General features: G+C 35.8%; 1 protein-coding gene and 1 non-coding gene across 2 annotated transcripts; both read right to left on the minus strand.

The window, feature by feature from the left end:
- Positions 1-28,169: 28,169 nt before the first annotated feature.
- Positions 28,170-45,934, minus strand: LOC141629072 (uncharacterized). Its single transcript, XM_074442137.1, has 3 exons — positions 45,418-45,934; positions 28,410-28,726; positions 28,170-28,286 (listed from the first exon to the last, which is right to left on the minus strand). The coding sequence occupies exons 1-3, from the start codon at positions 45,932-45,934 to the stop codon at positions 28,170-28,172; spliced, it is 951 nt and encodes a 316-aa protein (XP_074298238.1).
- A 2,641-nt stretch (positions 45,935-48,575) lies between these two features.
- LOC141634808 (small nucleolar RNA R71) lies at positions 48,576-48,682 on the minus strand. Its single transcript, XR_012539529.1, has one exon. It is a non-coding gene; the product is annotated as a small nucleolar RNA R71 (small nucleolar RNA).
- Positions 48,683-72,089: the final 23,407 nt, after the last annotated feature.

The raw sequence follows: 72,089 nt of genomic DNA on the forward strand, positions 1-72,089 counted from the left end.
AAAATGATAAAACGGGTGACTTGGGTTGCAAACCAAGCCACCATTATCCAAAATACAACCAATTATCCAAAATACATTTCCATATCGAACACGGAAATCAAAAGGTTCTAAAATCCAAAACATAATTAAAATAAGACAATAAAAAGCGAAGCTTCATGGAAGCTATTCCTAGCTTCTCGATGGTTTCTCAAGCTTGCTTTTCTTTTCCCTTGTCCTTGCTTGGTGGAGTCCCTATTTACAATAAAAAGGGGATACATTATCACAACTTTGTATCACAATACCATAGTTGAATTAGAAACATAAAAGAAAGGATAGTCATTTACCTACTGGAGTGATCTTTCCAGCCTTAATATCACCAAGGTACTTGGAACAATTTCTTTTCCAATGTCCAACACCATTACAATAATGGCATTTATCAAGAGGACCCTTCTTGATTTTGGAAGTGCTAGCTTCATAAGTCTTAGCTTTGGTGAAAGTGGGAGCTTGCTTCTTACTCTTCTTCCCATTCTTCTTGAACTTCCCCTTGCTTTTGGTGCTTATGTTAAGCACATCTTTTGGTGGGTTCACATTTAACCCCATGTCCCTTTCGGCTTGCACAAGTAACTTGTGCAACTCTTCAAGAGACACGTCCTTTTCTTGCATGTTAAAATTCACCCGGAATTGAACATATGCCTTGACTTTGGATAAGGAGTGTAGAATCCTATCTACATTGAGTTCTTTGGGGATTTCATCCTTTTGAATTTTCAAGGTCTCGACTAGCTCCATTAATTTGAGCACATGAGGGCTAACCTTTTGGCCCTCTTTGAAGTCGAGATCAAAGAATGCCGCGGCCGCCTCATATTGGACGATCCGCGGAGTTTGTGAAAACATTGTCACAAGCTTGGAGTAAATCTCATTAGCGGTGCCCATCTTAAAGGCTCTCCTTTGGAGATCCGCCTCCATCGCAAAGATCAACACGTTTTTCATTGCGGCGGACTCCTTATGGTAAGCCTCATATGCTTCCCTAGTGGCGGCGGTCGACCTAGTATTAGGTTCGGGTGGAGAGGCCTCGGTAAGGTAACGAAGCTTGTCGTCACCTTGGGCGGCTAATTTGAGTTGGGCATCCCAATCGGAGAAATTTGACCCATTCTTTTCAAGTTTACCTCGATCCATGAAGGATCGGAGCCATGAAGTATTGGTGAGAGGCGTGGCGTTGGTGTTTGGATTTGCCATTTTTTATGAGAAATAAGATCGGTCTACAAAACAAAATATGGAAGGAATAAAACATATGTCGTTTTAATAATAATACTCGTAAAAATTTTAATTTAAACAAGTTTATGACATTTATCTAGTGACCTCTATCCAACTTAGATAAATGATTCCAAGACCCAAATTCATATCAACTTAGGCACGGGATAGCCGATGAAACCTTTATTAATATAACTCGGTAGATTAACTTTTAATCGATTCTACTTTTATAACTCTTGGTCGATAAAATTACTCTAATGTTTATCTATAGCCCGGAACACATGCGACTACGGTCACGAATACTTCCGTTGAGGTCAATCCAAATTTCGAATAAATGTGTCCATGATCCAAATTTACATTAATTTGGGCACGGGATGGCCGATGAAACCCTCATCAACACGAATTCGGTGGATAGACATTTATCACCCACTTCCCCTACGTAACAAGGTTTGTACCCCGGGATGGCCGAGTGCACTCCCTCACGAAATAGGTTTTCATGGTTTCTACTTTTTGGTAAGGCTATGTCTCAATTGTTTATTTTTAGCGAGAGGTCATGTCAATTTATTATCTATCACGTTTTAAGTGAACTAAAGCGGTGACCTACGATAATTCTAATTGACACGGTCGATAAACTCGATTAAATGATAATGCATGTTTTAGTTATGGCGATTTAGCGATGCATGCGACATATAAATAAAATGCAAAGCATAAAATAAATCCTAGTATGGCCTTCCTAAAATAGAAAATCTAAGTAACTATTACATATTCGGAAACCAACTCCATTGGTCCCTTGAACTTCGGTTGAGGCACGCATCTCAAGGTAACACCGTCTTTATGAATCGTCTTCCTTGAGTGATACCGTCTTCAAGGAACTCCGGAATAATAAAACTACATAACAAATTACATAACTTCCTATTATACATTTTAAAATAAAATAAATCTATTAAATTACAAAACGGTGATACGAGATCACAATAAATTACAACCGAATCGATATTCCCATACATTTCGGGTAATACCAATTTAAAACTAAGGCCATTCTAAGTAAAATTACATAATTTCAAAAATTACATAAAATAAAATTATGACAATCATAAATAAAATGCAGCATTATAATATGTATGAACATGTCCAATTTTATGCTAAATCGCCTTTAAGGAGCCAATATCGTATATTACACGGTTTTTACGAATTTGCGTGATTCAACGTTTTATAATCACAAAAATTACATAAATTCATATTTATGCACAAGTTAATTACCCTAACCTCTTAGGACTCAAAATTAGTCTTCACTAAATATTTGACTATAATTAACTCATATTTCTTAAAATTGTTCATTAATGAACCTAAAAATACAATAAAAAAATGCTATAAACTTCAAATAAATCACAAAATTCCAAATAAATTCAAAATTTGAAATTTAAACATATGAACATTCTGGAAAAATACCATGACACTCATAATATTTAAAAAACTTAGGTTAAAATTTCGTAAAATTATCGGAAAAACTATGTTGCGGTTTATCGGATTTATCAATAAAAATAAAAAAAACATGAGAAAAATTATATTCATCAACTTTTAAATTTTAGATCTGAAAAAGATAATAAAATGCAACATGTGACGTTTTTCCTTAGTCATGGAGTATGTTTTAGCAATTATTTACTAATTAAGTCACTATTTATGCTATTTTTCATCAAAAATCCATAAATCATGCATAAAGACTTCAATATAGGCTATTATTTTACACACATCTTGGAAAATTTCATGTGACAATATACTAAATTTCTATGACCAGATTCGAAATTTATCTCATATTAACTTATTTTTCATTTAAATTCGATTTTAATCATGAAAAAACCATATTTCGTGCATAAGAACTCCAAAAATTTGGAAAATTTACAGGTCATCTCAAAATAATATATGTGATAACATATCCAAAAATCATTGGAAAATTCGAAGTTTAGCTAATTTTAGTCCGAAAATGACATTTTAATTATAAAATCATATTTTTAATGCCATTATTATATAAGATGAACAATAAAAATCCATAAATTAACCAAAATATCCTAAAAACATTTTAGGACCAGAAACTTTAACATGCATAATTATTTTCGTGGTATATCATAATAACACAAATTTAACAAGTTTTATATGTTAATCGTATAACTCGGAAAAACTATAACCGATTTGCATGCAAACAACCAAGGCTCTTGATACCACTTGTTAGAAATATATATCTCTATACTCAACATATTCATAATGTTATAATTTTAATTTAGTCATAAAATTAAAAGGTGATCTTATGCATGCAAACAATAAGTAAAATAAAAAAGAAATCTTCATTCTTACATTGATTTTCGGATCAAAGGGCACAAGAGAGTTCTCTTACTCTCTTGTTCTTGAGCTTTCCTTAATTGGATGAACAAGGATTCAAGAAGAGAATCCCTCCCAAAAGTATTATACCCAAGATAACAACTTAATAAAACTAATATTATTATTACTAGAATAATACTAATTTTGTATAAAAATTGACCCAAAAATATTATTTGGTCTCTCTATTATTTCGGTCAAGAGAGAAGGAGGAGAAGGAAGTTTTTATCTTTCTAAAACTCTAATTTTAGATAGATTGTGAATGAATAATACACTAGAGTATTTTGTAGTGTATATTAGGTAAAAATAAGAAGAAAAACTCATGCCATTCTTCTCATGCAAAACCGGGTGGAAGGAGGAGGAAGTGCCCAATGCATGCACAAGTTTGTCTTCACAATGACCACTAGGTTTGCATGGCTAGTATTAGGGAAATCATTATGCTTACCACTCACACAATAAATATAATCTTTCCTTAATCCTCCCATTATTTCGGCTAACATAGATAAAATGGACTCCATTTTATCTTTGTCAAATTGTCAATTTGTCATATGTCACATGTCACATGTCACATAAAATTTGTTATGTATTTTTAACATATTAAAAATCAACGTATTAATAAAAATACGTCATATACAAAAATCGACTTAGTAATTCATAATTACTTGTACCAAAATATTTTACCAATTATAAATCACAACATCTTGTATTTATAATAATTTATTCATTCAAATGCAATTGTTTCCTTAAACAATAATTTCATCTAGGTAATTAAAACAATTCGATTACTTAGACCGTATCTTATTTAATCAAATTACAATGAGACACGTAAATATTACTTCCAAAATTGTCCGTCAATTTTAAGTAATTTAATTGACCCGTATCGTCATACGATCAATTAAATGATCAATTAAGAGTGTTATCCTTTAGGTATGACCTAAGGGGATCAACTGGTCACCACCGTCTTACGACAGTAATGTCAAACTCTAGTCAGCCAATCATTACCGATATGTATGGACCAGTTGACAGTAAAATATTACTTCCCAATTGTATTCTTTAAAATGAGACTTAAACATGTGATCATTATGATCAACAGTTGTGATCGCATTATTGTCGGAGGACACATATTCCAACAACTATACCCTTATTTACTTCTGTTTATTAACACTATCCATCCCACCGATAACTAGTTATCGCTTTCATATCACACTGCTAACTACTCTCATCACATGTAATATTTTCTATAATAATTGCCATACCTCCAACCATACCTCTCACCGCCTAAGGTTTATGGCGTAACCCTTGGCACAATCCACTCAATTAACTTTTCAACCTTACCAATCAAAAACATCCTCCACGATTTACGCATCTAGTCCAACTACATAACACACGACCCAAAATTCTTGCAAACAAATGAGATCCCCCAAAGTCCTTTTTATCACTACTAAACTCGCTCATACATTAACATGACACCCATTCCCAACATTACACTCCTACTATCCAAACAAAAGATCATCTACCCTATGAAGTTTCTAGCTCAAAACAACACCTATTCCGCTAACTGCTTGTCACTACAAGTTGATGAATGATTCATCCAAGTCAATCTCGTAAGCACTCCAACGACTATGTCTTACTAACAAATATTTATGAAAATATATCGACACAACAACCATAGTTAAAATCTCTAATCCATCATGTATACTCTACCCTTTAATCCATAAGTAGGAAAACACGGGAAGCAAACAATAACACTAAAAATACAATATCAATTCATATGACAATAATAGAATGAACATAATATTTCAAAATTCATTTCCAAACCGTCCCGTCTCCTCTGCCACAACCGATGACAGTATTACAATATCGTCACCAACAACCGCACCGCAATGCAAAACACAACAGCTCCATTGGCCTCCATCGCACTCTATCCAGTCTCATGAACACGGTCTCAACAAAACATTATTCATAAATAACAATAATATCATAACCAAATAAGTAATTGACAACTAGATCACGATGCATAACATCGGAACTTCACAGAATAATTAGAAGACAACATTGCAATCAACATCCATATCACTGCCCATAGGGTTGAAGTCTCACGCAACCACTTTCATACGTTGTAAACACATGCTCAAATTAGAGGGTTATTCCATATAACACAAGTGATCAAAATACCTTAATAACATAATCGGACCCATATACATTACATATCACATTCTCGATCTCGTAACCGCGAAGATCAACCTGGTGAGTATGGTGTTCATGACACCTTCAACATAGGTGAACTATGACCATACAATGAGAACTTTGATGATGAAGAGGATGCTGAGGATTTAAGGTCAAATCCAAAACAAGATGGGGAGGTTGGAGCAGGAACTCAGCCTCTATACCCTGACCCTAATCCTGCATTGACTAGGTCCCAGGCCAGGGCAAGCAACCATGCTAACCCACACTCCGTTAACCATCACCTAAGCTCTGTCAGGACCAGTTCCAAAGGCTTAATTTATGATTTTCAGTCAGCTTCAGTCCCTTATCCTAATTTAGCTTAAGTCCTAAGGCATGTACCAGTGTAAATAATCAAGCATGCCTATCTATAAAAGGCCCTTAAGTTTTTAATTATGATTTCTAGCATCAATCAAAGTCCAAGAACTAGATCAAGGGATAACAATAGCAATTCAGAAGAACCTGTGACTCAAGGACTACAGTAGGGTCCCAGCTCTAGTTTGAATGCAAAATTTGGGTGTTATACGAGGGAGTCCTCTTGTGTGACTCACCATACAAGAACTCAAGCCAAGCCAAAGCTTTTTAATGATCCTATATCGGCCTGCACAAGCGAACAAAAGCCTGATTTGATTTTTGCTTTATTGCTTTATCAGTTTGTCTAGTTGTGTTGTTTTCCTCCAAAACCTTAGTTGTTATCTTTGTAATGTAGCAAGGGCCAATCTGAACCATGGGATGGCCATATATGAACGTTGTAACCTATTTCAGTTGGCCTATATAAGCCAAGATGCAGCAATGAGAACAACAGACTACTTCGAAACCAAAATTGGTTTTCTGAAACAATTATTTTCTGAAACACTCTCTTGGGTGTGTGCTGGAGATTTGATCATTGCTTAGTGTTGGATCACTAAAATCTAAGTCTTTGACGTGTGCTGGATTCAGAGCTCACACCCCTACCTCATTGGCTTAGCATTTTGAGGAGGGTACTATCCTATTCATAGTTAGTTCAGTCATTTTCAGGAAAACCAGCAGAATATCAGTTTTTGAGCAATTATTAAAAATATTTAGAAGTCCTCTAAATTCACCAAATTTGGCACAGTTTCAGTTTATCCTCTTAACTAAATTGTCACCAACTTTCATGATTTTTGGGGGCTATTTACTATTTTTAACAAATTAAACAGCTAACTGCACCCGGGTGAAGTATTTTCTAATTTGAGTATTTGTGTTGTACTTTTGGGTTAAATAGGCCCTTAATTACAGTCCAATTACCCTTAGAATAGGATAAACGGATGATGAGAGAAGGTCGATCCGAATAAAGAAGCAAGAAGGCAAGCACGTAGAATAATTTGGCAAGCGGAAATAAAGAAGTAAGAAGGCAAGCACGTACGTAATTGTTTTTCAGAAGACGAAACGTAGAAGAAGCATTAGGAATCTTGGGTTCCTATATTTTTTTGCAAGAGAGAATAATTTGTGAATGATAAGATATTATCTGAACAAATAAAATAAATGGATAATAAACACCTCTCAAAATATCTCGACAAAAAGCTTGGGCTCCAAGCATGACAATTTCGAAAATTTGATCTTAAAATGATCATTTGAATAAAACTCGATCCATTTGAGAAATCGAACTAAAAATCAACTAAAAACGGATATAATTAAATAAATAAATCAAAATCGTAAATTAAAGGATAAAAATTTAAATCTCATAAATAAGAATTAAAATATATGAGATTAGAAATGAATTAGAATAAAAAGGGGGTTCAATAGAAATAATTTCGGCAATCCAACGAATTAACTCGGAGTAGAATTAGAATACGAATTACATGAACAAATAAAACGAAGCTCCAATAATTAGAAACAATAATAACTATCGAAAACAAAGGAATATTCGAGACATAAGAGAACTTAAAAATTCAAAGGAAGAAAAAGAAATTACTTAGGACTAAATTCCGAGTCAAAACAAATTAAATCATAATTAGAAATGAAAAAGGATTCTGAATTTAAATTAGAAAATGGTGGGTGTTACAGTAGTGTCATCAATTCATACAAAACGTCCAACTAAACCAGCTAACTTCTCAAGACACTTTGCTTCCCAAACTTCAAATCAAGACCCACAAGTTTAATCCAAATAGACACCTTTTAACTGACACCTTAGAGATTCTCACATAGGGGTCCTAAGGCTTTATAACAGTAGGGTTCCCATCAAATAAGAACATACCATTGGCTAACACAAGTCTATGGTTGTAATACTATGGTTTTCTGGTCCTAGCTTACTCGGTCGAGTAAGTTGTCGAGTGATTTTAAACAGGCTACCGTGTTGGGTGCACTCGGCCGAGTTGTGAGGGACTCGGTCGAGTAAGGCGTACTCGGCCGAGTACCCAGTCTGATGGGTTAATTTTCACGGCTTTGATTAAAAGAGTTGGAGGAGAAATATATATATATATATATATATATTTATATATATATATATATATATATATATATATATATATATGTCGAAGTCGCGTTATCGGCTTAATCATTTTATAATATGTTCTTACTCACTTTTCGAAACTCTAGACAACGTAACACTGCTCTCTAACTACCTTAATCATTTCCAAGGCTAAGGTTCATATATTTGGGGGTTTTCGTTCCTTTTTCGCGTCAATTCGATCAGTAAGTATTTTACCTTTGTCATTTATATATTTTGGTTATAGATTCACAAATTCTAATTGAGTGAATTGGGGTTTTGGGGTGATTTGTCTTTGTATATGTAGTATATTGATTGTATGAAATCATAATAGGCGAGGACTTCATAGAGGAGGCTTTCTAGCGTGATTGATGTGCTTTGATTTGGATAATGATAAGGTAGGGTTTTCTTACTCAGTTGATTGGGGTATAAGATTGGTTGTGGTTGATTATATAACATGTATTGTAACACCCCCTACTTACCCGACCATGGTAATTGGGAGGTGTTACTATCTCGGTTTCCCGAGGCGATGAAATCGGAGTTCCAATTATGAAACAATTATCATAAATAAAGTATTTAGTGAATTACATAATCATGAAAGAATAAATGAAAGAATACAACTCATGACTACTATATTAATGTAATAAACAATGCTCGACTCGAATGTCATCACGGCTCCTCCCTTCTCCCGCATGCAACCAAATCTAACCTGTGAACAACTGCTCCCCATATGATCGGAAATATCATATGGATCGACACAGGCCACCCCGGAAATAGGTGACATTTACACAGACACGCAAACATCATTTTTAGTACATAAACAAAAGACATGACTCGATAAGTAAAGATGCGACATAATAATTATGTGAATGAGACTCGAATATGCAATCATCGTACCGGTACCAGGACACGCTCATGCATACCCATAACTACCAGTCCCAAGGACACGCCTACGACACCAAACCTTGCACAAAGGTATTGGGACACGCCCAGGCGTACTTGCAACAAAATTTGTTGCATTGTGATTCATTTTTAAGCCAAAAGAAACAGTCCAAGGAACGGTTCACAATTGAATGCATTTCATCGCTTTTTGAAGTGTCATTACATCAAGTCTAACTTCCAAGCTCTATATCCCAAGTTTTACTCATTCAAATACAATGATTCCTAAATAATTAGAAAGCTTGGGATCTTAGAAAAACGATGGATTTTGAATCACCTCCATATCAGGTCTATAGCTTGAGATATGGCTGATGCAAACAGACTGCGCATTTCTGGACAGCCCATGACCTACATGCACTAAAAGTTCAATAACTCGAGATTTACTCAAGGTCTAAGGTTTATTCTTTTTGGAGGTGAAAGTTAGCTCCCTTAGCTTTCAAATGAGCTATCATAGGCCCTGATATTCGTCTTGAGCTAAGAGATATGCCTCTTCCAAAATGCGTCTGATTTCCTAAGATGCTCTCCAAACCCGGTTTTGAACCGTCACCAACAATCGAGGTCCAACTTCAATTCCGTCTAAGAAGTCATGCCTCCAACCGCCCTATTTCACATCTTTGGTGAGTTTAGGATGTTTTTGTGTAGGATCTTTTATCTCCAAGGGTTACCATTCAGAAATTATTTGAAGAACTAAAGCAAAGGTACAAGGGGACCCGGTTTTGAACAATGAGCTAAATGTCGCTATCAATCTTTCCTCTTTTGATCCAACAAAGCTCAAGAGACTTTTTGGGAGCTGAATAGGAGTCATACATGGTTCCACATGCCTCCAATCAGTCGATATAATCATAAATAAGAAGTTGAGCTACAAACAAGGAAGATTGGACTATTAGTTTACTTTATCATTTCTTTGCTTTATGTCATTTTCAATTTCAGCATTGTAAGAGCCCTAGGCTGCTGTTTTTATGTCCTTTTAGCTGCTCATTTTGTGGCCCTTAGATGTAACTTGTAATCAAGGGTCAAGATTGTAAGCCTTGGTCTATATAAACCAAGTCAGACATATGAGAAAATCAGATTGGAGTTAATGAAAATTATGAGTTTTATGAGGTTTCTCAAAACCCTTGATTAGTTCTTTGCTTAGTGCTAGAACAACTCCATTACTTAGTGTTTGGGGTCGTGTATCTTGGTTTGCTTTGTGATTTGACCAAGTGCATAAGGGGATTAGTTCTTGCTTTGTGATCTTGAACAACATCCCGAGTCTTGAGATTGCTTTGTGATCTTCTCAAGTCATATCCCGAGTCTTGTTATTGTTTTGTGTCAAAACAGTCCCAAAGTTTATGTTTTGTTGCCTTAAGTTATTATGGGAATTGTTATTTGAATGTTTAGTTCATAAGCATTTAAGTTACAATCTTATTTCCATTGCTTTCTTTCAAAGTTATCAAGCTATTTAGGATCTTATATTCGTCCAAAACAGGCTGTTTCGTGCCTTGCTTTGGTTAAATCGTTTATTAGCTTCTAAATGTGTCCTTATATATCTTGTTGGTCCTTAAAACAATCCATCTAAGTGTCCAAATCGAGTCCTTTGTTAAGTCTAATTCTGTACAAGTTAGTTCTTGTTTTCGAGTCTTATATGTCCAAAAATCAAGTCCTAAGAGTTTTACTCCAAATTGGTATCAGAGCTTTGGTTGAGTGTTCATCTTTCCTAACTACATCTAAAACTACAAAAACAACCCAATGAGTGAAGAGAGGTTTGCAAAGCTTTGGTTTGTTTCTTGAAAATCAGTTTTACTTAAGTTGTTGTGATTCTGATTTTTCATGGGAAAATCAGTAGCTATTGGTGTTGTATCCTATGTTCCATGCTCAAAGATGAAGCCTTGTGATCTTGGTTCCATTTCCAAGTCATTAGAAGCAGCTATGGTGAAGTTGCAAGCTCTAACAAAAGGGTATGAAGGTGATGTGCATACAAGGAGTGCAACAAGTACCCATGGGGTTCCAAGGGAACCAAAACCTCCTGATTTGTACCAAGGAGAACACCTCCTGCCCTATGAGTGTTCTAATTCCTCTCCTACCCTTAGAAGCAAAGGTAACACACCATTACTTCCTTCCTTTAATGGTGAAAACAGTAGAGCATTTGTGTCTTGGTTGTTTGATGTTGAATGCTATTTCGAGAACAAGTGTTTTTCTGATAAAGAGAAGTGTAAACTGGTTGTGTCTTCTTTAAAGGGTGTTGCTTTGTTGTGGTATAATACTCTTACATTTTCAAGGAGGATGGAAGGGAAGGGTAGAATATGTTCTTGGTTTAAACTTGAAAGGAACATGAGATTAAAGTTTCTACCTTCTTCTACCATGGATAATCTGTTGGCTGAACTTAAGACCCTTAAACAAAATTCCTTGAGTGTTCATGAGTATGCTAGATTATTTGAGGAATTACACTTTGTATGTGACAATGAAGTAAGTTCTTTTCTAAAGGGAATCAGATTTTACAATGGCTTGAAATCTGAAATTGCTAGGAAGATTAAATTAGAAATGATGCATTCATATGGTGAATTGCTTGAGTTGTCTTTGTGTGTAGAGAAGAGCTTAGCAAGGCCTGAAAACCATGATGTTTTAGCTAAAAGGGAATGTTTAGGGGTAACCAAAACAGTTGGGATAGAGGAGAGTTTAGACCAAGGAATTGTCATGCCATGCTTAAACATTGCTTGTCCTAAGTCTAAGTCCCTTGAGCCAAAGGTCATGAGCACTTATGCTAAAATGAATAGCTCATGTAGTGCTATCTTTGAGAACCCATGTCTGGAAACAAAAACCCCCTTCAACTCATTACATGAGCCTACTAGTGAAGAAGAGAGTAGCCATACCCTTACCCATGGAGCCATCAATGACCAAGCTACTGATTTGGGGCCTAGAGAAGTGATTGTTAACCAAGGACTACTTAGCCTTCAAACCATGGAGTTTGGACAATCCATGGTCATGTTCAATGGTGGAACTTGTTCGGATTCAAGCAAGGGTAAAGCAAGAGGAGAGTCTTGGGTTGTTCCATACTCGAGTGTACCAAATCCGACCTCCTACATCAGCCATGGTTCTTGCTTCAAAAGCTACATCTTGGGAGCATGCCAACCGAGTAAGGAGCAACCTCAAACGTCCTTAGAGCCTGATTTGTCCAAGAACTTTGGTGACAAGAGAGTAACAACACCTCTCTTGCCATACACAATTCTAGTCTATGATCCGGGAGGAAGTCATGATAATCCATCTCTTGAGGTGTGTGTGGTCTTATTGTGAAGAGGTTGAAGATGACAATGTCGAGAATTTGAGGGCAACTTCTTTTGAAGAAAGGGAGTTTGCAACAAAATTTGTTGCATTGTGATTCATTTTTAAGCCAAAAGAAACAGTCCAAGGAACGGTTCACAATTGAATGCATTTCATCGCTTTTTGAAGTGTCATTACATCAAGTCTAACTTCCAAGCTCTATATCTCAAGTTTTACTCATTCAAATACAATGATTTTTAACTCATTAGAAAGCTTGGGATCTTAGAAAAACGATGGATTTTGAATCACCTCCATATCAGGTCTATAGCTTGAGATATGGCTGATGCAAACAGACTGCGCATTTCTGGACAGCCCATGACCTACGTGCACTAAAAGTTCAATAACTCGAGATTTACTCAAGGTCTAAGGTTTATTCTTTTTGGAGGTGAAATTTATCTCCCTTAGATTTCAAATGAGCTATCATGGGCCCTGATATTCGTCCTGACCTAAGAGATATGCCTCTTCCAAAATGCGTCTCATTTCCTAAGATGCTCTCCAAACCCGGTTTTGAACCGTCACCAACAATCGAGGTCCAACTTCAATTCCGTCTAAGAAGTCATGCCTCCAACCGCCCTATTTCACATCTTTGGTGAGTTTAGGATGTTTTTGTGTAGGATCTTTTATCTCCAAGGGTTACCATTCAGAAATTATTTGAAGAACTAAAGCAAAGGTACAAGGGGACCCGGTTTTGAACAATGAGCTAAATGTCGCTATCAATCTTTCCTTTTTTGATCCAACAAAGCTCAAGAGACTTTTTGGGAGCTGAATAGGAGTCATACACGGTTCCACATGCCTCCAATCAGTCGATATAATCATAAATAAGAAGTTGAGCTACAAACAAGGAAGATTGGACTATTAGTTTACTTTATCATTTCTTTGCTTTATGTCATTTTCAATTTCATCATTGTAAGAGCCCTAGGCTGCTGTTTTTATGTCCTTTTAGCTGCTCATTTTGTGGCCCTTAGATGTAACTTGTAATCAAGGGTCAAGATTGTAAGCCTTGGTCTATATAAACCAAGTCAGACATATGAGAAAATCAGATTGGAGTTAATGAAAATTATGAGTTTTATGAGGTTTCTCAAAACCCTTGATTAGTTCTTTGCTTAGTGCTAGAACAACTCCATTACTTAGTGTTTGGGGTCGTGTATCTTGGTTTGCTTTGTGATCTGACCAAGTGCATAAGGGGATTAGTTCTTGCTTTGTGATCTTGAACAACATCCCGAGTCTTGAGATTGCTTTGTGATCTTCTCAAGTCATATCCCGAGTCTTGTTATTGTTTTGTGTCAAAATAGTCCCAAAGTTTCTGTTTTGTTGTCTTAAGTTATTGTGGGAATTGTTATTTGAATGTTTAGTTCATAAGCATTTAAGTTACAATCTTATTTCCATTGCTTTCTTTCAAAGTTATCAAGCTATTTAGGATCTTATATTCGTCCAAAACAGGCTGTTTCGTGCCTTGCTTTGGTTGAATCGTTTATTAGCTTCTAAATGTGTCCTTATATAGCTTGTTGGTCCTTAAAACAATCCATCTAAGTGTCCAAATCGAGTCCTTTGTTGAGTCTAATTCTGTACAAGTTAGTTCTTGTTTTCGAGTCTTATATGTCCAAAAATCAAGTCCTAAGAGTTTTACTCCAGTACTAGGCCCGGAAGCCAACCGGATCCCCTACCAGACGTCGTGCCTCAACCACACGAGTCCCTCCATGACTTAAGCCATTAATGTGCACACCCCCCTTGGAGTGGGAAGCTCCAAGGGGAAATCCGACTCAAGACGGTTTCCCAACCGTCTTACGTCTCCTCAACTATCAAGTATCACCACTAAGGACCTCTAACACAATACAACCACAACCATACCTGAAAATAGAAAAGCAACACTTAACATATGACTAATTCATGAATTCAATCCCACATACATACTAACCGACTCATGAATGTGCTAGCAAGGAAAGAGACCCAAATATGCATACCCAATATTGAAACCGAGTAGGATAACCTACCTTTCCGCATTCTTCACAAGTTACTTGATTCCGACTCGACTCCGTCTAATAAAACTGTCTCATGAGACCATCTCACCCTAAACAAATCATACAACACTATCACAATGCGTTCTACACTACAATAATATAAAACCCTTTATTAATAGTCACTAATTCCTCATATTATATAAGCTAAATACTAATTAATCTCTCTTAGTAACCCTAACTCGAGATTAACATAAGACAAGGAGGAAAAGGTGAGATTTCGACTTACAAAGGTAGATCGGAGATTAGGAGAGGTGTTCCATCATCAATACAAGCTTGAAGTCCAAAGGGAAGGTTTAGGGAGAATTTAGAGAGAGGGGAGAGTGTTTTAGAGTAAGAAGGAAGAAGAAGAAGAAGAATAATGAAGAATGAAGAGGATAAGGGTATGGGATAAGATGAAATCCTGAAATATCATTTCACAGGTATAGCACAGTGCCATTCGACCGAGTGACCGGTTCACTCGGTCGAGTGACACTCACTAGGTCGAGTATACTCTTTACTCGATCGAGTACCACTAACTTGATCCGCTAGAGGTTATACTCGATCCACTGGAAGTCTACTAGGCCTAGTTTAGGTCTCGTGGGATAGGACATCCTTTACTTCCGAGTATACGTGGATTCTCTCACGTGTCCCTAGGTTCTTTTTGGGTCCCAAATTATCCGAGTATTACAATATTCCCTCATTAAAAATGAACTTCGTCCCCGAGGTTCGCCACTCACTCTCTTTCCCAATTATTCCACGGTCTTCACTCAAGCCTCATTCTCGGTTCTCGTGTATTCTCTTGCCATTATACTTTATCGTAAGATCCGTCAAAGTTCTATTTGTCATTATCACTCTTATTAACTACACACGTATATCATACTTATCCTAAGTTTTTTGTGCAATTCCCATTAATTTATCCCGTATCGTGCTCTTTCTTTCCTAAATTTTTCGAGTTCTTACATTCACTCCCCCTAAAAGAGAACTTTGTCTCGAAATTCACTATAAGTCTCACATGACACTCTCCCTATAATATACTCTTATTTTCAATTGTTGTGTTCCTCAAAGGATCCCGACTCGCTTCATTATATCTGTATGTCATTCGTGGCCAAAGTCTATATCTATTTGATGAGGTTTTTTTTTATATGTATGTGATTAATATATATATATATATGTGTGTGTGTGTGTGTGTGTGTGTGGTGTGTGTGTGTGTGTGTGTGTGTGTGTGTGTGTGTGTGTGTGTGTGTGTGTGTGGGTGTGTGTGTGTGTGTGTGTGTGTGTGTGTGTGTGTGTGTGTGTGTGTGTGTGTGTGTGTGTGTGTGTGTGTGTGTGTGTGTGTGTGTGTGTGTGTGTGTGTGTGTGTGTGTGTGTGTGTGTGTGTGTGTGTGTATTAACACCCTTCATGACTAGGCCCAACCACTCTTTATATTCATCATATCATTCACATATCGTGTCGAACCGATATCGCTCATATTAGCGTTAAATACTCTTTATGTGACACATACTCGCCATTATTGTTTACTTATCCACTACAATTATGGAATGCATACATGTTCTCATGTACTCTACGTTATCATATAATCATTTGTAACTTGACTATTCTCATATACTACCCAAACAAATGACAAGATCAAATGTAAACAATTCATAAAAGTCCACCGTGTGGGGTTCCAATGGTCATTCGACTCTTAGGGGTCGGTATAGTCCAAACCAGAGTCAAATGCGTCATAGGTGGTCTAAAAGTCCTAGAAATGGTCAAATTCCATAGTACTCGGTCAAATTTGTCGGTTACTCGCTCAAGTGGGAGTGTCACTCGGTCGAGTGAGGGTCTTTACATGACGTTTCTAGGGTCTGTTTTCGACCTACTTGATCGAGTGAAGGAGGTCACTCGGTCAAGTCGACCACCACTTGGTCGAGTGAAGAGGGCACTCGGCCGAGTGTCACTAGGTAGTCTAAATTTCGGCCATTAATGGCCTCCAAGTTATCTTATGGTCGAACATACATATAATGGAGTCCAAATAGTGATCACCACACCATCCTACCATACACGGTCTACTAGTGTTAGTCTTATGGCCGGTTTACCACATGAGAATTAAATTGTTCCAAGTTTAAATGATAAAGAAATGTCTTAAGGAGTCCCAAGTCATAAAGTCGCCACTACTCAGAGGGCTTCCTCTTCTTGCCAATGCTCGACACCCATTTTTCCCACCCAGAACGACTCTTCACCGTCTTGCTTCCTCCTTCCGCTTGCTCCTCCTCCTTGTCCTCCTTATCTTCCTTAGTTTCCTCTTCTCCTCTCGTTCCCTTACATGCTACCTCCTCCCATAGCTCATCAAGGTCCATGCCCTTCGCCACCGCGGATGTACCCGTCTCACTTCCACCTCCTTGGTAGACATTGCCAAAATAGATCCCGACATCACCCATATATGGATCACGCAAGTGTCCTACACCTAAAGGGAGGTTGCTCTCCCAATATGATGGTTGGATACCTTAGGGCTTAAAGACTCCGGAGGTGTCTCCATCTCCGGACCAAAACCTAGGGCGGTGGGCTGGTCGTAATCCTTGCTAATAAGCCACCTAGTGCATGTCTCTCAACACAAGGTTGGTGTTCACTCGGTGTATGAGGTATGACAAGGGATAGTTGGAGTCAAAAGTGGGTTTGTCTTGGCCAAAGCTCTCGGCATAAGGTGGGGGCATAATCGTTGTAGGCATAAAATGGGGAAAAAGATGGGAGCTTGCTCAACGGGAGCACGAGGTGTGGAAGCTAGTGGAGGGGTTTCCCGTTTCACGGTAGCATCCTCAAGGTCAAAAGTAAGGTTACTAAGGTTGGTGTACCGTTGGGCCTTGGGACAGGGTGATCCCTCCCTCTCTAAAGGTGAAGTCGGGGGTAGTCTTTTACCGGCGAGGAGCTTCATATGCCAATGTTCATCAACTCTCCAAGAGTCGGTATCCTCCTCCTCCCCAACCACAACCCAATACTTAGCCTTCAACCACTCAAAGTCAAAATATACAACTCCTCTAGACATGGGTGCATCCACCGTCCCTTATTCATAAGCTAGTAAGATCTTGGCTAACCGAGTCACCAAGGCCCCACAATCTAAGGAGCACTTGTCCAAATCGGTCATCCTCTCAAGGGCAAGACACACCATGGACACGACATTGAACTAGAAATGTTCTTTACGGCGGGGGTTAAGTTAGGAACTCAAGATCAACACCTCTGTGGAGTTGAGTTTGCTCGGTTCTTTCCTCCCATAGAGGAGGTTGGTCAAGGAGCGCAAGAAGATATTTAGGATGGGGTGTTCGATGTCACTAGTCTTCATGTTGCTCACACTAACCTTTCCTTTACTCGTGTAGAGATGAAAATACTTTGAAGCCTTCATGTCTTTCTCAACCTTATCATGGTGACCCACTACTCGCTTACCCACTCCTAAATGGTCGGCAAAGGTATCACTACCTAAGTTGAAGGTGGTATTCTTGAGCCTAAAACTCACACCAAGGGTTTCCTTATCATATGTGAAAGAACTTAAAAACTCGAGGGTGAGGTTATGGTAGCTTATCTCCTCTAAGTTGTACAATCCCTCCATCCCTAGAACCATAAAGATGTTATGCACCTCCTTCTCTATCCTTAAGGCCTCCAAGGTACTTACCATTGTGCACTTGGTTGGGGCCATCCTCCTAGTGGCTATGACCTCAAAATTACTCCAGCGCTCCTCACTCCCAAAGTCTATTGACGGGTAGCCCGGGAGGGTGATAGCGGGCGGTGCCTCTTGTTGAGGTAGGCGGGCATTCTTTCCATGGCCGGTTCTAGCGTTCCTTGACATTCTACAAGAGAGACTCACACACAAGATATGGAATAGGAAAGGTAAGAATTTGAAGCCAATTTTGGATATGAATGAAAGTTTTCTCTACTTCTCAAATTGGTGGGATGCCAAATAAAAGGAATTCTCAATATAGTTCTCTTTGTATTTTAAACAACCTTTTGAAATTTTCTCATGTTACAAATTCTTCTCCGGAAATTGAAATTCTTGTGATATAATGTGGTTTTAAAACATGACTTTAATCAAATGTACTATTCTTGTTCATCATCCAACTTGTCCAATTTTGACTCAACCATGACACACTACACTAGATTCTTATCATAATAGCCATTCGCTCAAGCTTTGAAAATTTAACACTTTAAAGTCTTACTTAAGAGGTTACATGTGAAGGAAAGGTAGATCTTTATACCTAACAACATACTCATATATGCATAAATTAATTTGTCATAAAATTAACTAATGATCTTATGCATGCAAACATTAAAACAAAGAGAGGAAGAAACATTATTCTTACATTGCAATATCGGTATATATGGGCACAAAAGAGTTCTCCTTCTCTTTTGTTCTTGAGCTATCCCTTAAATGGAAGAACAAAACCCAAGACCCAAGTGTAGGATCTCTCCCAAGGCTTTATACCCAAAGCTTTCTCTTAATTAAAACCAATATTATGAAGACTAGATAATATTAATTTTGTAAGAAAATTGACCCAAAAATTTGGTCTTTTTGCTCTCCAAAACCGTGTATTGAAGAGTAGAGTAGAGGAAGGTTTTGCTTACTAACAACTCTTATTTTTCAGCATCTTAAGCATCATATAAAAACATCATCATTGAATTAATTATGACATATCAATTTAATAGTCAATGTAGGGCAAAAAGAAGAAGAAAAAACACTCCTCATGATGATCCAAAACGTGTGGACCAAGAGGAGGGGTCATGGCTTTTGGTCTTCATAACTTTCGGTATTTTGATAATATGGATCCATATTATTTTTGTCAATATGTTACATGTCATATGTCACATAAAATTGCTATGTATTTTTAACACATTTAAAAATCAACGTATTAATTAAAATACGTCATATACAAAAATCGACTTAGTAATTCATAATTACTTGTACCAAAATATTTTGCCAATCATAAATCACAACAACTTGTATTTATAATTATTCATTCAATTTTCAATTGTTTCCTTAAACAATAATTTCATCTGAGTAAAGATACAATTCGATTTTTCAGTATCTCATTTAAATGAGACACGTAAATTTTACTTCCAAAATCATCCGTCAATTTTCAAGTAATTTAATTAACTCGCAACATTATACGATTAATTAAATAATCAATTAAGAGTGTTGCCCTATAGGTATGACCTAGGGGATCAATCGATCACCAACTACAAAATGTCAAACTCTAGTCACCAATCATTACCGATATGTGTGGACCGGTTGATAAAGTATAAATACTTCCCAAATGTATTCTTTAAAATGAGATTTAATAATGATATTTAAATCATATGATCGCACTGTTGTTGAGGACACATTTCCCAACAATCTCCCACTTGTCCTCGAAAAGTGTGCGTCACCAATTCTCTTGTCCTATTACTATCTCCCACTCAATGCAAGGTGTCTTTAGGAAACTTGCAAGTGATCATATCGTGAGTGGTTTCCTCGATCCGGAGAATAACTGATTGACCGGATTTATCCACCATGGATACATTCCGAGCGTGGCCACGCATTCCGATTCATTACTCCTCGAGTGGCCCCGAGATATTGTTATAACCCCGACAAAGGGGTGGACAATTCCTATCGCACTCATTCCCTTCGACTAGCCACAACCATCATAACCCAAAATATGCCCATTTGACCCCATTTACGAAGGTCGTAGTAACACAAATCAAAGTTAACGAAATCGTGCCATCTTAGGAGAATAGTCTTTAGTCAAAAGAATCGACTCATTTGAATACTATAGTAGCTCTCGCCACGACCAGGCTATATAAATTTGCCATAACTCTATAAGCGGTCATTAGGCCCGACAAAATGTTCCTGCCAAGATCTGCCTATGTGATCGACTAGTCATCTCACATGACTCTATGGCACTTGAACTTGCCATCAATCGCATCACACTCTAGTCACTTCAAGACGTCACCTCATACAAGTGACTATGGGCGAATACAATGTTAATCCGTGTTCACTTTAACGGGGTTCAATTGTCTCTACAACCCGTTTGGATGTAACAAAGTATAAAAGGAGTTTTTAAAGAAAAACTCGAACGACAAATGCGATTATCACATATGAATAGTCAATGCCTGATTACTATTTCATATTCTATAATCTAATTTGATCTTGTACGTAGTTGTTCATTTCAATTCAATTGAAATGACATGACTCTTCATGTTTAGCCTTGATAAGGCTTTGGTTAGTAGGTTTTATCAACTTCTTGCACCTTACTCAACCTTACTACATACTCGTTTTCCTTTGTAATGTATACATTTGCATTACAAAACCTTCTGAGTACGTGTCGAGATCCAATCAAGACATAGGCCCTTCTAGCCTAAGAATAGCTCCCACTGTTTTCACAGTGTGCGGGATTCATCCTTCTCGCACATCTCATGATTGCAAGTGTACTCAATTTCCGTTATATATATCTCTCATTGTTCTTTATTGCCTAGAACGATTCTAGAAAATCTACTTCTTAATTATCATAACCACAATGGTTTCTTAACCATTCTAATGTGTTTTGATTATGGTTTTGTCAGAACCATGCGCAATCTCAATTGTCAATTGTCACTTGTGTAACACCTTTACACAAAATTGCATCATAAACACTTTGCTTTACTTCCTTAATACTTCTGCAAGCACTTAAGGGTAATCTTCATGGCTTACATGATAAAGATTACTTAAATTCGATTTTGAAAAACAATTCATCATACTCAAAGTATATGAAGTGTTATACATCATTAGTCATTTAATTGATCCGGCAGCGGAAGCAAATGGAATCAATCAAATATGTTCAATTTAATTGAACTAGTCATGAATCTTATCAACATAAGACTTCTTATTGACGCTAATATCATGTAGATTTATCTTCATAAATCTGGATATTAAAGATGTATTATATTACTCCAAAAGTCTTAAATCATTCTCAATGATCAATATGTCATCCACATATCGGACTAAATAAAATTTCCGTAACTCCCACTAAACTTCATGTATAAAAACAACTTCTCGTCTTATCGAGAAAAGTTTTAAAACATGATCAAAACATTGATTCTAACTCATTGATGTCCTACTTAAGACCCTCTCTTAAGTTTCACATTATCTTAGGATTGCAAGAATCTATAAAACTCATGACATGTATTGAATACATTCCTTCTATTGAAGAAGTGGGTTTTAGATTCACTTGCTGTATTCATATCCTCATAATGAAACACAATCCCTAAGAAGATCCAAATAGACTTAAGCATTTCAACCAGTGCAAAACTCTTTGCTACCAATCTTGCTTTGAAATCTCTCTTTATTAGTGCAAAACCCTTTGTCACTAATCAAGCCTTTTTGTTTCGGATTTTCATGGCTCTAAGCCTTGTATTGAGTTGTGACTTAAACACTCTTATGTAAGTCATATGTTCATTACTTTCTAGAAGTAATCAACTTGAATCAACCAATTTCTTTTGTAAGTTATAAGCTCTTCACTTTCTTAAAAGTAGCATGAATTCATCATCTTTAACAAGTGACGAATTTTAACCTCCTAGGTTTTAAAGAAACAACGTTTTACACAAAAACGTCTCATGTAGCCAAGAAAGACCTGTTTCTTGCGACATAACATTCTTTGTGGCTCTTGAATAATTTTCTCCCACTCTGTCTTCTAGAAATAAACTTGTATTTTAGAAAGACAGCTTCACGAGCCACAAACCTGGTGTACTCGTGATTATCATAAGGAAAAATGAGCATTTGTTTCTTGTGAAAACTTACAAACATGGTACCCTTACCATTTCATATCTCATATGATTCTATTTAGTGGAATAATAATTTAGACAAAAATGATAAAATCCCCAAAAGGATCAAGTAACTCAAAGTAACTTGATTGAAGTCCAAACCATATCGAATAGCGTTTGATTTCTTATCCAACCACACATTACTCCATAATGCGTGCTAAGAGAGATTAACTTGTGATACTATATCACATTTCCTTTGGCTTATATCAAAGTCTTCACTTTGATAATCCCATCACGACTAAATCATGATTCCTTGAATTCTTTGAACCTCTTCAAAAGATTTCTCTATTTACCTCATCAACTTAAATCGTTGGTAAAAGAAAATGATCAACCTATTTTGGATCAATGATTTACAACCTCGATCTCCTTTTCAACCAAAAGGCACGAGACATCTTGCTTTGAATACAAGATACGCATATACCATTAACAATCTAATGGTTTCAAGAGTACTCGATAACTCTTTGCGTTCATCATTCCAAAATTTAAGGTTTAATCTTGGGTTACCAATTTGAGTCTTGCATCATCTTCATGATATATCATTCTAGTTTGGTTTAGAATATTATCACCTTGATAATGGGCTAGCCATACATCAAATCGTGGTGTATAGGGTCACAAAAAGTGAAACCTTCTTTTGTATCTTTAACAAGTTTGTATTCTTATTTGGAGTTTATGTACTTAATAGTCACAATTAAGTACAACTCCAAACCCAAAAACTAGATTTAGTACACAATGACTCTATCTCTCGACTTCATTGTTGCTAGTCGTCATATTCTAATCATCCTATGCATCAAACATAATGATGAAAACCACCATTGGTTTCTAATATTGACGAAGTGGTACTAGCAAAATTTATGTTTAATCAAATAAACATTTAAAGAAGAAGATCCCATTAGATGTCCCACAACTAACTTGTTGATTCTTCAATAATTTGGGGTAGTTTCCTTTCTCGTGTCCAACATTTAAGACAATGGAAACTTTATCGGTCGGGATTGATAGGTTTAGTATCGTCATTCTCAACAACTTTACCTTTAACATTACCTTGTATCAATTCCATTTACTTCTTGAACCTCGTTCTCATCTTAACGGTTTAAGAGAATGCTCCCACTTATTTCAATGAGTCTTTGCTTTGAGAAGCAAAATTGAATTCATGAAGAACACTCTTCATTTGTTCGTTTTAGTCTTAAAAACTCTCATTGAGGTGGTTGCATTATTTTGGTCAATTACGAATTCTGACAAAACTAATTACCAAAACAATCATTTCAAGGTACTTAATTCTTTTAAGTACATGAAAAACAATCCAATTGCAAGTAGATGTGTTTGTCTAGAATCAAAAACCTGTTTGATAATAGATAACTTTAATCTATACTCTTTTGCAAGAGATCCTTTAGCAATGATTCATATGAGGTTTCAGAAGCAAAATTCAAATTTGTCTCTAGTTACGATGTTTTAATGGAGATTTTGAAAAAATCGAAATGATATCGTATATGAATTGTGGTAAAGAAATGGAACAATATGATAACGGAATAGTGGAAAACTTAACATTTACCGTTTTAATAATACTTGTAGATAACAAGTTTTATGCATTTTTCTAGTGACCTCTACCCAACTAGATAAATGATTCCAAGACCCAAATTCATATCGACTTAGGCACGGTGTGGCCGATGAAACCTTCATCAATATAACTCGGTGGATTAACTCTTTAATCGATTCTACTTTTAGAACTCTTGGTCGATAAAATTACATTAACATTTATCTTTAGCCCAAAACACATTCAACAAGGGGACGGTGTGGCCGATGAAACCCTTATCGAAAAACTTTTGTTGAGTTCAATCCAAATTTCGAATAAATGTGTCCATGATCCAAACCCACATTAACTTGGGCACGGTGTGGCCGATGAAACCCTCATCAACATGAATTCGGTGGATTGACATTCATCACCCACTTCCCCTACGTAACAAGGTTTGTACCGGTGAAGTGCACTCCCTCACGAAATAGGTTTTCATGGTTTCTACTATTTGGTAAGGCTATATCTCAATTGATTGTTTTAGCGAGAGGTCATGTCAATTTATTATCTATCACGTTTTAAGTGAACTAAAGCGGTGAACTACGATAATTGTAATTGACACGGTCGATGGACTCGATAAGAACGATGATGCATGTTTTAAGTTATGGCGATTTAGCGATGCATGCGACATAAATAAAATGCAAAACATTAAAAAATCCTAGTATGGCCATCCTAGAAATAGAAAACTGATTAACTATTACATATTCGGAAACCAACTCCATTGGTCCCTTGAACGGATTTGTGGCACGCATCTCGAGGTAACAGTCTTTATGTATCGTCATCTTGAAGAAATCCGTCTTTAGGAACTCCGGAATGAATTAAAATTACATAATGAATTACATAATTCCTATTATACATTTGTAACTATAATAAAATAAATCTATTAAATTACAAGACGGTGATACGAGATCACATTAAAAATTACAACCGAATCGATATTCCCATACATTTCGGGTAATACCAATTAAAACTAAGGCCATACTAAGTAAAATTACATAATTCAAAAATTATATAAATAAAAGACATTCAACAATTGAAATATGCAGCATTATAATATGTATGAACATGCCCAATTTTATGCTAAATCGCCTTTAAATTTGCCAATATCATATATTCCTCGGTTTTTACGGATTTGCGTGATTCAACATTTTACAATCACCAAAAATACATAAATTCATATTTATGCATAAGTTAATTACCCTAACCTCTTAGGACTCAAAATTTAGTCTTCACTAATTATTTGACCATAATTAACTCAATTTTGTTCATAATGGACTTAAAATTATAATAAATAGCTATAAACTTCAAATAAATCATAAAAATTTCAAATAAATTCAAAATTTGAAATTTAAACTCATGAACATTCTGGAAAAATACCATGACACTCATAATGTTCAAAAACTTAGGTTAAAAATTTCGAAATTTATCCGGAAAAACAATGTTGCGGTTTTATCGATTTAAACAAAATAATCATAAAATCATGAGAAAAATTATTTTCATCAACTTTTCAATTTTAGATCTGAAAAAGATAATAAAGAGCAACATGTGACGTTTTTCCTTAGTCATAGAGTATGTTTTAGCAATTTTTACTAATTAAGTCACTATTTATGCTATTTTTCTTCAAAAATCCATAAATCATGCATAAAGACTTCAATATAGCCAATTATTTTACACACATCTTGTAAAATTGCATGTGACAACATACTAAATTTATATGACCAGAATCGAAATTTAACTCATATTAACCTATTTTTCACTTAAATCCGAATTTAATAATAAAAAATTCATTTTTCGAGCATAACAACTCATAAAATTATGAAAATTTCCAGATCATCTAATAATAATATATGTGAAAACATATCCAAAAAGAACTGGAAAATTCGAAGTTTAGCTAATTTTCGTCCAAAAATGGCATTTTTATCATAAAAATCACATTTTAATGCCAATATTATATATTATGAACAGTAAAATCAGTAAATTAACCAAAAATCCTAAAAATCATTTTAGGACCAGAAACTTATCATGCATGAATTAATTTCGTGATATATCATAATAACACAAATTCACAAGTTTTATATGTTAATCGTATAACTCGGAAAAACTATAACCGATTTGCATGCAAATAACAATGGCTCTGATACCAATTGAAGGAAAGGTAGATCTTTATACCTAACAACATACTCATATATGCATAAATTAATTTGTCATAAAATTAACTAATGATCTTATGCATGCAAACATTAAAACAAAGAGAGGAAGAAACATTATTCTTACATTGCAATATCGGTATATATGGGCACAAAAGAGTTCTCCTTCTCTTTTGTTCTTGAGCTATCCCTTAAATGGAAGAACAAAACCCAAGACCCAAGTGTAGGATCTCTCCCAAGGCTTTATACCCAAAGCTTTCTCTTAATTAAAACCAATATTATGAAGACTAGATAATATTAATTTTGTAAGAAAATTGACCCAAAAATTTGGTCTTTTTGCTCTCCAAAACCGTGTATTGAAGAGTAGAGTAGAGGAAGGTTTTGCTTACTAACAACTCTTATTTTTCAGCATCTTAAGCATCATATAAAAACATCATCATTGAATTAATTATGACATATCAATTTAATAGTCAATGTAGGGCAAAAAGAAGAAGAAAAAACACTCCTCATGATGATCCAAAACGTGTGGACCAAGAGGAGGGGTCATGGCTTTTGGTCTTCATAACTTTCGGTATTTTGATAATATGGATCCATATTATTTTTGTCAATATGTTACATGTCATATGTCACATAAAATTGCTATGTATTTTTAACACATTTAAAAATCAACGTATTAATTAAAATACGTCATATACAAAAATCGACTTAGTAATTCATAATTACTTGTACCAAAATATTTTGCCAATCATAAATCACAACAACTTGTATTTATAATTATTCATTCAATTTTCAATTGTTTCCTTAAACAATAATTTCATCTGAGTAAAGATACAATTCGATTACTCAGACCGTATCTCATTTAAATGAGACACGTAAATTTTACTTCCAAAATCATCCGTCAATTTTCAAGTAATTTAATTAACTCGCAACATTATACGATTAATTAAATAATCAATTAAGAGTGTTGCCCTATAGGTATGACCTAGGGGATCAACTGATCACCACCGTCGCACGACAGTAATGTCAAACTCTAGTCAGCCAATCATTACCGATATGTGTGGACCAGGTTTGACAGTATAAATACTTCCCAAATGTATTCTTTAAAATGAGATTTAATAATGATATTTAAATCATATGATCGCACTGTTGTTGAGGACACATTTCCCAACAACATGTTATTGTCATCAACTTAACTTGTTAAACTCGATAAAATGAGAATTAGTTTGATAAAATTTAAAAGAAATCCGGGCAAGTGAAATGCTTCTTTTTCCATTTTAAAGTCCTTGATTCGGATAAACTTTAAATGTAAGGTTACTTCAAGCATCATGGGTTTGAAGTTTGAGAAGTCATGAGTAAGCAACAACACAAGTAGTGAGCATAAAATTAAAATTTCGACACGGTTAGTGTCGGATTTTCAAGAATTTGAGACAAAATTTTCCTTAATTTCATTCCATGGGATAAGAACAACTATAAAATTCATATTCCCACAACATAGTAAAATTATCCTTGAGACATAAAATACATTGTTCATGGGAGTTTTAAGAGAAGTTGGAAAATTTCACCCAAGCATTTAAGACGAAATTGGTTTCATTTTGGAACCACATACTACATTATCAACCAAGATACTAGTTTTATAAGGCAAATAAACCAAGTTTTGCTCATGAAAAATCAAAATTTGAGCATGACATACCTATATTTCAAAATTTTAAGACGAAGTTTTGAGACGAAATTTTCACATATTAAACAAGATCTATACATAACAACAAAGGTTAAGCCTTTGTTGTCTAATTAGACACAACAACACGCACCAAAATGCCATTATTGACTCAAGAACACCATTTTCTTTTTCTTTTTTTGGTGAAATGTGAATTAACATTAATAATCATGATCAAGTACATCACCATACATGACCCTCAGGTCATCAACACTACTAGCCTAGCAAACCAAGTTGGTCTAGCCAACTTTGACACTTGACCTTACTAAGCTCTATCTTTTGTACCCGCACCCTCATTACAAATTTAATATCTTTAATCATTATACAAGGATGAGGCACATACAAGTTCACTCTACTCTTGTTCCTACTATCCCAAATCCTATAAATCAGGCCACTGATAGCCGCCATTACAATCTGTTTTTTCAGCAGAGATTTGCACCTCCATTATAGAACCCATTGTACCACATTACCCTGCCAAGTGATCTTCAACCAAGCCTGCAACAGCTTCATACAAATCTGACTGTAAGAGCAATCAAAGAATAGATGAGAGTGCTTCTCATCCTGCAACCCACACAGGAAACACAACCCAGTAGACGAAATCCCAAACTTATGTAATCGATCTTGCGTGAGAAATCTTTGATGAACAAAGATCCAAGAGCTGAAATTAAACTTGGGTAGACTAACTCTATTCCAGACAAAAGGAAGCCACTCCTTCTTCTGGTGAGCACCTAGCAGCCAGTGATAGACATGGTGAACATAATAGCTACTTTGCCAAGCGCCAGTCAGGAAACCCACTTTCAATTTCTCCTTTACTTTGCAAATTTGCCTCCATGTCCAACTAGCATTACTAGAAGGACTATACTGCCACCAGTCACTCTGTTTTATATAAATATTGTGTACCCATTTTACCCACAAACTGTCCTTCTTCTTAGCAATCCACCAAGAATACTTCCCCAGGACAGCAATGTTCCTCACATGGCAGTTCAAGATGCCTAAACCACCTTTGTCACAGGGCAAGCAGCAATGCTCCCATGCAATAGGTGGAGCATGCTTATACTCATCAGGAACACCATTTTCGAATTCATCAATGGTGAACAAAATTTCATCACAAAAATTTTATTTTTTTTATCAACAATAATGGTGTAAAAGCTAACTAGTATCATGAATTAAGTAAAATATACAACTAATTAACAAAACTCAAATGATTCAAGAGTAGATCTAAAGAAAACTCAAATTAGGGAAAAGATGGAAGAAGATGAAAAAGCTTACCTTGACAAATTAATGGAACTAGGTGAGAAAAGTGGAGTAATGAAATGAATCCCAAGCAAAATTGAACAACAATGGAGGTTTTTGGGGAATTTTGGTGAGGAGAGAGATGAAGATATAAAGGTATGAAGATAAGAATGAAAAATGGAGGAGATAAGGGCTTTTAGTCGAGTAGCCCAACCCGTGTGAACTCACTCGGTCGAGTGCCGAGTGTACTCGGTCGAGTACGACTCTACTCGGTCGAGTGGAAGTCTCACTCGGTCGAGTGACCGGTTTTTCCAGAATGTATTACCTTCTGGAATTGGGTCCACTCGGTCAACTGATTTATACTCGGTCGAGTTGGTACTCGTACTCGGTCAAGTGATTCCATTGGGTCCAAATTCTAAATAAAGCCTTATCGATGGATATCCTGCAAGACAGTACGAGGTTCCGGAGTCCACCGTCTATCGGTGACTCGTCCCGAGTTAGCTCATGCGACATCAAGAACGCTGTTTCTTATCTAATACGTTCATACTCACACTTAATCTACCAAAATAATCGCAAATTATATACTAGCGGTAGCACTATCAAGCATTAGATAAATACACAGTATGAATCAAAAGAAGGGAATTATCATCTTTCAAAAAGGTGTCACGACATGTAAATCTACTCATCAAATTTTCCATATCTTACCATACACATGTAAAACTCATAACATGCAAGAGTCTATTAACAACCATATCATTCATATAATCACACAACATTGTCTATATTGTTCACCCTTACTTGTAAACACCCACGTAGTGACCAACCGAGGCAATAGGCACTTTTTTTTATATGAGGGCGCCCAGTAATCCAAAACCGAACTTCTATTGTACTCATGTCGGGTTCGTTTTATTAGACACACCTAGGTTCCTTTTGGTTCATTTGTTTAGGTTCCAAAACCTGGTTGTGATACCACTTTGCAACACCCTCTACTTACCCGTCCAAGGTAATTGGGAGGTGTTACCATCACGATTTCCCGGGGTGGTGAAATCGAAGTTGCAATTAAGAAACAATTATCATAAATAAAGTATTTAGTCAATTATATAACCATGAAAGAATAAATGAAAGAACACAACTCATGACTACTACACTAATCTAATCAACTATGCTCGACTCGAATGTCATCACAGCTCGTCCCTTCTCCTGCATGCAACCAAAGCTAACATGTGAACAACTACTCCCCATATGATCGGAAATATCATTTGGATCGACACAGGCCACCCCAAAAATAGGTGACATTTACGCAGACACGCAAACGTCAGTTTCAATACATAAACATAAGACATGACTCGATAAGCAAAGATATATGACATAATAATTATGTGAATGAGACTCGAATATGCAATCATCGTACCGGTACCATGACACTCCCTGACGTACCCATTGTTGGAATATGTGTCCTCAACAATGGTGCAATCACATTATTGAAACTCATGATAAGAATACGTAAGGGATGATTCAATATATATAGTCAACTGATCAACATTAATCGGTAATGATTGGCTAACTAGAGTTTGACATTACTGTCGTTTGACGGTGGTGGTCAGTTGATCCCTTAAGGTCACGCCTAAAGGATGATTCCCTCAATCGTAAAGTTAATCGATTGTACGACGATACAGATTGATTAAATCCTTAAATTGAATAAATTGAACTTAGTAAATAAAATGTTATTGTAATATGATTAAATAAGATTCAACTTAGTAATTAAAATGTTACATTACTAAAATTGATTAATGTTTATGAAATATTTGAGATAAGAATTGTTAGTTAGTTATAATTACAAAATATTTTAGATTATATTGACTAAATTCAAAATGACCCATTTTACATATATGTAATTTTGAATTACCATTTAATTTGTTATTTGTAATTTATTTGATAAAGTAATGGTATTTCATTTTTAAATATGCATTAATATGACTCATGACATGTTATGTGTAGCATGTCATGTGTGACAAATGACAAAAGCTATTTTGTAAAATGGAATCCATTTTATAATGGGGTGGACCGAAATGTTGGGTGTTTTAGGGGTTTTTGTCTTATCTTTGCATAAGATGCTCTAAATATTATAATGACACCTACTACTAGCCCTTACACACCTAGATTTTCTTGTGAAGAACAAAAGGCAAAATTGGAAAGAAAAATTTGACTAACCCATGCTCTAAAGACCGGTTGCCCCCTCCATATACCAACTAGAGAATTGTACTCATTTTGCATGATTATACTCATGCTCAAAACCTCTCTTTCTCTCTACATAAAAATTGTTTTATGCATAAAATTTGTTCATAAATTCTAATATTCACATAAGATTACTATGGTAATAATATAAATAGTATTAGAATCAATATTTAAGGTAATTAATATTATTATATAGTTAGTAATAATATTAGTATTGAGGGATAGTCTTGGTGCAACTAAGAGGAGGTATTCCACTATGAATACTTGAAGATTTTGGATGATCATCCTAATATGTTTAAGCTCAAGATCTAGGTTAGGAAGGTGTTCTAACCTAGTGCCCATATTTCGTCCATTATCAATGTAAGAAAATCGTTTTCTTCTAACCTTGTTAATTTTGTTATGCATGCACTAGATCTAATAACTAAATCAAAGAGTAATTTAGATCATCAATTAAATGAGTTTAATTAGAGGACTAATTAATCCTTTTAAGTTGTATCAGAGCATAGGTCGTGCATACATAATCGGTTTGGTTTTTCCCAGTTAAATGTAATTTAATTAAAACTAGAAATTTTGTGATTTATGTGATAAAGCCACAAAATTATTTTGCATATTATTTATCCTAGTCCTAAAATATATTTAGGTCATTTTGATGATTTATGGATGATTATTGCTTATTTTAATGATTTTTAGTGAAATAATTACATTTTAATGAGTAAAATGAACTTTTATTTACTAAAATAGTTAAACTTCACTACTGGCCATGATTTTTTTAGTATGACCTCACATGAATATTTTGCATATTGTATGTAAAATTTCAGATCATTGTGATTAGTTTTGCATGTTTTATGATTTTTATGTGATAAAAATGGTATAAATGGTGGTTAAATGACTAAAAATAGTTAAACTTTGAAACAGGCTATGAAATTTTAATATGATGTCACATACATATTTTACAGATTTTATATAAAATTTGAGATAAATGTTATTTATTATGCATGATTTATAATTTTAATGGTTAAAATGATATAAATAGTGATTATTTTTAGCAAAAATAGCTAAAATGAATTTTATGGCGTAAAATTTTTCCCTAATGTTGTATATATGATATGGACATTAGATCTAAAGTTGCATGATTAATTTTGATTGATTTGGTATGTTTATTGATTTTTATGTGATAAAATAGATAAAAGGGCAACTTTATTAGTTATAAAAATTAATTCAAAAATTTTGGTTGAAATTTTTCCATTTACAGGTTCTGGAAATTATTTAAGAATTTTTAAAATTTTGATTCTGATTTTTTCCATAATTTTTATGTTTAATTTGGATTAAATGGTAAAAGTTATGATTTATACGATTTATTAATGAAGTAAATTATAATTATTTTTTGGGCAAATTTTATTGAGTTTTTGGAATCTTGGTAATATTCCGGAATTTAGAAAATTGTGATTTCGAAATTTTTCAAATTTTTATGATTTATTGGGAATTATTTCATAATTTTTATGATTAAGAGAAGTTTAATAAACAATAATACAAAACCAAGTTGGATTATTGTCAAATGTTTAGTGAAGACTAATTTTTGAGTCATAAGAAGGTTAGGATAATTAACTTGGGCTTAAATTTGATTTAAGTATTGATTTGTGATTTTAATAAGTTATTATCACACATTTCCATAAAACCGGATTATATACGATGTAAGGTTTAAATAGAGCGATTTGGCACATAACTTGGCATGTTAGATACATATTATAATGCTGCTTATTTCATTGAGGAATGTCATATTTTATTTATATAATTTTGAATTATGTAATTTTATCTTAGTATGGCCTTAGTTTTAATCGGTATTACCCGTAATGTAAGGGATTACCGATTCGGTTGTAATTAATTGTGATCTCGTATCACTCTTATTTTTACTAGTTTTTCATATTACAAATGTATAATAGGAATAGCTATGTATTTTTTTATATTTGTAATTTTGGAGTTCCTTCAAGACGGTGCCAATCGGGAAGGCGTTCCGATCAAGACGGAGTCCTTGGGAAGCGTGCTATTTGAAGATTCTAGGGACCAAAGGAGTTGGTTTCCGAATTTGTAATAGATTATTAGATTTTCTATTTTAGGAAAGTCCATACTAGGAAATTTATTTATTGCTTTGCATTTGTCTTTATATGTTGCATGCATTACCAAATCGCCATTAACATCACATGCATTTTTATATATATATCGTCTTTTCGACCGTGTCGATTATAATTATCGTTAGTTCACTAATATATTTCACATAAAAGTGATAGATAATAAATCGACAAGACCTCTCACATATTTAAAATTGAGATTAGCCTTTCCAAATAGTAGGACCCATGAATCCATTTGACATTTGGGGTAGATTCGGTTTCCCGGGGTACTTTCATTTTTCATTGGGTAAGTGGGGGTAATAAAACGTTATTACACGCGAAATTTGGTTGGACTCAATGGGATATAAAGACTAGTCTTATGTTCCGGGGCTAGAGATGAAATTTATGAAATTCATCGACCGAGAGTTCCAAGGTAGAATCAATTAAAGAGTTAATTCACCAAATTTATGCAAGTATGGGATATATCAGTTTCCCATGCCCATGTTTGTGTAAAGATGGATCTCGGAATCATTTATATAATTGGGTGGAGGTCATTATATAATTGTTAAAACATGCTAAAATGTTTTCTTATATTAACGATGAATGTTCCTTTTCCGACTATTTCGTTGTTTTATGTTGTTCTTTATCATTTCTCGTATTAATATACAATATCAATTCGATTGTAACACGAGTCTCCGCTGAACCACTATTACTAACGACAAATAGAATCTCTTTCTAAATCCTCAAATGAACCGTTTAAATAGGGCATGGACTAGTTCCATAGAAATCGTTCTATTCCATAGAATGTCATAGGAGTTGTCCTATGTTATATAAGATTAGCATCTTAAATTCCTAACATACCTATGTATGATTTCTTGTGAAGATAGAAGTAATGATTAGTCAAAATATGTTTTGATAATATCATCTATGCATCCACGGTTCAAAAGTCTTATTGCTCAAACTAAACACTTGTCATTAAGAACTTAAGTAATTAAGAACATGACAATGTTAAATTGGTAAATTAATTTGTTAGAAATTTTGATTAACCAAACACCACAATAGAGTTAACCCTTGTGAAGGATTAACTAGGAATTTATATGAAGATAAGTCTTCATTAAGTAGAAATTCTTGAAGTCGGTGGGAGCAATAAGAAGTAAGTACCTATCTTAATTGTTAAGGATAGTATTAGGCTCGAAAGAGAAGGTGTTAGACACTAAAATAGATACAAACCCCAAATAAGTAAAGATCTAGGAAGTTTGTCGTGTGACTCCAACATATTCCTTTCTGAATATCTATGACATTGACATTGCATTCTTGCCAATTACCACATCATGAGTATTTGATACAAATTTGTGCATTTCGTCATGATATTTGGCATTATCGTATGACAACTAGCAAGAATAAGTTCAGAAATTTGCATGAATGGAACTAGGGTAGTTGCCATTTCTCGGGAAAATGTAAGTAGTATATTAATCATAACCCAAACAGTTGATTCACTAGGGAGATAGCCCTTAGTTAATTACACCTCTACATAATTGTTCTAACCACATTTTGACTCTACTATTACTTCCTATCACATTTCGAATCCTCAAATTCATTACAATCCGTAGGATCATTTTGGTGGTAGGATCTATTTTATAGGATCGTACAGGATCGTGTAGGATCGATGGTAGGATCGGATAGGATCGTACATGATCGTGTAGGATCGATGGGTAACAACATAATACTCTCAACTCGACACCTATTCCTTGATTATGCCATTAAATATTTCATTATATCAAATTATACCAAATAGTTTACATAAACTTGTTTATCCAAGCTATTTGTAGGATCTTACGACACTTGCAACGATTCGATCCCCGCGATCCGATCCTACCACCCCTCTTCGATCCAAAGTAGGATCTCGATCCTGACAACATTGACTATTACTTCCTATCACATTTCAGCAGAGACCGATTCCTATAACTGAGCCACCACTCTACCACTCCTTGCACTGGAATGGGGATCTGCATCCAATTCTCAAATAGAGATAGACATTGTCTGCTGTAGTCACAAGAGAAGAAGAAATGATCATGGCACTCCTCCTCTTGTCCACACAACCAGCAGCAGTTGTGCTGAAAGAACCCCATCTTCATCATCCTATCCTGAGTAAGCAAACGGTGCTGAACAACTAGTCACATCAAGAAACCATGCTTGGGAGCCATGATCCTATTATTAATCCAAGGATACCATGACACATCCACTGTTTCCTTCTCCAACCATTGATAACCCATGCTAACAGTATATTCTTCATCTATACTCCTCCACTTCTCATCATACAGTAAAGGTTTGAGACTATTCTTAACTCCACAAATTCTTCGCCAGGCCCAGCTTGCTCCACTAGAAGGCTCATAGTGATGCCACACTTGATCTTTCATATAAATGGCATGAATCCACTACACCCAAAGGTGATCAGTCTTCTGTTCAATCCACCAGACATACTTCCCAAGGGAAGCTATGTTCTATTGCTGTAAGTTTTTTAATCCAAGTCCTCCCTTCTTCTTGGGCTTGCACACTTGACTCCAAGCCACCAGTAAAGGTGTAACACCCGCGAATTTCTCATTTTGACATTTAAAAATTTATTTAACCGTTTAATTATTTTATTTTATATTTTATAATTATTTAATTTAATTAATTTATTTTAAACTCGAGTTTTATAAAAGTAATATTTTAAGGCTTAATTTATATGAAAATACGTATTTTAGTCGGATAGTAATGACAATGACAACAATAATATTACTTCCGTCTCATGTTACCAACTAGCATAGACCGTCACTTTTCACCTTTGAACCTAGTTAAATCCGAACGAATCACAAGTCGACAACTCGTAGCTACCTTTTTCGACTCATTTATACAATCCTTTTTTTTATTATTATTGTACCCGTCCCCATCCCCCGTCACTTTCCCCTTTCATTTCTTCCTTTCCTCTTTCGATCTATCAGCAACAACAACCAGTGAACCAAACACCATTTTCGTCACCTCCAACCTCAGATCCCGCCTCCATTCTCAACCAAATTCGATAAACTTTACACCAAACTCTTCCTCTTTCCGTCCTCTTTCCTTCTATGAAAGAAAGAGACTGACTTTCTTCACGTTTCAGGTCAGCCGCCCCTTTTTCAGTTCGAAATTCCTTTTTAATTTTGTGTATTTTGTGTGTAGATATTAACTCGGACAACTCGGAGTAGCTTTGAGTCGGAAATGTGAAGAGCAAAGAGGTAACGGTGATAGGTTACTCGACAAAAATGTCGAAATTTCGTCTTATGTGTTGTTTTACATGCTATGATATGATCCTATAAGGATGGAAGTTACATATTAAATTTATAGAATATGATTGTTACCGTCATTTGTGTGGGTCAAAGCTAGGGTAGGATCTAATTATCGTCATTGGTATTGGTTAAAGGTACTGTAAGAATAATAGTTGAAATCAGGGAGTGGGTGATACAAGGATGAAGGTATAGTACATTAAATGTATAGAACATGAGTATTATTGTCATTAGTAGTGGAACCGTATACTTGATTCTTATAGTGAAGTGCTTATCAAAATGATTTTGTGTCTGATCTATAGCACTAGTACTCCTTGTTGACGAGATAATAGTTAGGATTTTGTATTTTTGATAAGGAATCAAAATACTGTGTGTTTCAAAACTCGAGCCGATCTGATAGGAAGGTCTGGTTGTTTGATTACGACTTCTTAACCATATTTATTTTCGCACCTCTTAATCTTTTTATGCATCTTACTAGTCTATCCTAGCGCGACTCATTTTCGGACTGTCTTATGCGTGAGAATGGAGTAGTTTGGGGCGTGTTATACTCTGCTTTAGAACGGCCTTGGATGAGTATTTGGGACTGTTTTAAGACGGAAAGTGGACTGTTTTGAGTCAGTTTTTGCAGGTACTTCGGGACAGTTTTGGGTCGGATAAAATGGTTTCTTTCGGGACTATTTTCGGGGCGTAAGAGTGACTGATGTAGGACGTTTTACTGTGCATTTTTGGGACTATTTTAACGTGTTTAAGCAGACTGTTTAATGGGCTGATGAGAGACTGTTTTGTGGGCTGGTTATGGGGTGTTGTAGTGGCCAATCAGGTGTAGGTGAGTGTGTACCTTGAGTCGTAATGTCAATGTATATGTCATCTCGAGATGTTGGTTATGGGCACGGTCTATACGGTTTTGTATGGGAATTAGATATGACAGACTCGTGAGATCATTGGATCAGTGCAAGAGGCCATTAACCATGGATTATTAAGTTTGGGACTTTGGAATTTAGCTCTAGGTTTGTACGAGTAATGGACCAATTAGCTATAAACTTCCATGGAGCTATGATTTAATTAAAGGTTGCACTATTTTCGCTTTGAGTTTTGAGACAATTAGTTAATTTCCGTCTCATATGTATATTCAAGTATGTAATGGGTTGGTTAGATGTGATAAATTTCACCCTTTCCATGCTTAAAATTTCGTCTTAAGACGGTCACAAATGAACTTTATAAATTGTGAAATGGACCTTGTTAAGCAGTTTTCGCGGGCTGTTTTGACGGGTTTCTTTATGTTAAATTGAACCAACTTCCTTGCTACCGTCTCAAGTATATGTACATGTTTGAATTGGGTCTTTCGTACGGGTGAAATTTGTCTTAGTTTGGCCTAGGAAACCGTCCTAAGATGGCGTGACAAAGGGAGAAAATAATGTGTTGTCTGATGGACTCTGTATGCTGCGTTTTTCTTTCTTTGGCATGTACTGCATGCTGCTGGGTGTTTATGCAGAGGCTGTCAGTCTTAGCACAGGCCGTGGCTAGCTTAGACGGCGTGCCGCCAGGCCGTGGCTGGGTTGAGCTGGTCATGGTTAGGTCGTAGCCTCGGTTGGGTTAATTTTTATTCGTGAATTATTTTTGTTCGTGTTTAATTAATTTGAATTTTCGTCACATGATTTCCTTATCTTAAATTCATTATTTGTCGTTTATTTATATATTTCTCACATGAATCATAAATGTGGAACTTATTGTTTATTCATGTCATAATTATATGGAATGTCTTCATTTATCTAAAATATGAGCTTTAATTATGTTATTCTCATTTATTTATCGTATTTCAAATACGAGCGATTTATTCCTCATGATTAATTGAAATGAGTCGTATTCTTGTAGAAATGGCATATTACCATCGTATATGCTTGACATACATTTTTGCCCTGCTTGTGCTATTCTGGCAAGCACGGGTTTGACCTACTTGTGCTGTTCTGGCAAGTACGGTTTTGGCCTACTTGTGCTGTTCTGGCAAGTACGGCTTTTGGCCACTTGTCTTTGTTCCGGCAAGTGAGTCTTATCTTAGTCTTTCCGCCACTTTCGTCTTTGTTCGCGATTGGGGTACTCGGTCTTCTTAATAGTCGAGTCTTGGGTGCGTGCTGTGCTGGCACACGTCGAATCGGGATGTACACCCGAGAATCTGCAGATTTAGACTAGGACCGTATTATTATCGTAGTCCTACCCGGGGAAATTATAGTCTAAGAGTAATAAATGCCTTGCATTATTTGGATGGTTACTTTGGTCATATCTCCTTGAAATACGTGCTCATGGCTAAGTGGTCGTGCCTGTTTCCTTGTCTTTCTTCTCCTTTTATTTTATTGTTGCTTATGCCTTATTTGTTTATTCCATCATTTCTTTTATCCTTGTTGGTTTAAACACGTATGATCCCATGTTTAGTTATAAGTCGATTCACTCATAACTTATCTAATATGATTATTTGTTCATGTTCTTTGTTATGTTCGTTTTGACATTTTGTGGCTGAGAGAACCTTGAGTTACTCCCCACTGACTGTGGCTTTCATGTTTACATGAATGACAGGTTTGTGAAGATGCATTTGTGGGGTTTAGACGTGTGAGCTAGCGAGCACCTTGGACTAGTTGTTGGTTTATTAGGATTGCTTATACTCACCTTTTACTGTATTGTCATTCGAGGGATATATTTTCCCTCACCTTGACTATTATGTTTGTATAATTAAATTTTATTTCCGCATTCTTTACTGGTGTTTTATGTTTTAATGAACCCGCGCCTTAAATTTTAAAAGTTTTGAAAATTTCCTAATTTCCGCTTGAATTTATAAGTTATATTTTCCGCGTTATAGCGGGGGTTCACAGTTGGTATCAAAGCCTATGTTGCTCCCGACGCACACACGTGTACCCCAAAAGTAATTTGAACTTGACCTTGAATAATGAATGAGAGATGGGTAGACTTAAGGACCTAAGGTGTTAGTTTGTAGTGTGTTTGCTCTTTGTTAGGTTCTAACATGTTTGTTGATTGTCATTTAATGATTGTTGTGTCCTTGGATCAATGACCGTGAGCTTACCTACATGAAGATCAAGATTTGGTGCATATTGCTGAGGATTGAAGATTTGTTCCACTTTGAAGGACGGTTCTACCTCCTCGAAGATGTTTCTCATTCTTTGTGTATCTTGCCTTAATCTTTATCTCTGGGTGCTTATCCTTCTTCTAAACTTTCTTCTATTTTGCTTAAAAGCTACTCTGGTACTCCTAACTTGTCCTTTGATCCTTGCTAATCCTCCTTTAACGCCTTTTGATAGTTCTCTCTCTTTTGTGGAATGTTAGCCATGGTTGGATAATCTGGCTTTGTGGAGTTTGTTCGTGGTTTTGAGAGGCTCTGATGTTAGAAAGACTTAGGTAGTGTGATGAGATATACTTAGTAATTTTTATACCTAGTTCCTTGATAAAGTGAGCGTGATTGATTGGTGGAACCCCTTGTGTAAAGTGTGAGTTGTATATGTTACTTAGGTTATGGAACTTGGCCTTGTTGTTTATACTTGAAAGTGAGTTGAGCTCGAGGTTAGCATAGTCGGTATATTTTTGTGAGTGCTGTAACAATTACTTAAGAACCATGTTGTGAGTTGTTGCTAGTTTTGAAATCTCATTTGGGTATCCACTTTGTGGTAATGAGGATTACCAGGGTTCTTGGGATGTGATTATAGAGGTTGAGCTGAGATGAGTTAGATGTCTTAGTGGTTGTCTTGTGATTTGGAGAATGTCACCATCTATGCTTTAGGTTTCAAGAGTATAACAAGACCTCTTTGGGGTAATAGATTGTGCAAAAGAACTTTTGAATTGGGATTTTGATTAAGAGTTGTACCATTTTGAGAAATTCATATTTGACATTAGTTAGTAGCTTTGATCTTGTTTTGTGAAGGTCGTTGGGTGGACATTTAATATTTGGGCACTGTCGAATCACAAGTGTAGTGAAATACGTTGTTTCATGGGATGATTTAGGATGAAGTAACATGAGTGTTTTGAGGAGGTCCTCGGGAGTGATGTGGTTATGAATTTTGTTGTTAGGAAGTTTTCGGACCTGCCTAGGTTGATGTTGTGTTTGAGGTTTGAGTACCTGCCACTTCCTTGTTGTCTCATTTCCTTTCTTCTTTGACCATAAGCGCTACCGTTCATACCTCTCTTCCTCGCTTCATCATGCTCCTCCTTTAAGTTTGATACTCGTAACCTGTGAAACTCTATCTTTGACATCCTTGTTAACCTCATTTCGAATCTTGCCCTAGGAAGTTCATCCTAGTTCTTTTGTTAGTTAAGTTTGGACTCTCTTAGCATCCTTTGTTTTTTTTTTTTTTTTTTTTTTATGATACCGAAGTTCTTTCATTTCGTACAATTCCTAAACATTTCAAGCTACCATTTTTGATTCGTTGTTAAAAGTTTATGTTACTTTTGCAAATCCTTACCTATTTTTAAAAGTTTGAAAATTAAAATTTGATTTAGTTTCCTATTTGTTCTTTATGCATAGACTTCTTTATCATGGTCTTGAGTTGCTAAACCTGAGATTTATTTAAATTTTATCCAATTTCTGTTAACTTTGATCTATTTATGCTTTCTTTGTCAAGGTTTGATGTTATCTTTCCGCAAACTTGACCCCTCTTTTGAGTTTAAAAGTGAAACCTTTAATTCCATTTTGGCTTTTGCAAAAGAAAAATTGAGTGGATTACTTTTCCTTTGGTTTTAACGTTGATAGAAGGTTAGAACTCGTTATTAGAGACGTTTAATAACTTGTTCTACGCTTGTCGGCGAATGATTTCTGTCTTAAATTTGTCTTTGACTTGGAAAGTTAGCGTTCTTGTGTGCACGACAAGAACAATTTCGTTCCATGAATGAGACTTATACTTTCGAAAACTCTTCAAAAATGTTTTTGAAAGCATTTTGATTTTTGATTTATACAAATGATTCGCCTTTTGACCTTATCTTTGATTTGGAATGTGATGTTTTTGAATACGTAACGAGAACACTTCCGTTCCTTTGACGAAAATCTGGTGCTGTTGGAAGATTTTACTTCAAAGTTTTGAAGGAAATTTTAATTCTCACAAGAGTAACGTTTTAATATTTTAGTTACCAATTTCAAAAAGTCCAGCTTTATTTTTATAACCTTCCATTTCTACTTTCAAGTTTCGAGGACGAAACTTTTTAAAAGATGGGGTGATTTTAACACCCGCGAATTTCTCATTTTGACATTTAAAAATTTATTTAACCGTTTAATTATTTTATTTTATATTTTATAATTATTTAATTTAATTAATTTATTTTAAACTCGAGTTTTATAAAAGTAATATTTTAAGGCTTAATTTATATGAAAATACGTATTTTAGTCGGATAGTAATGACAATGACAACAATAATATTACTTCCGTCTCATGTTACCAACTAGCATAGACCGTCACTTTTCACCTTTGAACCTAGTTAAATCCGAACGAATCACAAGTCGACAACTCGTAGCTACCTTTTTCGACTCATTTATGCAATCCTTTTTTTTATTATTATTGTACCCGTCCCCATCCCCCGTCACTTTCCCCTTTCATTTCTTCCTTTCCTCTTTCGATCTATCAGCAACAACAACCAGTGAACCAAACACCATTTTCGTCACCTCCAACCTCAGATCCCGCCTCCATTCTCAACCAAATTCGATAAACTTTACACCAAACTCTTCCTCTTTCCATCCTCCTTCCTTCTATGTAAGAAAGAGACTGCCTTTCTTCACGTTTCAGGTCAACCACCCCTTTTTCAGTTCGAAATTCCTTTTTAATTTTGTGTATTTTGTGTGTAGATATTAACTCGGACAACTCGGAGTAGCTTTGAGTCGGAAATCTGAAGAGCAAAGAGGTAACGGTGATAGGTTACTCGACAAAAATGTCGAAATTTCGTCTTATGTGTTGTTTTACATGCTGTGATATGATCCTATAAGGATGGAAGTTACATATTAAATTTATTGAATATGATTGTTACCGTCATTTGTGTGGGTCAAAGCTAGGGTAGGATCTAATTATCGTCATTGGTATTGGTTAAAGGTACTGTAAGAATAATAGTTGAAATCAGGGAGTGGGTGATACAAGGATGAAGGTATAGTACATTAAATGTATAGAACATGAGTATTATTGTCATTAGTAGTGGAACCGTATACTTGATTCTTATAGTGAAGTGCTTCTCAAAATGATTTTGTGTCTAATCTGTAGCACTAGTACTCCTTGTTGACGAGATAATAGTTAGGATTTTGCATTTTTGATAAGGAATCAAAATACTGTGTGTTTCAAAACTCGAGCCGATCTGATAGGAAGGTCTGGTTGTTTGATTACGACTTCTTAACCATATTTATTTTCGCACCTCTTAATCTTTTTATGCATCTTACTAGTCTATCCTAGCGGGACTTATTTTCGGACTGTCTTATGCGTGAGAATGGAGTAGTTTGGGGCGTGTTATACTCTGCTTTAGAATGGCCTTGGATGAGTATTCGGGACTGTTTTAAGACGGAAAGTGGACTGTTTTGAGTCAGTTTTTGCAGGTACTTCGGGACAGTTTTGGGACGGATAAAATGGTTTCTTTCGGGACTATTTTTGGGGCGTAAGAGTGACTGATGTGGGACGGTTTACTGTGCATTTTTGGGACTGTTTTAACGTGTTTAAGCAGACTGTTTAATGGGCTGATGAGAGACTGTTTTGTGGGCTGGTTATGGGGTGTTGTAGTGGCCAATCTGGTATAGGTGAGTGTGTACCTTGAGTCGTAATGTCAATGTATATGTCGTCTCGAGATGTTGGTTATGGGCACGGTTTATACGGTTTTGTATGGGAATTAGATATGGCAGACTCGTGAGATCATTGGATCAGTGCAAGAGGCCATTAACCATGGATTATTAAGTTTGGGACTTTGGAATTTAGCTCTAGGTTTGTACGAGTAATGGACCAATTAACTATAAACTTCCATGGGGCTATGATTTAATTAAAGGTTGCACTATTTTCGCTTTGAGTTTTGAGACAATTAGTTAATTTCCGTCTCATATGTATATTCAAGTATGTAATGGGTTGGTTATATGTGATAAATTTCACCCTTTCCATTCTTAAAATTTCGTCTTAAGACGGTCACAAATGAACTTTATAAATTGTGAAATGGACCTTGTCAAGCCGTTTTCGTGGGCTGTTTTGACGGGTTTCTTTATGTTAAATTGAACCAACTTCCTTGCTACCGTCTCAAGTATATGTACATGTTTGAATTGGGTCTTTCGTACGGGTGAAATTTGTCTTAGTTTGGCCTAGGAAACCGTCCTAAGACGGCGTGACAAAGGGAGAAAATAATGTGTTGTCTGATGGATTCTTTATGCTGCGTTTTTCTTTCTTTGGCATGTACTGCATGCTGCTGGATGTTTATGCAGAGGCTGCCAGTCTTGGCACAGGCCGTGGCTAGCTTAGACGGTGTGCCGCCAGGCCGTGGCTGGGTTGAGCTGGTCATGGTTAGGCCGTAGCCTCGCTTGGGTTAATTTTTATCCATGAATTATTTTTGTTCGTGTTTAATTAATTTGAATTTCCGTCACATGATTTCCTTATCTTAAATTCATTATTTGTCGTTTATTTATATATTTCTCACATGAATCATAAATGTGGAACTTATTGTTTATTCATGTCATAATTATATGGAATGTCTTCATTTATCTAAAATATGAGCTTTAATTCTGTTATTCTCATTTATTTATCGTATTTCAAATACGAGCGATTTATTCCTCATGATTAATTGAAATGAGTCGTATTCTTGTAGAAATGGCATATTACCATCGTATATGCTTGACATACATTTTTGCCCCGCTTGTCTTTGTTCGCAAGCACGGGTTTAACCTACTTGTCTTTGTTCGGCAAGTACGGTTTTGGCCTACTTGTCTTTGTTCGCAAGTACGGCTTTTGGCCACTTGTCTTTGTTCGGCAAGTGAGTCTTATCTTAGTCTTTCCGCCACTTTCGTGTTGTTCGGGCGATTGGGGTACTCGGTCTCCTTAGTAGTCGAGTCTTGGTGCGTCTTTGTCTTTGGCGCACGTCGAATCGGGATGTACACCCGAGAATCTGCAGATTTAGACTAGGACCGTATTATTATCGTAGTCCTACCCGGGGAAATTATAGTCTAAGAGTAATAAATGTCTTGCTTTATTTGGATGGTTACTTTGGTCATATTTCCTTGAAATACGTGCTCATGGCTAAGTGGTTGTGCCTGTTTCCTTGTCTTTCTTCTCCTTTTATTTTATTATTGCTTATGCCTTATTTGTTTATTCCATCATTTCTTTTATCCTTGTTGGTTTAAACACGTATGATCCCATGTTTAGTTATAAGTCGATTCACTCATAACTTATCTAATATGATTATTTGTTCATGTTCTTTGTTATGTTCGTTTTGACATTTTGTGGCTGAGAGAACCTTGAGTTACTCCCCACTGACTGTGGCTTTCATGTTTACATGAATGACAGGTTTGTGAAGATGCATTTGTGGGGTTTAGACGTGTGAGCTAGCGAGCACCTTGAACTAGTAGTTGGTTTATTAGGATTGCTTAGACTATCCTTTTACTGTATTGTCATTCGAGGGATATATTTTCCCTCAACTTGACTATTATGTTTGTATAATTAAATTTTATTTCCGCATTCTTTACTGGTGTTTTATGTTTTAATGAACCCGCGCCTTAAATTTTAAAAGTTTTGAAAATTTCCTAATTTCCGCTTGAATTTATAAGTTATATTTTTCGCGTTATAGCGGGGGTTCACAAAAGGGCTCCCCTTGAAATCTGTACCATGCCACAGAAACTTCTTACAGATAGCATCAATTTTATCCAACACATTTTTGGGCAATATAGAAATGCGAGCCCGATAATTATGTAACGCGCTCAACACAGCTTTAATAAGGACAACTCTACTTGTATAGGAAAGTTTCCTGGCCCCCAGCCTAGAAATTCTTTCAGTAATTTTATCAACCAAGCATTGGCAGTCCAACACTCCCAGTCTCTTAGGAATAATATTCACCCCAAGATACCTGAAAGATAAGACTCCTCTCTGCATACCTGTGGCATGAGCAATTGCATGAACTATGGAGTCAGGTATTCCATTGTAATAAAAATTAGATTTTCTAGCACTCATCTTCAAACCAGAGGCAGCAGAGAACATTTCAAAAGCCTTAATCATTATATTAACTGACTGAATGTCACCTCTGCTAAACATCAGAAGATCATCGGCAAAGCAGAGGTGGGTGGGATTAATCCTGGAACAAAGAGAGTGATGCTTGAATCCCTTAAACTGATGCAAGAGTTGCATCAGTCTACTAAGATACTCCAAGAAAATGGTAAATAGCAGGGGGAGGGAGGATCCCCCTATCTAAGTCCTCTCCTGCCCTTAAAGAAGCCAAAAACTTCTCCATTCAATGCAAGGGAATAAGAAGGAGAAGTGACACACTCCATAATCAGTTTAATGCACTTGGATGGTGATGTGACCATTATTTGAGCACATTTAGTACCCGAATTAGCCTCGTTCCTATGCTTTTTAGTGCATATTTGGGTCATTTACTATCTTTAGTCCTTTGTTTTGCATATTCTTTGAGATTTTGTTTCCTTGGTAGGAGAGGAGTACAAACCTTGCATTTTTATGGCAAAATGGAGCTAAATTTATCGAATCTAATGACCAAGCATCAAACAGAAGACAAGAGTAGAAGGCCTTTGTACATATTATAGTAGATGGGCAATGATGAATAAATCCTTGCATCCCCGACTAAATCCCGGAGGATTATTGGAAAAAGAAAAGAAGAAAAGGGAGCTGTGACATAATCTGCCCGTCCAACCAAGAAGACGCCCGTCCAAGAGGAGGAGAATCCGAGCGTTCTTGCAGAAGGGATGCCCGTCCAGCAACGCCACAATCCGCTCGTCCTGCCCAACAATCCGCCCGTCCAGCCACCAGGAAATCCGCCCGTCCCGACACCTTGGACGCTCGGATTCCCTTGCAGTCCCATACGTCCTTTCTTCATGCTCCATGAAAGATGCGCATATTTATGAAAGACCGGCAAAAATGAGACCGGCATCTCTTTTGAGAGGAGCGATTCCTCAAGGACTTAATCGTCATTTAAGCCCTTAGTAAACCCTAATTTGTGTACCTAATCCCCACTATAAATACCCCATTAGTCTAATTAGATAATCATGTTCTTCTTATCAATCTCTAGTGTAGTTTATATCATTCTAATCTCTTCTTAATCTTGTAATCAACTTCTAATCAAATATTATTACAAATCTCGTTTCCTTAATCTCTCTTTTGTTCATCTTTTATTTTGGGTAATTGAAGATTATTTGGGTTATTATTGGGAGATTGACAACCTTCCAATCAATCATCAAGTACTTCTATTATTCTTTGCTTTATTTTGGAATCATTAGTAGGTATAATCCTCTTAATCCCTTTTTAATTATTGTTAATAATCTTTATTTATTCATCATGTTTTGCTTTGTTAATGTGATTGACAACCTTGTTAACATGTTAAACTTGATAATGAGTGAGTAGTTTCCTTAACTAGGGTTAATGGATAATTAGGGGAAACCAACATGGGGAATGATTCATGCTTAATTTAATATGTTTTCATAGTTTATTTGCTTGCTTGTTGTGATCTCAACTTATGCACATGTTATGTTTGATGAAATGCGAGCCTATGAATCCTTGCATTTTTTACCCATCACTTACCTTTTCAATGAGACTTGTAAGACATAAACCAACTCGAGTCTCACTAGACCATGCATATAGTTGAGTAGGGAGGATTAAGTCGACTTGTAGGTGTTGTACAATCTAATCGATTCGGCTCGGGACCCAAACCTTCCTAGGATTGTAAGATATAAACCAACTCGATCCATCACAATAATAATTGCTTACTTATAATTTGAGAATATGTTTGTGTGATCAATTCCCATGAATCCCCTATGACCCCATGACACCCTAGTGCTTTTATCAATTGTTTACATCCCTTTTTAATCATCTTGCTTGTTTACTTTTATTGCTATTTAGTTTAGTGATCTTCTCATCTCAACCCCAAATCGTGACACCCCTAGACACCGCTACTTGTAATCAAAAATCCTACATCAATACCCGTCCCTTGGGATCCGACCTTTACTTGCCTCTTTACTAATAGTAGAGTTGTTTGTGAAGTTATAAATATTGTTTTGGTCTAGGTGCTCCTAACGACAAGTTCCCGAGTGAGAAAACATCCGACCAAAAATGGCGCCGTTGCCGGGGACGGTGTTAACTTGATTTGATTTTCTTAGATTGTTATTAGTTGTGTCTTTCCTTGCCTTGGGTAAGTAAAACTCCTCAAGGTTTGTTCTAATTATTTTCGAGTTGTTTGATATTTTGCATGTCTAGAAGATCACAAGGTAACTTGTTACCCATTGATCACGAAATTGAAAGGACTTTGACAAACAATAGAAGACTTGCTAGAAGTACTTTGAGAGGTATTGGCGAGGTTGTTCAACCAAACACTATTGAGTTCATCAACCCTTTTGCAAGAGAAGGTGAGGAGAACCCAACACCCAATCCAACACAAAATCAACCCACAATGCCTAAATTTTCATCACATTCCGTACCAACAGAGGAGAACCTACCCAATGGTACTCCCACACCACAACACTTAACTGGAAATTTCATTGCTAAATCCGCATTTATCCAATTAGTCGAAAGAAGCCAATTTGGGGGGATGCCTAGTGAAGACCCTCACTCTCACATGGAGACTTTTTGTGACTATTGTGATTCGATTTCACAAACCGGTGTGACTCAAGACCAAATTCGATGGGTCTTATTTCCTTTTTCTCTAATCGGCACCGCAAAACAATAGTTGAAAGGCCTTTATAAGGCTACTCTTGGAATTGACTCTTAGAAGATGTTGGCTCTAGCTTTCTACAAAAAATTCTACCCTCCGGAAAAGACTAACATGCTAAGAGCTCAAATTACGGGTTTTAAGCAAAGGGATGAAGAATCTCTGTATGAAGCTTGGGAGCGGTTCAAAGTAATTTGTCGCTCCTGTCCTCATCATGGACTTAGCGAGTGGTTCTTGGTACAACAATTTTGGAACGGTCTTTATGAAGACTCAAGAAACATTCTCAACATGGGATCAAATGGTATGTTCACCGAAGTTGACGATAATCAAACTTGGAACAAGATTGAGGAAATGGCGGTCCATAACTCACAATATAGTAGACCCCGCAAGGCTACTAGAGGAGGAAAGCATGAAGTGGACTCTATTACTCAATTGGGTGCTCAACTTAGTGCTCATATTGATACCATAAACTTGAAGTTTGAGAAGGCTATGGCTTAACTTGAAGAAGCCTCAAAATCACCAAAGAATCATGTTAATGCCATGGTAGCATCTTCATCAATCCCAAATGGGATATGTGAGAATTGTGGAACTTTGGGACATGACCAAAGTGAATGTAGGGGAACAAATGAACAAGTGAATGCTTTTCAAGCATACAAGAGTGGTACCCCTTTTTCCAATTATTACAATGAAAACACCAAATTCCACCCAAATCTCTCATACAAAAGCCAAAATGTTCAAAACCCTCAACCAACATACACCCCACCTCCCATGAGAAACCAAAACCAAAGACCCTTTTTCTACCAAAACCAAGGTTACCAAAACCAAACTCCATACAATCAACAAAATGACCAAGGTTTTGATGTTCAAAAAGCGGTCTTCCAAATGCAAAAGAATCAACAAGATTTTTTCACTCAAATGCAAAAAGATAGCCAAGCAAAGGACATCACTATCAACAACATCCTAGCCCACACAAAAATGTTGAAAACTCAATTGACCCAACTAGCATCTTCAAGTTCTCAAAGACAAAAGGGGCAATTACCACCTCAAAGTAATCCCCCAAGACATGAAACGGTTAGTGCCATTCATTTGAGGAGTGGTACGAGATATGAAGGACCAAAGAAGCAAGTTGAGGATGAAGTTGTGGAAGCTAGTGACAAAGAAGAAGTTGTGAAAAACTCCAAGGAAGGAGAACCAACAAAAGAAGAAGTTTCAAAGAGAAGTGAAGAGAAGGCCAAGGAGAAAGAGGCCATTGTGATTAGACTTTCATTCCCAAGTCGTCAAGCAAAACCTAAGTTCGATGACCAACTTGGAAAATTTATGGAAATTGTGAAGAATTTGGAAGTCTCGATTCCTTTCACGGAATTAATCAATCACGTGCCGGCCTATGCTAAGTACATGAAGGACATCCTTACGAAAAAGAAGTCGATCCGGAAGCTTGAAACTATCGCCTTCACTAAGGTGAGTAGTGCAATCCTTCAAGGGAGTTCACCTCCGAAACTTAAAGACCCGGGAAGCTTCTCAATACCGTGTACCATTGGCGACACCACGATCAACAAGGCTTTGTGTGATCTAGGAGCAAGCGTGAGTGTTATGCCATATTCGGTTAGTAAAAGGTTAGGGATGGGAGAGCTTAAATGTACCAACATCACACTCCAAATGGCTGATAGATCGACGAAGACACCATTAGGGATATGGGAAGATGTTCCCGTGAGAGTTGGGAAATTTTTCATCCCGGTGAACTCTGTCATTGTTGACATGGAAGAAGACTCCAATATTCCGATCATTCTAGGTAGACCTTTCAATCTTGACAAGACCATGAGAGCTCCCCGTTTGCATGAGCCATGCTTTATGGTTGATCACTATAGCCGGAAGAATGATAGGAAGAAGTCAGAATTCCAATGGAAAAAGAAAGTTGATGATGCTCCATTCAAAGAGCAAGAGAATAGCAACAAAGAGAGCTTGAAAAGCTCACCCATGACAAGTGAAGAGGATGGCCTCATTGGCCAAGACAAGAACGAGGGAGAGTTGTCTCTATCAACTCAAGAGATTTTTAACGATCAAGTAGACGAAGTTTGCGGTCTTTGGGATGATGAGTTCGAAGGGATATTCAATCCCTACATTGGTAATGCTATGAACCAAGACCCTAATGGAGAATAACAAGTGCAAAGGTCTATTGAGGATCTCTATCATGACAATGAACAAGCTTTCGACTACTTCTTCATGGTGTTGAGTAACATCAACAACACCTTGAACATGCCCCCTTGACATCTCACATTGGATGAGAGTTTGGTGGAGTCCTCCCTAAACCACCATTTGTAAATATTTTAACTCCCTAACTTGCATTTCAATTTTTACATTGCATTTTTGTCATTTTTGGATTTATATTTTTGTGCCTTGATCAAGATATTCATTATTTTTTAGAGAAGTGAGGGAGGGACTTATGATTTTATTGATGTGTAGTGCTTTAACTTAGTGTGGGGATGGCAATTGCCTAGGCTATTCATGCCTTTGTAGTGCCCCTACAATGAAGAACACGAGAATTGAAGAATGAAATGTTACGGGTTATGCAGCACCCACGGATGGACCTGAATCCGTGTGGACAGGGAGGAATCCGAGCATCTGATGAGTGAATCCGCTCGTCCTGATGAATACGAGCGTCCAATGCTACAATACGCTCGTCTGGCTGAGTTCTGGAATTCAAGAAAATGGTCTGTCACCAAATCTGAGCGTCCCAGTGAACAATCCGCTCGTCTGATAGAAGACGCTCGTCTTGCAGCAAAGACGCTCGTCTTTATGCTGTTGGATTTTAAGGAATCACCCTGTCACAGAATCCGAGCGTCTTCCAAAGAATCCGCTTGTCTTACATTGAGGAATCCGCCCGTCTTTCTACAAAGACGGTCGTCCTGAGGCGTCTTTTCCTTAAGCAAATCGTGCAGAATCCGAGCGTCCCAGACACCAATCCGCTCGTCCCTGCTGCTGTTTTCAAAATTAACGGGTCTCTTAAAACCCTTAATCCCTCATTCATTTTCATTTCCTCTACATTCAAACACTACCCACAACCCAAAAACCCCAAAAACCCTCATCCTCTACATCAACAAAACAAGATTTCCTCAACCAAATTAAACAAAATCAAATCCAAACTTCCCCACAACAAAAATTAATCACTCCTTTTACAACAAAAATTCATTCAAACACCAAAATCTTCAACCTTTGAGTCGATTTTTAAGATACAAAGCAACATTATTTCATCTTAAACCGATTTGTGCAAAACTAAAAATTGAAGATTTCATTTTTTCTTTGGTGTAATCAACAATGGCAAGAACTAAAGGAGGTAACAAGGCACCCCCAAAGAAGACACTTTCAAAAAGGCAACAAACTCTTCAAGCAAAACAATTGTCTAAGGCATTGGTAGTTCATGAGGCTAGGTTGGAGGTTCAACAAGGTCCCCCTATGGAAGCTACAACATCAACAACTCCGCTCATTGAACAACTATCTAATTATCCGGAGGTAATTTTCACTTCCGACTCTCATAGGGATAAATTTGTCCTCTTTGCTAAGAAGACCATTATGCCTAGAAAATTTATTTGTGAAGATGCTTTGTCTAAGTTGGGTGTCTTGAACAAACCAAAACCTTCTTTGAGGCTATGGGGTTGGGTAAATTGTTCACCATGAAGGAATTGACATACCCCTCCCTCACATTGGAATTTTTGAGTTCCTTGAAAGTTACAAGGGTGGAAACTAGAACCCACATCGAGTTTCGTCTTGCAAATGTCAATAGACGCATCACTTTTGGTGAATTGAGTAAGATTTTAGGCCTTAGTGATACCCCATACTATCACAAGATCCCCGAAAAGTATGACCCCGCTCCTCTTTGGGAGGCAATTTCCGGAAAGAAATTTGTGCGCTTCCATGATTGTCGTGCTCTATTAGTCCACCATCCGGGCATTAGAGTGTGGCATAAGGTCATTGGGAATACTTTGGTAGCAAGAAATGGCACTAATCATCTCACCAAGCTCGATTTTGTTCTTCTTAAGTCGGCCTTGAACATAGGAAGGGAATATACTAAGCCATACAATGCTCTAAGACTTTTGGTTGAAAGATGGCTTAATGTCGATTGTGGTAAAGAGGGCACCGCTTTTATTGTGAATGGAGGACTAGTTACCCATTTGGCCAAGCACTTTAACCCAAATTTCAACAAAGACAAGACTTATGTGGCGGTCATCTCATTGATATGGACACCATGATTCACAAGTTTAAGTGGGTCAAGCATGCTCCTCTTGACACCAAATATGGGTGGTTAACCAATGAAGCTAGGTCCTTCACTTTGCCTTCAAAGATTTGCCGATTGAGTGTTCACCGACCAAACTACCTTCTTCCACTCTCCGAGGAGACCGAGTACACTATTCAACAACAAAGAGGCGAGATTGATGAGCCCTCCACCTCCATTGTCACACCACCATACCCATTTGAGTATCACGAATTCCAACCCAAGGATGTCGAGGTACGAAATGATTACTTGACTCTACTCATGAGGGAAATGCACAAGAAAGCTTACAATGATAGAGTGGATGCTTACAAGGCCCAATATCCGCCCCTCCTACATCTATCTAGGAAAGGACTTCTTGATCCATCATGTCCTTTGCCTAGTTGGGCGGATAGGGAAATTTTCTTTCCTAGCACCTCTAGTGGTGGAAGACCGGGTGGAGAGGAGGATGTTGTTGATGAAGAATGTGAAGAACAAGAGGTTCAAGAGAATGTTGAAGAAGAAGAAGCTCAAGATGAGGAAGGAGAAGAAAGTGAGGAAGAGCAAGGAAGTGAAAGCGGGAGTGGAGATGATTCCACTTCTATGGAGGAAGATGATGATAATGATGATATGATGGAGGATTAGCAAACCTTGGAGGCTCCTACACTCTTTCACCCCTATTATGGTTTGTCTACTTCTTTTGTTTTCTTTATTTTATTTTGATCATTTGTTTGAGGAGTCCTAGCAACATGGAGGACTAACACCTTGGCTCCATTAAGGTGTTCTTTTTATTGTTCCCACTTGTAAAATCCAAAATGACAATTTGTAGTTTCATGCATTGCATTCCGTGTGCATGAACTACCCCGAAATTCAAGACGTTAGAAATAATGTCTATATTGGTTTGGGGAAGTCCATGCATACGCATCGGGAGGTAATCTAAATTACGCTCTCCGCCATAACAAAAACCCATGCATCATGTAGTGTAGCTTAGTGTAGTTTGCATTTAGTTTAGAAATCATGCATCATACTTGCATAATTTCCTATCGTATTGGCCATTGAGGACAATGCCCATACTAGTGTGGGAATGGGAAATTCTAACTTGACTTTTATTCAAAAATTCAAAAAAATCAAAAAAAATTCGAAAAATCAAAAAAATTGAAAAATTGAAAAAACCAAAAACATGTTCATTTCCTTTGTAGTGTAGTCTTGTATATATTGTTTGTATATATTGTGTTTGTTCATCATTTTTCACATTGATTGACTACGCCACATCCGAGACATGAGGATATTGAAGACCGCATGGTATGATCTTTCCAATCTCCTTTTTCCTCTCTATGTTAATGACTATGTGGCTTTATTTTGATTGATGCGGTATAAACAATGTGAATTTAGGACTTGCATTTAGATTATTTGGCATACTAGTTTGTAGAATCATAAGCATTAGGATGTATAAATGTTAGTTGCATCATGGCATGTAGTTTTCATGTTAGAAAAATTTTTTGAAACCGTCTACTTGGGAAGCTTGACAAGTGTATATAGGCCCTAGTAGATGCTTTTTCTTCTTAAGACTTTGTTGGGAAATGTGTCCTCAACAATAGTGCGATCACATGATTTAAATATCATTATTAAATCTCATTATTAAATCTCATTTTAAGAATACATGTGGGATGTAATTTTTACTGTCAACTGGTCAACATATATCGGTAATGATTGGCTGACTAGAGTTTGACAATACTGTCGTGCGACGGTGGTGATCAGTTGACCCCCTAGGTCATACCTATAGGACAACGCTCTTAATTGATCATTTAATTAATCGTATAATGTTACGAGTTAATTAAATTACTTGAAAATTGACGGACGATTTTGGAAGTAAAATTTACGTATCAAATTGAAATGTGATTAAATGAGATACGGTCTAAGTAATTGAATTGTATCATTACTCGGATGAAATTATTGTTTAAGGAAACAATTAAATTTGAATGAATTATTATAAATGCGATTTATAAACGGTAAAATATTTTGGTACAAGTAATTATGAATTACTAAGTCGATTTTGTATATGACGTATTTTTACTAATACGTTGATTTTTAATACGTTAAAAATACATAACAAATTTGTGTGACATATGACATGTGACATAAGACAAAATTGACAAAAATAAAATGGATACCATATTATCCAATGTGCCGAAAATTGGAGGAGAATTAAGCTAAATATTGTGTTTATATTATAAGTGGAAAACATAATGATTATATGCTTTAGTAGCCATGCAACCCTAGTTTGCATTGTGAAGGAAAACAAGAGCATGCATTGGGTCTTTTTCTTCCCCCCTTCTTCTCTATTACACGGTTTGACAAAAGAAAAGGCAAAGGGTTTTGTCTTTTATTTTGATATACACTACATGCAATAGTGTGTAAGATATTCATTCATTCCAACTTCTAAAAAGATTAAGTTTTAGAAAGAGAAAAATCCTCCATAATTCCTCTCCTCTAACCGGTTTTAGAGAGACCAAATACCAAATTATTTTGGGTCATTTTTCACAAGATTAATATTGTACTAGTTCTTATAATATTGATTTTAATTAAGAGTAAGCTTTGGGTATTATTCCTAAGGAGAGATCCTACACTTGGATCTTGTTTCTTCCATTAAAGGAAAGCTCAAGAACAAAATAAAAAGGAGATTTCTTTTGTGCCCATAAGAACCGAAATCACCAATGTAAGAACATGATTTCTCCTCTATTTTATCATTTGTTTGCATGCATAAAATCCATATTTAATTTTATGACAAATTAAATTAAAAAATTTATGAGTATATAAGTATATAGATCTACTTTTCCTTCAATCGGTATCAGAGCCATGGTTGTTTGCATGCAAATCGGTTAAAAGTTTTTCCGAGTTATAAGAATAACATATAAAACTTGTAAAATTTGTGTTATTATGATATATCACGAAATTAATTTATGCATGTTAATATTTCTGGTCCTAAAATGTTTTAGGATATTTTAGTTAATTTTACGGATTTTTATTGTTCATATTATACAATAATGGCATTTAAATATGATTTTATGAGTAAAAATGTCATTTTCGGTCTAAAATTAGCTATACTTCGAATTTTCAGTTGATTTTTGGATATGTTGTCACATATATTATTTTGAGATAACCTGTAAATTTTCATAATTTTTGGACTTGTTATGCTCGAAAAATGGATTTTTCATTATTAAATTCGGATTTAAGTGAAAAATAGGTTAATATGAGTTAAATTTCGAATCTGGTCATAGAAAATTAATATGTTGTCACATGAAATTTTACAAGATGTGTGTAAAATAATTGACTATAAATAAGTCTTTTTGCATGATTTATGGATTTTTGAAGAAAAAATAGCATAAATAGTGACATTATTAGTGAAAAATTAATAAATCATAATCTATGACTTAGGAAAAACGTCTAATGTTGCATTTTATTATCTTTTTCAGATCTAAAATTGAAAAGTTAATGAATATAATTTTTCCATGTTTTTATGATTATTTTAGTTAAAACCGATAAACCGCAACATTGTTTTTCCGGAAAAATTTCGAAAATTTTAACCTAAGTTTTTGAACATTATGAGTGTCATGGTATTTTTCCAGAATGTTCATGAGTTTAAATTTCAAATTTTGAATTTATTTGAAATTTTGTGATTTATTTGAAGTTTATAGCTTATTTTTGTATTTTTTTAGTCCATTAATGAACAAATTTTATAAATATGAGTTAATTATGGTCAAATTATTAGTGAAGACTAAATTTTGAGTCCTAAGAGGTTAGGGTAATTAACTTATGCATAAATATGAATTTATGTAATTTTTGTGATTTTAAAATGTTGAATCATGCAAATCCGTAAAAACCGAGTAATATACGATATTGGCTAATTAAAGGCGATTTAGCATAAAATTGAGCATGTTCATACATATTATAATGCTGCATTTTCTTTATGATTGTCATAATTTTAATTTATGTAATTTTGAATTATGTAATTTTACTTAGTATGGCCTTAGATTTTAATTGGTATTTCCCGAAATGTATGGGAATATCGATTCGGTTGTAATTTTATTGTGATCTCGTATCACCGTTTTGTAATTTAATAGATTTATTTTATTTTAATTACAAATGTATAATAGGAAATTATGTAATTTATTATGTAATTTTATTCATTCTGGAGTTCCCATAGACGGATTTCTTCAAGAATGGCGATACATAAAGACGATGTTACCTCGAGATGCGTGTCACAACCGAAGTTCAAAGGACCAATGGAGTTGGTTTCCGAATTTGTAATAGTTAAATAGTTTTTCTATTTTAGGAAAGGCCATACTAGGATTTATTTATTTTTATGCTTGCATTTTATTTTATGTCACTTGCATCGCTAAATCGCCATAACTAAAACATGCATCTTTTCATCGAGTTTATCGACCGTGTCAATTAGAATTATCGTAGTTCACCGCTTTAGTTCACTTAAAACGTGATAGATAATAAATTGACATGACCTCTCGCTAAAACAATTAATTGAGACATAGCCTTACCAAATAGTAGAAACCATGAAAACCTATTTCGCGAGGGAGTGCACTCGGCCCTACCGGGGTACAAACCTTGTTACGTAGGGGAAGTGGGTGATGAATGTTAATCCACCGAATTCATGTTGATGAGGGTTTCATCGGCCATACCGTGCCCAAGTTGATGTGGATTTGGATCATGGACACATTTATTCGAAATTTGGATTGAGCTCAACGGAAGTATTCGCGACCGTAGTTGCATGTGTTCCGGGCTATAGATATTTATTAGAGTAATTTTATCGACCAAGAGTTCTAAAAGTAGAATCGATTAAAGCGTTAATCCACCGAGTTATATTGATAAGGGTTTCATCGGCCATACCGTGCCTAAGTCGATATGAACTTGGGTCTTGGAATCATTTATCATAGTTGGGTAGAGGTCACTATGTAAATGCTTTACTTGTTATTTACAAGTATTATTATAACGATAAATGTTAAGTTTTCCACTATTCCGTTATTATTGTTCTATTTCTTTACCACATTCATATACGATATCATTTCGATTTTTGATTCATATCTCCATTAATCCATCGTAACTAAAGACAAATATGAATTTGCTTCTAAAACCTCAAATGAACCATTGCTAAGGATCTCTTGTAAAGAGTATAGATTAAAGTTATTCATTATCAAACAGGTTTTTGATTCTTGACTAACACTTCTACTTACAATGGATTATGTTTCATATACTTAATTGAATTAAGTACCTTGAAACGATAAATTGTTTTGGTAATTAGTTTTGTCAGAATTCGTAATTGACCAAAATAACGCAACCACTTCAATGAAAGTTTTAAGACTAAAACGATTGAATTAAAGAGTAATCTTTATAAGATTCACCTTTGCTTCTCTAAGTAAAGACTCATTGAAATGAGTGGGAGCATTCTCTTAAACCGTTAAGATGAGGACGAGGTTAAAAAGGTAAAATTAGAATGGAATTGATACAAGGTAATGTTAAAGGTAAAGTTGTTGAGAATGACGATACTAAACCTATCAATCCCGACCGATAAAGTTTCCATTGTCTTAAATGTTAGACACGAGAAAGGAAACTACCCCAAATTATTGAAGAATCAACAAGTTAGTTGTGGGACATCTAATGAGACCTTCTTCGTTAAATGTTTATTTGATTAAACATAAATTTTGCTAGTATTACTTCGTCAATATTAGAAACCAGTGGAGGTTTTCATCATTGTATTCGACACATAAGATGATTACAATATGACCACTAGCAACAATAATGACGAGAGATAGAGTAATTGTGTACTCAATCTAGTTTTTGGATTTAAAGTTGTACTTAATTGTGACTATTAAGTGCATAAACTCTAAATAAGAATATAAACTTGTTAAGATACAAAAGAGGTTTTCTTTTTTTTTGATAAACCTTATACACCACGATTTGATGTATGGCTAGCCCATTATCAAGGTGAATATATTCTAAACCAAACTAGAATGATATATCATGTAGATGATGTAAGACTCAAATTGGTAACCCAAGATTAAACCTTAAATTTTGGAATGATGAACGCAAAGAGTTATCAAGTACTCTTGAAACCATTAGATTGTTAATGGTATATGCGTATCTTGTATTCAAAGCAAGATATATCGTACCTTTTGGTTGAAAAGGAGATCGAGGTTATAAATCATCGATCCAAAATAGGTTGATCATCATCTTTTACCAACGATTTAAGTTGACACTAGTGTGTTCACTTAATAAGGTAAATAGAGAAATCTTTGAAGAATTTCAAAGAGTTCAAGGAATCACGATTTAAGTCGTGATGGGATTATCAAAGTGAAGACTTTGATATAAGCCAAAGGAAATGTGATATAGTATCACAAGTTAATCTCTCTTAGCACGCATTATGGAATAATGTGTGATTAGATAAGAAATCAAACGCTATTCGATATGGTTTGAACTTCAATCAAGTTACTTTGAGTTACTTGATCCTTTTGGGGATTTTATCATTTTTGTCTAAATTATTTTTCCACTAAATCGAATCATATGAGATATGAAATGGTAAGGGTACCATGTTTGTAAGTTTTTCACAAGAAACAAATGCTCATTTTTCCCTTTTCAAATATCACGAGTATGACGGGTTTGCGGCTCGTGAAGCTGTCTTTCTAAAATACAAGTTTATTTCTAGAAGACAGAGTGGGAGAAATTATTCAAGAACCACAAAGAATGTTATGACGCAAGAAACTGGTCTTTCTTGGCTACATGAGACGTTTTGTGTAAAATATTGTTTCTTCAAAACCTAGGAGGTTAAATTCGTCACTTGTTGAAAATGATGAATTCATGCTACTTTTAAGAAAGTAAAGAGCTTATAACTTACAAAGGAAATCGTTTGATTCAAGTTAGTTACTTCTGGAAAGTAATGAACATATGACTTACATAAGAGTGTTTAAGTCACAACTCAATACAAGGCTTAGAGCCATGAAAATCCGAAATAAAAGGCTTGATTAGTGACAAAGGGTTTTGCACTAATAAAGACAGATTTCAAGGTTTGATTTGTTGCAAAGGGTTTTGCACCAATTGAAATGCTTAAGTCTATTTGGATCTTCTTAGGGATTGTGTTTCATTATTATGAAATACATAGCGAGTGAATCTAAAACCCACTTCTTCAATAGAAGGAATGTATTCAATACATATCATGAGTTTAGTAGATTCCTGCAATCCTAAGATAATGTGAAACTTAAGAGAGGGTCTTAAGTAGGACATCAATGAGTTAGAATCAACATTTTTGATCATGTGATAAAACATTTCTCGATAAATCGAGAAGTTGTGTTTATACATGAAGTTTAGTGGGAGTTACGGAAAATTTTTAATTAGTCTTATATGTGGATGGCATATTGATCATTGCGAATGATGTAAGACTTTTGGAGTATTATAATACATCTTGAATATCCGGATTTATGAAGATAAATTCACATGATATTAGCGTCAGTAAGAAGTCTTATGTTGATAAGATTCATGACAAGTTCAATTAAATTGAACATATTTGATTGATTCCATTTGCTTCCTCTGCCGAATCAATTAAAAGAAATGATGTGCAACACTTCATATACTTTGAGTATGATGAATTGTTTTCAAAATTGAATTTAAGTAATCTTTACCAAGTAAGCCATAAAGATTACCCTTAAGTGCTTGCAGAAGCATTAAGGAAGTAAAGCAAAGTGTTTATGATGCAATATTGTGTAAGGGTGTTACACAAGTGACAATTGACAATTGAGATTGCGCATGGTTTCCGACAAAACCATAATCAAAACACATTAGGATGGTTAAGATACCATTGTGGCAATGTTAATTAAGAAGTAGATTTTCTAGAATCGTTCTAGGCAATAAAGAACAATGAGAGATATTTATAACGGAAATTGAGTACACTTGCGATCATGAGATGTGCAAGAAAGATGAGTCCCGCACTTTGTGAAAACAAAGTGGGAGCTATTCTTAGGCTAGAGGGCCTATGTCTTGATTGGATCTCGACACGTACTCAGAAAGTTTTGTAATGCAAATGTATACATTACAAAGGAAAACGAGTATGTAGTAAGGTTGAGTAAGGTACAAGAAGTTGATAAAACCTACTAACCAAAGCCTTCTCAAAGGCTAAACATGATGAGTCATGTCATTTCAATTGAATTGAAATGAACAACTACGTACAAGATCAAATTAGATTATAGAATATGAAATAGTAATCAGGCATTGACTATTCATATGTAATAATCACATTTGTCGTTCGAGTTTTACTTTAAAACTCTTTTATTATACTTTGTTACATCCAAACGGGTTGTAGAGACAATTGAACCCCGTTAAAGTGAACACGGATTAGCATTGTATTCGCCCATAGTCATTTGTATGAGGTGACGTCTCGAAGTGACTAGAGTGTGATGCGATTGATGGCAAGTTCAAGTGACATACAGTCATGTGAGATGACTAGTCGATCACATAGGCAGATTGTTAGGAACACCTTGTCGGGCCTTATGACCGCTTATAGAGTTCTGGCAATTTATATAGCCTGGTCGTGGCGAGAGCTACTATAGTATTCTAATGAGTCGATTCTTTTGACTAAAGACTATTCACCTAAGATGGCACAGTTTCAGATTAACTTTGATTTGTGTTACTACGGCCTTCGTAAATGGGGTCAAATGGGCATATTTTGGGTTATGATGGTTGTGGCTAGTCGAAGGGAATAAGTGCGATAGGAATTGTCCACCCCCTTGTCAGGGTTAAAACAATATCTCAGGGCCACTCGAGGAGTAATGAGCTGAAAATGCGTGGCCACGCTCGGAAGGTATCTATGATAGATAAATCCGGTCAATCAGTTATTCTCCAGATCGAGGAAACCACTCTCGATATGATCACTTGCAAGTACGACCCGAAAGACACCTTGCATTGAGTGGGAGATAGTAATAGGATAAGAGAATTGGTGACGCACACTTGTCGAGGACAAGTGGGAGATTGTTGGGAAATGTGTCCTCAACAATAGTGCGATCACATGATTTAAATATCATTATTAAATCTCATTTTAAGAATACATGTGGGATGTAATTTTTACTCTCAACTGGTCAACATATATCGGTAATGATTGGCTGACTAGAGTTTGACATTACTGTCGTGCGACGGTGGTGATCAGTTGACCCCCTAGGTCATACCTATAGGGCAACGCTCTTAATTGATCATTTAATTAATCGTATAATGTTACGAGTTAATTAAATTATTTGAAAATTGACGGACGATTTTGGAAGTAAAATTTACGTATCAAATTGAAATGTGATTAAATGAGATACGGTCTAAGTAATTGAATTGTATCATTACTCGGATGAAATTATTGTTTAAGGAAACAATTAAATTTGAATGAATTATTATAAATGCGATTTATAAACGGTAAAATATTTTGGTACAAGTAATTATGAATTACTAAGTCGATTTTGTATATGACGTATTTTTACTAATACGTTGATTTTTAATACGTTAAAAATACATAACAAATTTGTGTGACATATGACATGTGACATAAGACAAAATTGACAAAAATAAAATGGATACCATATTATCCAATGTGCCGAAAATTGGAGGAGAATTAAGCTAAATATTGTGTTTATATTATAAGTGGAAAACATAATGATTATATGCTTTAGTAGCCATGCAACCCTAGTTTGCATTGTGAAGGCAAACAAGAGCATGCATTGGGTCTTTTTCTTCCCCCCTTCTTCCCTCTTACACGGTTTGACAAAAGAAAAGGCAAAGGGTTTTGTCTTTTATTTTGATATACACTACATGCAATAGTGTGTAAGATATTCATTCATTCCAACTTCTAAAAAGATTAAGTTTTAGAAAGAGAAAAATCCTCCATAATTCCTCTCCTCTAACCGGTTTTAGAGAGACCAAATACCAAATTATTTTGGGTCATTTTTCACAAGATTAATATTGTACTAGTTCTTATAATATTGATTTTAATTAAGAGTAAGCTTTGGGTATTATTCCTAAGGAGAGATCCTACACTTGGATCTTGTTTCTTCCATTAAAGGAAAGATCAAAAAACAAAAGAAAAAGGAGATTTCTTTTGTGCCCATAAGATCCGAAATCACCAATGTAAGAACATGATTTCTCCTCTATTTTATCATTTGTTTGCATGCATAAAATCCATATTTAATTTTATGACAAATTAAATTAAAACATATATGAGTATGTAAGTATATAGATCTACTTTTCCTTCAGACTTTGCTTGTTAGAATATTTGTAAAACACCCTAGGATGTGTCATGCTAGTATCCTTTGACCCATGGATTAAGGCCTAGTCAAGAGTACCTTGTGGTGTGATAACTCCTTGGCTACCGTTTATTTCAAGGTGACCCTTGAAGCCATGCAACCATCTATCATCCATGTTCTACCACATTTTGTCATCAAAAAGGGAATGGGCACAAAAAAGAAATTGTTCAAAAATTTGAGTTCAAGAAAAGAAAAGAAAAAGTTTGCAAATTGCATCAAAAAGAAAAGAGGTGTAACAAAAATGAAAACTCCTATGCTTCAAATATAAGGCACCCTCGTTACTAATTGGGGTGACTTTGAAAATGTTCAAAAGAAAATGTAAAAAGTTGAAAATTGTCAAATATTGAAATGCCAAACATCAAAGAAATGGCAAGAATATGTTCTCAAATGTTATATGCCACAAGAAATTGGGGGAAAAAACAACAAAAGCAAACTCCCAAATGAAACTCAAATACTATCGATCCCTTTATCCATCGTATCCACTTTTGTGCATGGTAGAGAGGGGACGACCCTTCTTCTTGTCTAGGCAAGAAGGGGAAATCCGCGATCCTCCAGTGTTTCTAATGCCACAGGGAGTCTATTCTTGACAAAAGCATTTAACGATTGCGGACAAAGGTACCCTAGATTGGCAGAACTTGGAGGTGATTTATTGGTATCCTCTTAGGCTTAGTAGTTTGAAGAAATTACATCTATGAAGGAGTGTGTACCCTTGAATTTCTTCCCTTGTAGATAATTTCCGCCACATAGATGAGGAAAGTGGCTATTCTTTTGTAGATGCGTCCTTTACTTGATTTTGTATGCTTTAATGATTGGATGTGTCGCCATTTTGGCAAGACCCACCTTGCCTTGAAAAAAGGCATCCTACCTCATGTTTGTCTTGTTGTGAGTTGAAGGGGCGGAGTGAGACCCGCTAATTGTCTCATATCGGCTATGCTATTAGGTTAGTTTAAATAATGGTCCTACTTTTTGTCACCTCTTTACTCGGGACGAGCAAAGGTTCGGTTTGGGGATATTTGATGTGGCCATTATTTGAGCACATTTAGTCCCCGAATTAGCCTCGTTCCTATGCTTTTTAGTGCATATTTGGGTCATTTACTATCTTTAGTCCTTTGTTTTGCATATTCTTTGAGGTTTTGTTTCCTTGGTAGGAGAGGAGTGCAAACCTTGCATTTTCATGGCAAAATGGAGCTAAATTTATCGCATCTAATGACCAAGCATCAAAGAGAAGACAGGACTAGAAGGCCTTTGTACATATTATAGTAGATGGGCAATGATGAAGAAATCCTTGCATCCCCGACTAAATCCCGGAGGATTATTAGAAGAAGAAAAGAAGAAAAGGGAGCTGTGACACAATCCGCCCGTCCAACCAAGAAGACGCCCGTCCAAGACGAAGGGAATCCGAGCGTCTTTGCAGAAGGGACGCCCGTCCAGCAACGCCACAATCCGCTCGTCCTGCCCAACAATCCGCCCGTCCAGCCACCAGGAAATCTGCCCGTCCCGACACCTTGGACGCTCGGATTCCTTTGCAGTCCCATACGTCCTTTCTTCATGCTCCATGAAAGATGCGCATATTTATGAAAGACCAGCAAAAAGGAGACCGGCATCTCTTTTGAGAGGAGCGATTCCTCAAGGACTTAATGGTCATTTAAGCCCTTAGTAAACCCTAATTTGTGTACCTAATCCCCACTATAAATACCCCATTAGTCTAATTAGATAATCATGTTCTTCTTATCAATCTCTAGTGTAGTTTATATCATTCTAATCTCTTCTTAATCTTGTAATCAACTTCTAATCAAATATTAATACAAATCTCATTTCCTTAATCTCTCTTTTGTTCATCTTTTATTTTGGGTAATTGAAGATTATTTGGGTTATTATTGGGAGATTGACAACCTTCCAATCAATCATCAAGTACTTCTATTATTCTTTGCTTTATTTTGGAATCATTAGTAGGTATAATCCTCTTAATCCCTTTTTAATTATTGTTAATCATCTTCATTTATTCATCATGTTTTGCTTTGTTAATGTGATTGACAACCTTGTTAACATGTAAAACTTGATAATGAGTGAGTAGTTTCCTTAACTAGGGTTAATGGGTAATTAGGGGAAACCAACATGGGGAATGATTCATGCTTAATTTAATATGTTTTCATAGTTTATTTTCTTGCTTGTTGTGATCTCAACTTATGCACATGTTATGTTTGATAAAATACGAGCCTATGAATCTTGCGTTTTTTACCCATCACTTACCTTTTTAATGAGACTTGTAAGACATAAACCAACTCGAGTCTCATTAGACCATGCATATAGTTGAGTAGGGAGGATTAAGTCGACTTGTAGGTGTTGTACAATCTAATCGATTCGGCTCCGGGACCCAAACCTTCCTAGGATTGTAAGATATAAACCAACTCGATCCATCACAACAATAATAGCTTGCTTATAATTTGAGAATATGTTTGTGTGATCAATTCCCATGAATCCCCTATGACCCCATGACACCCTAGTGCTTTTATCAATTGTCTACATCCCTTTTTAATCATCTTGCTTGTTTACTTTTATTGCTATTTAGTTTAGTGATCTTCTCATCTCAACCCCAAATCGTGACACCCCTAAACACCACTACTTGTAATCGAAAATCCTACATCAATACCCGTCCCTTGGGATCCGACCTTTACTTGCCTCTTTACTAATAGTAGAGTTATTTGTGAAGTTATAAATATTTTTTTGGTCTAGGTGCTCCTAACGACAAGTTCCCAAGTGAGAAAACATCCGACCAGATGGGAAGTTCAACACCATAAGCATCTCATGAAGGAAGTTCCACTCTATGGAATCATGGTAGTTGCAATTTCATCCATGAACATATGAATGTAGTAGCGTACTCATTTTAGTTTTGTATTTATAAATGTACTTCAATAATTTTTATGATGTACACTAACTCTAAATAAAAATAAAATTCAATTTTTTGTATAAAACGCAAGATGTTTCTCTATTATGCAATTAAAACAATTGTCGTGCCCTTACATACCACGATTAAGTTCATGGTGAGACTATACAAATCAAGGTAATTGTATTCAAACTAAAAATAAATGTCATATATATTATACAAGACTCGAGTTGGTGATCCCAAATTATTTCTCATTTCTCGATTGAAAATCGCATTAAAACTAGTTTTGACTAGTATCCCACACCATTTGATTGTGAATCTCATGAAATATGTGAATCTTGTATTCAAAGCAAGATGTTTATTGACTTTTCTTGAGAAGTATAGCGAATAAAATAAGTTATTCACCTATTTACACTTTGAAGTGTAAGGTCGAATACAATTTCAATCAGAGAAGGTTATTACTTCTTCGTTTTTTTTACCAATGAATTAGGTAGATACTTGATATCCACTTAATGAGGTAAGAAGAGAAATTCTTTGAATAAGTTCAATGAAATCTTTACATGAAGTATCGAAACCTAGAGATTATATAATCAAAGTATTAGTACTTTGTTAAGGTTGGAAAAATAAGGTAATGACTTTGATTTACACCAAATATAGTGTGATATAGTATCACAAGATCACTTTCATAATCACACCCTATAAAGATAAGGTGTGTTATAAGGATACAAAGAATCCTATACGATATGATTGATTCTTTACTATAAAGTTGGAAGTAGTTTCTATCACAATTTGTCTAGTATTTATTTATTCCACTAAAACAAAACATAGTTAAACCAATCAAGTAAAATTTATATATGATATTATTAGGCATGGTACCTAAGTTGTAGCTTGTTTCGGAAGAAAGCATGTGGCTTTGTAACCCAACTATCACGAGAACAACAAGTTTGTGGCTCGTGATGCTGTCTTTTAAGAAAAGGGGATTATTTCTTAAAGACGGAGTGGAAGAAAATGTTCAAGAGCCACAAATTGATAATAAGACGTAGGAAGATGATCCTTCTTGGTCAAAATCATTTGAAATCTATTCGAAACTTATGTTAATAAGAGTCATGTTATCTTTTGAAAGTAATTAACCTGTAACTTATTAAGATGCTTTATCTAGTCTCAACTCCATAAGAGTCTGAAGTGAGCATAAACATGAAGATGTTTATTTAGCTTGGTTGATTTATAGCAAATAATTTTGCACGCTACGACAATGCTTCATTGAATTCGGATTTTGTAATAGTTGGATTTTAAAATCATCTTGCATGAATTTTAAAAATCGCAACTATCCTATGGTAGGATGAAAACTTAAGAAGAAATATTAAGTAGAAGTTAAGGAGTTGAATTGTATGTTTTGATCATGTGATAAGCGTTTTTCGAATAGTCGAGTAGTTATGTTTATACATGGAGTTTAGTGGGAGTAATGTGGTGTTACTTGTCTTATATGTAATGGACATATTTATCATTGTGAATGATGGAAGACTTAGGAGAAGAATAATATATCTCTAAGGTATCCAGACCTATAAAGATAGTTCTATGAGGATATTAGCATTAAATGAATATTCTTATATTAATAAGAGTCTAGACAAGTTCAAAGGTGTTGAACATGTAGAAATTGAATCCACATGCTTCCGTTGCGGGATTAATTCATTACGCTAAGATGTATCACCATTCTTAAACCTCGTATACTTGGAGTATGACGAGATGTTACAAATCGAATCTTTGAGAGAAGTATCTATATAGCCACATAGTTCATTAGTTAGTACTCAAGAAGTACTAAAGATATGAAGCTAAGCATTTATAAATGAGATGGATTTATGTGCAATGAGTTACACAAAAATCATATTCTAAACACATAAGGATGGTTAGAGAACCATCTTAGCTATATTATTTAAGGAGGATATCTGCTAGAAACGTCCTAGGCAGTTGAACAATGAGATATACACAACGGAAATTGAGTACACTTGAAATAATGAGATATGCAAGAAGGAAGGGATGATATTGGATTCGGTTTTCTGAATTGGAGGAACTATGGTAGTTCGTTCCAATAACCGAAGGTCCTATCCCTACTCACTGTGAGGACAATGGGAGTTATTCAAAGGCAAGAGAGCCTATGTCCAGATTGGATCTAGACACGTACTCAAAGAAGTTCTTATATTACAAGATTATACACAAGAATGGGAAATTGTATATAGTAAGGTTAGGGAAAGTGCAAAGTGTTGCTAAAACTTGCTAACCAAGGCCTTTTCATAGGCTACGCATGATAAGTCATGCCATTTCAATTGAATTGAGATGATCCACTATATACAAGATTAAAAATGAATTATAGATTATGTAGTAATTGATATTGTATCAATTTTACATATGTGATAATGCACTCATCGTTTGAGTTTTATTTAAAACTCTTTTCTTTAATGCTTTGTTTTTCCAAATAGGTTGTCGAGACAATATTGAACCCTATTAAAGTGAACTGGATTAACATAGTATTCGCCCCTAGTTGCTTATATGAGGTGATGTCTCCAAGTGACTAGAGTGTGATGTGATTGATGGCAAGTTCAGGTGTCATAGAGTCATAAGAGATGACTAGTCGATCACATAGACAGACTGTATGGGACACTCTGTCGGGCAGTGACCGCTTATAGAGTTCTGGCAATTTTATATAGCCTAGTCGTGGCGAGAGCTACTATAGTATTCTTTTGAGTCAAATCTTTGACTAGAGATTGTTCGCCCAAGTCGGCACAGTTTCTTATTGACTTTGATTTTTGCCCCAAGCCATTATGTCAAAAGGGGTGAGTGTGCATCTTTTGGGTGGTGATGAACTATGGGTGTACGAAGGGAATAGTGCGATAGGAATCGTCCACCCCTTGTCAGAGTTATTTGAAATATCGAGGCCACTCGAGGAGTAGTGAACTGGAAATGCGTGGCCATGCTCGGAAAGTATCTACGGTAGATAATTCCGGTCAGACAGTTACTCTCCAGATCGAGGAAACCACTCTTGATATGATCACATGCAAGTACGACCTGCAATACACCTTGCATTGAGTGGGGCACACTTGTCTCGGACAAGTGGGAGATTGTTGGAGTATGTGTCCTCAACAATAGTGCGATCACATTATTGAAACTCATGATAAGAATACGTAAGGGATGATTCAATATATATAGTCAACTGATCAACATTAATCGATAATGATTGACTAACTAGAGTTTGACATTACTGTCGTTTGACGGTGGCGGTCAGTTGATCCCTTAATGTCACACCTAAAGGACGATTCCCTCAATTGTAAAGTTAATCGATTGTACGACGATATAGATTGATTAAATCCTTAAATTGAACAAATTGATATATAAGAGAGAATGTGGACGCGGGCCCACGGGGGTCGCTCGGGTAGAAAACGAGCAAGCTTTGCATTTGTGTAGTCGCCACCAATTTTTATGGGAAATTGTAATCGTTCGAATACCTCGCGTCATGTCAAGACACAAATTAGTGACACAGACACTAAGAACTCGTTACCCTTAGCATTCTATGTCTAGAATGACTCTCGTGGATGCCAATGAACACGGACGTTCACAGAGATCTGGAGTAAGGGGTGAGGGTACGTATTAGGAAGCTCTTTTGATCCAACACCTATTCCCGCCCGCCTCGATAGCGGCCTCTACTAATGATTAGGGAAAATCGTCTATACTCGATATGTGGAAGGTTATATGCATGTAATGCAACATCCAATAAATTAATCCTAGCATGTGAATTTAGACTAAGTCGGTGAACACGTAATTTAACATGCATTAATGTCAAGGTAGAAATTTAGGTTAATTGCATGTGAGAGCATACAAACAATAAATAGTAAAGAAATACAATAAAGAAAATTACAATAATTACAACGGGTTAATTGATCTATGTTGAAAATACATTTAAAACGGATGGTTTTAGAAAATAAAGGGAAAATAAATAAACGAACAGATTATTAGGTGATAATACGAGTAATAGTTAATTAATACGTAAGCTAATAACTAAGCCAAAGAAACAACGGAACTTCAGGGGCAGAATTCAACCAGGAACAGGTGCAGTACTGCTGCGTCCTTTGGAAGAGGCGCAGTGCTCACTGCGTCTGTTCCTGAGGTGAATTCTCGTTGTGAAGCCAGAATTGCATATCGTTAATGTTCGTTGGTGAATTTAATGCTCGATTATCGATATTTGACTCGGATAGAAGTGATTTAACATATTATTTACATGTGAATTGGTCATAGAAACAATAAAAGACGAGATAAAACTAATTGGAACGAGTTGATTACAAGATTAATTACAAGGATTAATAACGAATTAACAAACTAGTTAGGTTATTAATGCTAAACTATTGATGACGATAATTAATAGGTGAAAATATACAAAAGATGAATTTCAGAGACTTGATATTGATGAATCGAATCTCTAAAACCCGGATTGATTTAATGACAAAAACCCGCAAATTAATATGAATTACTTGGGATTTAAGTCGGGAATTAAAAGATGATAAATTAATAATGATTCATAAGTCAGAATTATTATGTTAAAATTATCGTGTTAATGAAATACGAACAAACAAAGACAAAGCAAAGAATAAACGAACGAACAAAAGACGAAGGAAGAAGAAGGAAAGCAGGAACTGTGGCAGCCTCAGGAAGAGGCGCAGCAGGTGCTGCATCCCTTCGAAGAGGCGCAGCAGTAGCTGCGTTCCTTCTCGACATCTGTCTCCCATTAATCCGTAAAAAGGGTTTGAATAAAGGTTTTATAAATCGGTTTTAAATATATTTTCGACGTAAACCTTACAATAATGATTACAAAAATAAAGTAAAACAATAAAAGATGGGATTTATACCCTCAAACTTACATGTTTGACGAAACGAAATTAACTAAGTTAACGTTTAGTGATGCTCGACTCGAATGTACGATGAAAGTGCCCTCTAAGAGGTATTTAAACAAGATTGATTAAGTTGATTAATGTGGAGTTGGTCAAATTGGTCGGTCATGCAAAACGAGGCTGGTACTCAGAAGGATCCGAGCTTACGTGATCGAAAGTTCAAGCACGTAGACGCCAAAAAGCAAGAGCGTGGTCTTAGAATGCAAAGGGAGAAGAGAAGGGCAGACACTCGCGTGAGAAATATAAGGAACGAATGTCCCTATTTATACTAATCACACGAAGAAATTAGGGTTTCGGTTAAACTTTGGAAGTAAATCTCGAAAAGATCTTAAAATACGCAGAAAGGAGCTGGGGAAGAGGCGCAGCAGCCACTGTGTCTCTTGGAAGAGGCGCAGCACCTGCTGCGTCCTTTCCCCAAAGGTTTTCTCCTGCGGAAGAAAGATTTTCGCATTTCTATTATGGAATTGCGGTTTGATCTTGATTTCCTTATTATTTATAAAATAATTTCGGGATATAATTTACCAAAGATTAAAAGATTGAAAATATGAAATAGAAATATCCGGAACATTCCAGAATATTCTGACTCGGCATTTTAAACGGTTATTAGAAAATGAAGACGATTTTTGATCCAGACTCCAAATGTACTCTAATTACTGTCAAAACGACCGTAATGGTGCGTAGATGACGACCAAGGGGTTGACACAAGTGTTTGAGCTATCACTTGACAATAAACTTACGAACTGTCATAAATCGTTCCGTGTACCAAACATGCGGCCCAATCATCACCGGGTGGTTTGCGGGAGGTGCAGAAATGAGGTATCTAGAGAGCCCTCACTTTCACTGAGGCTTGGACAAGGCGAAAGTCAAAGTATAGCCATCAGGTCAATCGAAGATTACAACCTGGCGACTATAGCGACGTGAGGTAGCTCAAGGGGTCTGAGCCAAGGACCTGTCATCGGGAACATTTTAGAGTATGTCGACTATCGGGGAGGGTCGTTTAAAGTTCATTAGACTACGTGAGGAGGCTCGTCAGCCATAAGAAGAGACCATACCTGAGATTCCTTGAGACTCCTTACTCTGTCGGACTCCAAGGGAAAGGCAAAACGTAATATAAAAGGATTAAAAGAGGGGGCAGCAGGACGTCGGCAGGAACTGCTGGGAGAAATCTGCTTGGGTCGGTCTTCAAAAAAATTTCGGTAAAACTCGAGATTGATGTTGAACTGCACGTGT

Source organism: Silene latifolia, chromosome Y (assembly GCF_048544455.1).
Source record: "Silene latifolia isolate original U9 population chromosome Y, ASM4854445v1, whole genome shotgun sequence".
Classification (NCBI taxonomy): domain Eukaryota; kingdom Viridiplantae; phylum Streptophyta; class Magnoliopsida; order Caryophyllales; family Caryophyllaceae; genus Silene; species Silene latifolia.

Excerpts from the sequence above, each read along its gene's own strand:
- LOC141629072 (XM_074442137.1), bottom strand. The coding sequence starts at position 45,934 with ATGCAACTCTTGCATCAGTTTAAGGGATTCAAGCATCACTCTCTTTGT. Across the intron at positions 28,727-45,417 it reads TAAGAAGTTTCTGTGGCATG|GTGGTTTAGGCATCTTGAAC; the intron begins GTACAGATTTCA and ends CCTGTGACAAAG. Across the intron at positions 28,287-28,409 it reads TTCCTTTTGTCTGGAATAGA|GATGAGAAGCACTCTCATCT; the intron begins GTTAGTCTACCC and ends TGTGGGTTGCAG.